Genomic DNA, 72,089 nt, shown 5'->3' with positions numbered 1-72,089 from the left:
ATGAATTCTTCAGAAGCTTCCAAAGCAAAGGATGCTTCTTGATGCAAGGACTGAGAGAATAAACAAAGGTAGATTGAAACACAGAGAGAAGGTTTTAGAAAAGAAAGCAGCAGTGAATGAAGTGTTTTGTTGGGAGACAGTTAAAACTGCAAGAAAGGTGACATTTTCCAGAAATGTATCAGACAAGGGGAAAAAGCTCAAGTGACCATTATGTCTGCTGGGAAAGCAACCAGAAAGATGGCCCTACAGTGGGTATTTTTCTAAATATTGCTAGGAGACAGGCACTAGATTTTCATCTATTTGTGTTTGCATAGGCAAGTAATGAAGTCCGAGCCAGTGGTAAGGAAGCACGAAAGATACTGATGGGGTATATCACATCCAGGAGAAAGCAAGCACTCTTCAAAGGTATCAGCTTCAAAGGAGAAACCAATCAGAGGGGGAAAACTGAGTCATGTATGGCAGAGCTGCAACTTGTCTTAACTCAAAATACACCATGTACTGTTATTATAATCACTGTGTCAGAACAAATTGTAAGAGGGATCAGATTTCAAAATCAAGGGGGGGAAATTTAATCAACAGTCCTCATTTAACCTGTGAAAAGGCAGAGATTATTTTGCATTAGCAAAACAGAGTCTGGTCTGATCGCAAGAGTTAAAAGGAAGAACAGTATTACAGTACAGAGAGTAACCAAACCTTAAGTCACTGAAAGCTAGAGGAAAATTCCAGGATTTCTACAGGCCAGAGACTCAAAATCATAAAAAGAGTCACTGTGCACCTGCAGCAACCTGAAAGATCATGCTAGATGTGGGTGTATTAACTACCCAGACTTTGGCCAGAACTGTTACATTTGTAGGGCAAAACATTTTGTAAAAGCCTGCAGAGCAGAATTTAAGGTACCATTCACAGCCCATCCAGTGAAAAAGAATCTTTCAAAAGGGAATGATGTGAGCAGACCATCAGTCTGGATACTGGAACCCCTGTTAAGTAAAGGTTTGTATCAGCTTGATACTGGCTTTTGAGCTAATCTGAGATCTCAAAGAGAAAACCTTGTCCTGCTGAGCACAGACAGAATGGCTGCCGTGCAGGGTGTTCAAGAGCTCTGTGCAAAAGGGCAGTAATGTCTTGAAAATTCATTTTTGTGGAATAGGCTACTGCACCTCTTCTGGGGTGGAAACAGGTCAAACACCCAGGCTCATTAAAAAGTAAGAGGCCATGGAGATAGAAAGCAAACGACAGATAAAATAATGATGGACACAATAAAGGTCTAGAAATGGCAAACAGAAAGTTTAATTCTGAGCAAGCAGAAAAAGGACAGAAATAACAAGAAATACTGTTACCATTAAAAATGCAGAGAAAGGAGTCTAGTGTTTTATGCAGAGTGCTCAATATAGCATGAAATGTATTTATTTATGCTAACTGTATATCACATCTGGATTATTATTGCCACTACTTAGAAACAGCACTGTGACAATGCAAGACATGTAATCTCATGCTTATCTGTTGGACTCCATGTACCAGCTATGCTAATGGTAAGTAATACACTACCACATGATTATGGTAATTTCAGATGCTTTTCAAAATAGTACAAGCCACAGTCTAAACCCTTCCTGAAACCAGTACTGAAATTGCCAGACTCATGGGTAAAGCTGTACCAGACTGCAGAGACCAGATTGGGACTGGGACTATGGCTTCAGCTTCGTGTTTAACAGACAGGCATTACCTCCTTATTTAACAACTGGTTTTAAAACTAGGGCACTAAAAATCATTAAAATACAAGGAGAAAACAGCAGATCGAACTGAAAATGTACATCACAAAAGCCTTTGTAGTCACAGGAAGATGAATTTATATACAGATATAACAATGAGTAAATGCATTGTGAACCTGTTTCTCATTCCAGCGTAATGATTTGAAGGCGGGGAAAGGATCAACCTTGGTTCACTAGAGATAAGCCCAAGGGCAGCATGACAGCATCTCAGGGACAATGTGCTAGCGAGGTCCTTTAGTCTTATGCCTTAGAGGATGCAGGGGATAGAGATCCATCTGGCAGCAGAGACACAAGGGTTATTGATAAGTTAGAAACAACGGAAGTGCCTGAGAATGGTCACACAGGAATTAGGGTTTCTCCCTGCAAAAAGTCAGTGAGATCGGTATTCCAGCTGAAGTGCATCTACACCAATACCAGCAGTGTGGGCAACAAACAGGAGTATCTGGAAGCCATTGTGCAGCAGGAGAACTATGACATGGTTGTCATCACGGAAACATGGTGGGATGACTCGCACAGCTGGAGTGCTGCAATGGATGGCTATAAACACTTCAGAAGGGCTACGTAAGGGAAGAGAGGCAGCGGCACAGCCCTGTATGCTAGGGAGTGTTTTCATTGTCTACAGCTTAATGATAGTGATTATGGGTTTGAATGTTATGGGTAAGAATCAGAGGCAAGGCCAAGAAAGCAGATATATCATGGTGGGAGTCTGTTACGCCTTTGGAAGAAGGGGCAGCCAACTCAGGAGGATCACAAGGATGCTGTGATGTTTTGCAGGGAGAGAATTAGAAGGGTCAAAGCTCAACTAGAACTTAATCTGCCTGCTGCTGTAATAGCCAATAACAAATGTTTCTATAAATACATTAGCAACAAAAGGAGGGCTAAGGATAATCACCATCCTTCATTGGATGGGGGAGAGGATACATAGTAACAAAGGATGATGAAAAGTTTGGGGTACTTAACGCCTTGTCTGTCTCCATCTTTAACAGTAAGATTGGTTGTTCTCTGGCTACTGAGCCTGCTGAGTTGGAAGACAAGGACAGGAAGCAAAATAAAACATAAGCCAAGGAGAAATGGTCGGCACCTGCTACACCACTGTCCTGGGTTCAGCAGTAGCAGTCATTTTTCTCCTTCTTGGTAGCTGGTGCAGTGCTGTGTTTTGACTTCTGGACTGGGAACAGAGCTGATAACAATGATGTTTTGGTTTGGCCAAGGACTTTGTGAGCCTCATGCTCTGCCAGGGAGGAGGGAAGCTGGGAGGAGGCAGAGACAGGACACCTGACCCAAACTGACCAAAGAGGTATTCCATACCACAGCACGTCATGCCCAGGATGTAACTGGGAGTTACCGGGAAGGACACAGGGTCTTCTGGGTCAGAGTCGTTTTTTGGCAGGTGGTATTGTAATCTCTTCCGTTGCTATTTTATCACTGTTGTCGTTGGTGGTAGCGGTGGTGATTTGTGTTGTACATTGGTTGCTGGACTGTTCTTATCTCAACCTGTGGGAGTTACATTCTTTCGATTCTCCTCCCCATCCCTCCGGGAGTGGGGAAGGAGGGAGCCCCCCGGGGGGGGGGGGTGCGGGCCTTGACTGGTTCCAGCCCAGCACCACTCACTGGAGTGGGTGCACAAGCTGTCTGGCTGGGTTTAAACCATGACATCCACTCACACACATGCCTACAGGGCTGGATGGGATCCACTCAAGGATATAGAGGGAGCTAGTGAAAGTGCTTAGCAAGCCACTTTCCATCTTTCATCAGCAGTCACTGTCCCTGGAGGTACTTAAAAGACATGTAGATGTGACACTTGGGGACATAATTTTAGTGGACATGGCAATGTTAGGTTTATGGTTAGACTTGATCTTAAAGAACCAAAACAATTCTGTGATTTCTGAATAACAAATGGCATCCAGCTAGAAAAGGGAACCAGATCAGTTCCTTCCAGAGATAAAGAAGGAAAAAGTGGTACACCCATGTCACAGAGACTCAAGCAGAAGGGCTGAGAAGTTGGCCGATAAGACAGGCCAGAGAGTAGGACTAAACAGAGCAGCGCAGGACATGAAGAGAACATGCCAGGGACTAATGCATAGGAGATGCTCTGAATACCCACTCAAGACTAACTCAAAGACTGGGAAGGTTTAAGTTGCTAGCCACAATATTGACAAGCACATGCTGATTTTAAGCAGTTGTTCAGGTTCTTTATAAGCATCCTGACAAGTGGGGGGAACACAGTTCTTTTGCCTATGGACATTCAGCCTCACATTTTCTCACTGAATTTGTGTTACACATTTTGCAGAATTTCTACTGTTGACCTTTCCATAGCTCCTGTGATAAATTGCTTGAGGGAACAGCTTTTATACACCTTTTTCTCTCATCTAAATGTTTAAGCAGACTCATTAAGTGTAGCATTTGGACAGTACCCAGGCAGCAGAGATGACCTCTTTTCGGTTAGCTCAACAGAAGTGCAGACAGAGTGCAATTTTCTTTAGACTTGTGTTTCAGGGAGATACTAAGAGGATTTTGCAGTAGGAAATTGGGGATTGCAGAAAAGGATGCTTCAGGAGAAGACAAGCAATTGTTTGCTCTAATTTCTTAACAGTGTGTCCATCTTATTCACTCGAATTTTCCGGGTCCTTCTTCCACTTACAAAAGTTAAGGGTATTATGCAATAACAACATTATGCACGATTAGGAATGACATGCACAGAACAGTCCGTCTTAGCCTGGATTCCCATGGATTTTTATCCAGCCAGCATTTCACAAGAACCAGCTATTCCCTGTTGCCTTTATGCCTCAGCAGCCCCAGTTTCTGCCCTTACATTCCTGAAATCACTGTGCTCTGTCTCATCCCCAAAGTACCAGGTAGAGGGAGGCAGCAGGGTGCAGTGGCTTGTCCAGAGGTTGCTGGTAGGGCAGCCAGCTTGTGCACCCCAGTTCATTCCTTTGGCTCTTTGTTTCCCCATTCAAGCCCCAATTTTCTAAACATCTTTTAGGAGTACGATGTCCTAGGGACATTCCCATCTCTTTGTAATGTGGCTGAAATTCACAGCTGGGTTGAAAACCCGTACGTAGACAAAATCTTCAAAAATAGGGGATGGAATTCTCCCTTTAGAGATCATCTGCAATGTTTTCCTCCATTTTCTCCAAGTGGAACTTCTACATCCTGGAAAGTGATCTGCTTGGTGAGTTTCTCAAGTTATGCTGCAGGGATACAACCAGTCTTCTTATGCTGAGGAAGCCTATGAACAGTGGAGTCAGGAGGCCTTTACCAGTGTACCTGTAGGAACACTGTTTGCAGAACCAGGTACAGTATGCTATCTTTCGTACAAAAAGGCTAGAGTGGGACTCAACTGAAAGGAGATGTCTACAAAAGGTTAAATAGACTGAGCCCTCCAAGTGCCCATTTCTCTCTCCCGATTCTAAAGAGAAATTTGGGTGTCTGTCCTAGCTGCAAACATCTTCATCACAAAACTCTAGAGCTAGGTAAGAGGAATCTTAATGTCCAGCCAGTAACTTCCCTTTCGTTTTACTTCCAAGCAGCAATAATCTCAAACAGAAAAATACAGGTAAACATAAAATAACACAGCAAGGCATTTTTAAAGCTCAGTCTTGCCATAAAGTGCATTGATGCCAAATAAATCTGTTCTCTTGGTGACAAAGTTGTCAGAATTATCTTGACAGGATGCTATCATTCAACTTGTGGATGGTGAAGTTCCAGTGGAATAGGAGAACTGCACTTCATTAAAAGCCATTTCTCAGTGCAACAGTGCCAATGCCACAGGCTGTCTCTGCAATTAAGAATATGTAAAGTGATTCCCTGCAGAGAAGAGTACAGTAGCAATGGAGGGAACAAAGTCAAGTCTAAGCCTAAGCCAGCAAATCATTTTCTTTTCACAGCTTCCCAGCAAGGACCTGGCAGGGGACATGGGCAGACAATGGAGCACAGTAAACTGGTGAAGGATTTTTCATGAACCTACTCCTCTGTCATTTCACTGAACTGTATTCCACAAAACCAGATTTCTTATTTATACATTGATGTACGTGCATATATATGACTATGACTATATATGAATGTATGTATTTCTTTTGAGAATGAGTACTTTGTAACTAGCTCAAAGCTTGCAGCAGTCACTGCTGCCAAGAGTGACCACTTCTGCCTCTTTGTGTTGTTGAAGGAGCATTACCAGCTAGTTACTGACACTGCTTACTCCGGCAAACTAAAGTTCAGCTCTGCTAGATGCTCATTATCACACACTCTGATCTGCCTAAGGCAGCTATTAAACCCCTTGTCAAGTCACAGCTTACATCTCGACTGTGAATCACATCTTCTTTTAGCCCAAATTACCTCTGCGTTTCAATATTCTGAAATAGATACTGTGCATTTAAAGCATTTTAAAAGCATTAATTGGCACTTCCAGCAATAACTCATTTTGTTGTTTTGTTTCAGAAAAGCTATTTGTCTGCAGATACTGTATTATTATCATTGGTTTTAGTGCCCCCTTTAGTTTTATGTCCAATAAACAGCATCAATCCTTTGTGAAGACAATAGAATGTTCTCAGTGTCAGAAGGGACTCATACATAACGGAGAGGAAAAATTGCCTTTGCCATAGCCTTAAACCAAGTAAGGCCTGCTACAATGAAATGAGAGTGGCTGGATTTATTTCAGCTCTCCACAGAATGATCTGGAGAGATGTAGTTTAGAAAACTTAAATCAATACAGACAAGAGAAATACACATGATGTGTTTTATAAAAGGGCACGTACAGGTTGGTGTGAACTGTCAGCTTAACTTTCAGGGCACCACACTAATTCCCACAAAATGACCATCTGGTTCACTTCAAGTATCAGAAAAACCTGTGAAAAGTAGAAACCTTCTCAGTTTACCTCAGATATGCAAGATCAGCATTTATACTATGGAATTAGCTTGTTTTTACTGTGTACTGTTGTTAAATCCCACGTTCAAATTCTCTAAACAGTTATTGCTGTCACTTCATCCTTCGTTTTTCCCAGCCAGTTTCTTGTGTGTCACAACATTAAGCCTCTTTCTACGCTTTTGAGCACAAGATACAGTTCTTCCAGCCAGTCACACTTCCCAGAGGGCATAGTGGTAAAAAAATCAGATGGGTGAACTGTCAGAACAGGCATTACTTTAACTCCACCTACACTCCCAGACTGAGAGCAAGGAGCCACTGCAATAGTCCAGATTCACGGCAGTGACCAGATCAGATCTGTCCTCCTGTATCAGAGGGGACAGGAGGCTACTCAGGACTGAAACCAAATCCTCAGCAGAGACAGATCTCAAATTGCTGGCTTACTAGCAAAGCTCTGACTATTCCAGGGATTTCCACAGGCTGTGTAGCCATTTCAGACAGACCCTAAAGGACTTTCTCATCACAGAACTAAGGTGAACTCCTGATGCACAGAACAGCCAAACATTCCTTTGGAAGGGTGCAGTATAAAGGGCGGCATGGATGCCTTTAGTAGGATTTCACTGGTTCCTTGTTCAAGTTCTTGCCACTGGTCTCAAAATTCCAAGTCAAAGGCACCAGGAAAGAAAACAGATGTCATAACGTATCAGATGTTTCCATCTCATTGCTTATATTGGAAAGAAACAGACTGAGTCAGGATAAAAGCTTACACAATGTGACACAGTGGGGTAAAATCAATGGTGGAATCTCACTGAACAAGACTGTATTTTTCTCAAATCTGGGATTAATGCATCCATTTGCCCTTCTCCCCCAGGAACATTACCTCCATTTTCTGCAAGGCAGAAGACCTAAAAAGTCCCTCTCAATTTAACAACCATGCGTGAAACATCTGAAGACCGTTCCTTTTGGTGCCTTGCTCCCTGTGGCCACTCCCTGCTTCCCCAGCTTGGCAAGCTCCACTCTGTATTGCTCCTTCCACAGCTTCTTTCGCTGGTATCTCTAAAGCCTGCCCCTGGCAGCTGCCTCTCCACCTACTGACCTCATTCTGCAGGGCTGCAGTCCCATGCAGCAGCTGCCTGGTGTCGAAGCCTCTGCCAGCCGCTCACAGCTGGGGGAGGCAACACAGCTCTTCATTCACCTTCTTACACCTTGCTCCGTAGACCCACGTCCTCACTCTCAGGACTTGGCAGCTAAGCTAGCCAGGGATTTCCTAGGAAAATAGCATGGGTTTGAGAGTTTCGTAGTATCAAAACATTCAGAAAAGGTTTAATCTAGAACAGGTTCAGAACAAAAATCCCTCCTGTTTCGAGCTCTGGTTTTCTGAAAGGAATGCTGGTATTCCTAGCATTTGTCCAAATTAAAATAGAAAAATACCACAATTTCTCATGGACAGCATTTCCAAATTTGTAACTATTCTTCTTAGAAAAGCCTTTTTAAGAGTCAGGTCTTTAGATTTGTATAAGCCAGCATAACGCCATTGAGGCACAGCAGCAGAGCATCTGGTCCCACGATCCCTATCATCCAAGCCTACTGTGAACTGCAAACCTACCCAGCTGTGACATTTGAAAACCTGATCTCTTTAGAGGCTTTTCTGAATTATCAGATCCTTCCCATGCACCATCTCAAGAGGCATTATTTGCAGATGAAACCTCTTGGTAAATAGTATACCTAAAGAATAACAGCTCAGTGTACTTACACAGTAACTATTTCTCAGTTTCTCATGGAAGAAGAGTTACAAGGGGAAATAACTCTGGCTAGCCTGGGTGGTGCTCTTAGGGCATTTGCTATCATCGTGAGACCAATAATCCTCTGCCTGGGGTTTCTGAGAGAGCAATACTGAAATAACAGCTTGGCTGCAGCTGACTTTAAAGCATGCCTAATTATCTCATTCAATAGACACCTGTTACAGATCTTGGATTTTCTAGTCAATAATGAAGCAATTTAACTCCTTCCTCCAATTTAAGGTTTCCAGGTTTCACTGTAGATCTCAGAGCTCTGAAACTAATCATTCCTTGATCAAAACCCCTCCATGCTCACCATCACCAAAACAAGGGTAATAGCCTTTTTCAACCAGAAGAAATAGTAAGTAATATTACCTAGGCTCTGAACATGTTTAAGTACAACAGTCACAGCCTCTCAGGGAAATATGAAATACATGCTGAAGAAAGATCATCACTGGAGGGATGCTATAGGCCTGTAACAGGAGTATAACTGAATAAAAGAAAGGTTAAAGCCCGCTGACAGAAATCTTAGGACCAGCACAAGACACCTTGAAGGTATAAGCATCATCTCTAAAGTACATGCAATCATTTTAAAGCAATAAGAGCACTTCAATATACACTGGGAAAAAGAACCTGTGAATGACTGACTTCTCAGCAAGCATTTACAAACCCCATCCCTCAGCAGATTTCCCTCAAGCTGGTTCACAGCCAGGGAACTTTAAAACCACTGGTAGCGAACAATAGCTTTGCTTCTCCCCCTCATGATTCCCACCAGAACAAAACCAATAAGGAAGGATAGGTCCATATTTTAAGCATGCTGGCCCACCTGCATACCTCGTATTTCTTTTTCATAAATGTTTTATTTTGTGTAATGAGATTTCATAGCACAGAATGAATTAGAAGATACAGCCTGTGCTGGAAAAGAGGGTATCAGAAAGATGGGAAGGCAGGACTAAATTAGCTGCCAGAACTATTTACGGAGGGCACCCAAAACCCTGAATAGATTTACTTGCTCTCAAGATGGAATCAGCTCAGTCTACAGCACTATTTTTTCCCAAGAAGTTCTTGGCATCTCAGAATTGAACTACATTAAAACACTGGGGGAAGGTGCTAATTCTCTTAACATGTAGAAAGCAGCACCTACAAACCGTGCAATTGCAGGCACATAGCGTGCCCAGAGATGAAAAACAAGAGCAGATATATAAATGGTACCACTCATCAGTGAAGCACGTCTCATGTGTCTTCTCAATACCAAGGGCTAAATAGCAAGCTTGTTCCAGTCACAAGCACATCCAGGAGCGACTGACTCAGAAATACAGTCTCCTCTCCAGTTCTCTGAATATATACCCAAGGTACTACCCTCAGCACATGGGTAAAGCCACCCACTCTTTGTCTAACATAAAATGTTAGCTCCGCTGTTCTCTGCTGGCTTTCTGTCTTCTTCATACTGTGATCTCTGATGCTTTACATACCACAGGAAGGTGACTGAGTTATCTCCAACTTAGTGCTGTTTAACTAAGCTCAAGGACTGTAGCAAGTGTCCAAAGGAGCTGGGGAGCAAAAAGAGAACTAACAAGAACCTGGTGTTATTTACAAGAGATCTTGTGATGGCTCCTTCTATGGCACTAGCCTACACAGGTCAGAAGGAAAACAGGCAAAAAGGGAATCATGCTTAAATATTGAATGCATTGAGAAGGATAACCTGAAGTATAATGCTCACTTCAGACAGGAGGCGAAATCACTGCGTATTTTCCACAAAAATTTGCAGACAAGAGTTGAAGCTACTGATCAAGGAAGTGGATTACGAACTCGCCATAAACTCAAGGAACTCACACATATGCCAACCACAAATTCCCACTGGCTTCATATTGAGTAGGCAATGGTGTAAGTAGTTTGTAGGTAATGATATAGGTAGAACAAACAAGCAAACCCCTAGTAACTGTTCATGCGTAATAGCATTATTCAGGAGGCAATCAATCACATCAGAAAAAGTATTAGTCTTGAGTATTGAATCTTCATCCTGCAATCACTGGGAGAATGGAGTTATTTCTAAGGAATGTAGCCATTCCACCAATTTAGGAATATCACAATGAAGTGTTCTTCCAGCTGTGGGCTACTGCCAACATGTAAAATAGCAAGGCTCTGAAGCAACTGAGAAATTATCTAGAACGTGGCACAGCCACTTAAGGGCAGGCAAAGTGCCATTTTATGACAGTGGAATGAGCACAGACCGCCAAGAGACTGCATATGAAAATCAAAGTTGCTCAGTGACAGCAGCATTCCAAGCTAGGAATGTCCAAGCAGCTGTGAGGGCTGATCTAACCCTGCCTATTTTTAATGGGATGTGTCATTGGGCCTAGGTTAATTTCAGAAATAAAAGATACTTCTGCAGATATGTGAAGGGGGTTTCTGTGACTCTGCTGAATTCAGATTAGTATAATGCAATATTAGTGTAATGCTGGAGATTTCCTAGACTTTTTGCATGTTCCACAGGGAGCCCTGTTGGATGCTGTCACACTGCAAAGTTGGGAGGCAGGCGAGCTACCATGCAGCAGCTAATGCACAAGCATGTGCTCTCTCCAACAGTGCTAGAGTTTACTCTTTTCCTGGTAAATCCAGATTTACACAGAAGAGAGTATGAGAATGTCTATGTCCCATCATACTCCTCCTGAGATCAGTGGATATTCTTCCACCATATTCTGTAGAAACCTGACTGGTGGGAAGCTGGCAAGGACCAAGACAAATAAATCCTATCCTGTAAATTTAGATCAAAAGACCACTTCTGTGACGTTCAGATTAGGAGATCTACGGCTGATTCCATTATAATGCATCTGACTAACAGGATTTAGCCTTTGTAGGCAGTCAAGCTCCTTGGGGTTACAACCACTTGATTCCTAATTCAAAAGAAGTAGGTGTGAGTGTTCACATATTGCTTTATCACATTGTCATGGCAACAAAATCCTCATCCCTGCAATGTCATTGTTAGTTTTGTAGTCATGTAGCAGAGGACAGCCAGAGGATGTTTTCTGCCTCCACCCCTCCTCAAAAGGTTGATACCAAAAAAAGTCCTGCTCCAAAACACAGAAATATCCACTACTGTAATACCTATTTCAGGACCACTGTAACGCAATTGTCTTCACACATGCTGACAGATGTTATGCATTCTCTTTAATGCCCTGTATTTTTCCCTCTGGTTTGATAAACCAGTATTACTTCACAAACCTACCACTTTTTAATGGAATATATTTAAAGAAATATAAAATGGAAGACTGGCTGATAGTAAATATGCTACACAGGACCTCAAGATTAATATTTGAAATAATTCCAGATAAAAAAGTATAGTATTTGTAAAACCAGTTTGGTATAAAATGGTGAACATTTGTATGTACTGATGTCTACACACTACAAAACAAATCAAAATCAAATAGAACATAGTTTAGAATGTATCTTTTAATTGATGAATTTCTACAATGCTACATTATTAACAATCTCTAAAACAAATATCTGAATCTGTAACCCAACAAATCTTACAATATTTGCAAATAAATAAGTTATTAAAATTATCATATTGTGTTGCTTTCCTGTCTGTGTAAACTGCTAACGATAACGCATCTCAGAAAAAATGACAACAATGAGCAGTGGCGGTGCATTTACATTATTAAGAATCTTTAAGCACAATTCTATACATGATATGCTTCAATAAATATTTCTGTACTTACACTTTTACAAAGCCATCAACTTAAAGGACATAAGATACATTCAAGACTGAACAAAGCAGCAAGAGAGCTGTGAATAAAAAGACAACATGTTTCAGTTGATACAACATGGCACAGAAAGTATTGTCCATTTTAGAACACAAAAGCCACTATCAGTTGCAGGCCTGAAGTTGACAGCTAGCTCCTATGAGAGGGCTAGAGTTACTTAACTCTAGCCATTTTTGCCACAGTTTGTCTTGCTACAGCCTTAAGTCCATTTGTCAGACTTACTCACTTCTGTGGGCTAAGAGTTCACAAGACAGGTCTTCCAAATCTGGTAAGTCCTAAGGATGAATCACTTACTGACCTCTGTAAAGCCTTCAGTCTTACAGAAGGCACTCAAGAGCCCTGGAATGGCATCAGGGACAAGTGGTACCAGATACTGAACCAAGAGCATCACTCACTGTTCAGGTGTGTCATCGTGAAAGCAAGTGTAAGGAGCTATCCTTGGCAAATATAAATCTACCAGTTTAACAGACTTGCAGAGCTTCATAGGCACCAGCAGTACTTCAACTCACTTGAGTAAGAGAACAGAGAGCTCTGCAGAAACATTAGGTGTTTGTTTCTTAAACCGTCATTGTAACAAACACAGAATGAAACATTTTAATGGGCTACAGTTAGTAATCTATAAAAAGTGTATATTCAGCATGAATTCAAATTGTAAACTGATAATAAATAATACAGTATCTCTGAGCACATTGTAAAATACACATAATGAAATGAAATTTAATTTTCAGAAAAGTTTTAAACCTTTTTGTTCAAAACCACGTTTAACCAATCCTTTATAAACAACTGCAGCCAGTCTGCCTGCCTGAAAATTCTGATTTATGAAGCCCTCCTGCCTAGTTGCAGAACACTCATTTGTATTAACTTCCTTTTTTTTTTTTTTATATTCCTTTAAGGCAGATTAAGTAAGAGCTGAATTCACAAAAACTGTTAATGTAGTGACTACCTTAAATTATAACTTACTATAATGATCGTAATATGTTTTCGAGTTTATTTAGTAATAATATAAATATGCAAATATACACTAAAGTAAGTTGGTGTGAAGACTGCAAGTATCACAGTCAGAGCAGTAGCTAGACCTAGATTTGAAATGCACGTATTTCTTTCTGGATAAGAAAAGGTAGATTCCTTCTGGTCACAGAAAAGGTCTCCATGGACCTCCCTGTAACTAGCCATTGCAACCTGTCCATTAACAGACAGTAATGAGATAGCTGAGTGAGCAGAAAAGACTTCTGTAACACACCCTGTGTGCACAGAGATTCTCCCAGCTGATCTCATGAGCTCCCTAGGCAGAAGGTATAAAAGCACACTGAGCTTCCTCCCTTCTCACATCCTGCGTAGTGAGAGGTGAGAGTAATGATGTTCACAGCTACTGTTCACAATGGCCTCAGTGATCCTCTTGGCAGCTAATGTGGAAGATAAAATTTCTCAGCATCATATTCCTCTGCACTGTCCATGAGGGGAGGCCATGTGGCCTCTAGACATCCTGGGCAATGCTGTGAAACAAGGCGATTCACCCAATCTGTCCCAGGAGAGCCTTTCACCGTGGGAAGAGCATGGAAGTGTTGGGGGGAACCTCAAGAAATCCAACTGCTTCCCAGCTGGGCTTTATAAAAAGGATGGTGTGTATATGTTATTACCAATAGTGGGATATGTCATCTGATGAATAGGAATCTCCTTCCAAAAGCCTATTCCTATGTACTATGATTAAAAAAAGCTTCTGTATTAATCCATTCCAGAAGGCATATCTAGCACAAGTAAGAAAATGCCTTTATATGAACAATTTGTTAAAGACTACCTCAAAACATTAAAGATGCTGATATCTGAATACATTCCTAATCTTTCATAAGCAGGAGGATTTTAATGCTTTAGAAAACTAGAAATATTGCAGAGAGGAAGACTAAAAAAAACAGGTGTCAAAAAGAAGCTGGAAAGAGAGCACCATATGAAAATCATACTTTTTATGTCCATTTAACAAGCTGATTAAACGTTTCATGATGTTATATTGAAGTTTAAGCTAACTATCATAAAACCCTGGCCCATCTGAAGTCAATAGTACAAGGATTTTACCTGCAATTCTGACTATATATGAGAAGATACTAAAAGACAATGTACACACTGGGGCTTCAAAAGGCTTTAATCCAAAGAAGAGGAAGAAAAGAATATGTTGTTTTATTTTGTTTTGAAGTACATGCCATGTAAGGTAATCTACATGGCAGCCTCTATGGTCTATGAAATGCTGAATGCAATACTGTAAATAATTTTTAGCTTTATTTATATTCATTTATCATTTAGCAAGATTTTTCTGTTGCTGTAAATCGCTTTCAAAATTGTATCACTACCTTTTACACTGTTGCTTTATGAAAGGGCAAACCCAAGGTTTCATCAAACAGTGCTGTGTTTTTTTCAGGTTATGGGTGCAAAAGGATACAAAAATAGCTCCTTGATTGCTAAATGTATCTTTAGGCCACAATGAAAAAAAAACCACGTAAGAGTGTTATAGCACAGGTATTCCTTTTATTACAGGAATAATATCTGTGGGATACACTCATCCAGTCAAGGATTTCAAAATCACATCCTTAAAGTATCCAAAGCATTTTCAATTAATGGATAGCTATGGTCTTCAGTGAGCTGCCCTGACAGTTAGAAAAGAGACACAGAACTTAATCTAATCTTAGTTATTTGTACTTCATCACACTATTCTGCTTGCTGAGAAGTATTTCTAAAAACTGCCATGATGTTCCTCATGGAAAAAAAAAGCATGTGAAGTTTATAAAACAGGACTCTAAGAACTCTGGACAAACACGCTGCTAGCATGAACATGTGAAACAACTATTTTGTGATTCAGTGTTGCAGTTGATACTTCAAACTCTTAATCATTTTAGCTGCATATAAAACAGAGAAGTAATAAGTTAAATGATAGCACCTTGCGTGAAAGTTAATCTTAAAAATACAAAGATTATACCTTTTAAAATTGTAAGGAATACAACTATTCTGTCTCAAGTCTAGTACGAACCTGTCATTTAAAAGAAAACTAATTTACACGTAGTGAAGACATGCATAAATACCAGAAATTTAAGGCACAAAATGGAATTTGAAAGCTAGGGATGTACTAAATCCTTGCTTTTTCATCAAGTTACCTCCTACACCAGGAAAAGTTGTATCTACAATTTTCAAAAAAGCAGTATTATCACAGAATCGTTGAAGCTAGAAATGGAAACTGCCTATTCAAGTATGTAGTTCAAACTCTTGCCAAAGGAAGATTACTTTCCACTACTGCATCATATCTGACTTAAAACCTTCCAAGAAACTGTATGCATTGATAAGCTCTACTGTGTCATTCCATAACCCAGCTCGTTGCTCACTGGCAGAATCTTTCTCCTGATATTCACTGGCTATTTACCTTGTTTTGAAATTATATAATCAGTTCTAGTTACACCTTCACACTTAGAAAGCCTCTTCCTTTACATATATTTGTCATATAACAAAAAATTATACATTCTCAAGATTCAATCTTTCTGACTTTTCTCGCTTCAACTAATTTTGTTACTGTTCTCTGACTTTTCAGAAGACTGATTCGATTCCTCATCCTTGACATACCCAAATGTAATACCATGCTCCAGAAATGACCTTGGCAATCACAAGGAGTGTTCTGATTAACAGATGCCTGATGCAGCTCTTCTGCATATATACTCTTCTTTTGAAATTAGTGATGCCAGAAGCAACTTTCTTGCTGACATTATCAAGGCTTCTTACTACATGATTACATTTAAATCTTCTCTCTCTCTCATTAAGTATCCAAGTTTCCTCAAACACATTAGATTTTCTCTGAATCTCTCAGGCTGAGTCCAGTTCATAGAACCTCTCCCACTCAGGTGTCATACAGTGTAATATCATCTGCAACTTTTATTAATATACTGTAGATCCCTCTTGCAGATTATTGAAGGCATTAAATAGAATTAGGTCAACACAGTATAAACAATTAATGGGGAGGGAGCAATTAAAATTGCACAATGGGATGATTTAAAGCACAACTGATCTTTTAAGACACTATTTCAAATATATTTTATCCCACTGTAGCCATTTATAAGAAGTTAAGTATCACACTATAGTTATAGTTTCTAAATGCAGGACTATAATTTTTCTGCATACATAATTAAATGTAGAACAGAAGACATACTGACAATCAGTCTTCCTCTGAAAACAAGTCCCATTCCAGCCACTGATCAGAGAAAGGTAGGCATATCAAATCTGCTCCTCTGCACAAACTTTTAACCAGTTAATATTGTATCTGTTATTCTACATATCTTTACTATTACAAGTGAAAATACAGACAGATCTAAATTTGCACTGACAATCAAGAGTTCGTCTCCTTTGAAAAGTCATTCTGGAGTTCTATAGTGTGATCCTGTAATCAAAAGAATGTTGAACAATATGCTAACAGTACTTATAATTGGAAAGCTATTTAATATAAAGCTTAAATACCATTTAAGCCACTCAGTCTGTGAAAAACTTCATTACCTAATTGATGCTCTGTTTTCCAGAAGACTGACTTTTAGTACAACTTATCAACTCTCCTTCCGTTTTTCATGATGAGTACAGGTCATAACAGAACTTTCAGAACAAAAAGCATAGCAGCCCACCATTCCAACTCTTAAAGCTATTTGTCAACCTATTGAAAATAAGAGAATAATTTGTCTGAAGAAATGAACAATTAAAAAACAAAGTGAAACCAAGGATGAAAATGTAAGTCTGAAGATGTATTAATTGTAAAAATAATACAGTCCATGCTATTTGATGCACAGTTGTTTATTCTTGCTCCATGTTTTAAAACTTGGACTCAGAAAAATCACAGGAAGTTTTGTTTTTTTTACCCTCTTTTTTTTTCCATTAAAAGCACCATAGTTACACGGCTTGATTCAATCGTCCTTTTCCACAATCACTTCTCCATGAAGCACCCTTCTTCTTTGCCGCAGCATGTGGAAGTAGAGTTGTGGAAACACTTGATTAAAGCATAAAAGAAAAAAAAAGTAGATTACAAAAATCACAGCTCAAATAACAGAAAAGTAAAAGTTTGCATAATGATGAACTGGGGAAAAATTATGTCACACTGCAGAATGTACATCCCATATTCCAGGAACTTCCCTCCAACATTTTCTTTGTATAAACAGGACTTAATCACTTTCTGGCAGCCCCTGAAGTCTTCAAATATGTGTTAAGATAAGCATGTTTCCATCAAGACTAAGGAGCATACAGATTTACCCTATTTGTGAAGTCTGAGATGAGGAGCCCCCTCCCTCCAGGCCCTCTATAATCTATTACATTACTGTCCTGCCGATAGATTTGATCCTTATATTTAATGAACAGAAAATTGGATTTATTCCAAAATCATGAAGTTATATACACAATTGCAAAACTGTACATTATGATAGCTTAGGACATCTTTTACTCACATAAATCTCTCCCAATGGCCTTTATGATTTCTTGTGACAAAAAAAATCAGTGTGAGTGCATACTGTGAAAGCCTACGTTCAAGGTCAACTTCTTAAATGAACACCCTTTATGGATGCAGATCACAGACCCTTGAAACTTCAATCTTCCTCCTTCTTAATGCCTCTCCCTAATCTCTCATCTTCTTTCTAGCTTCGCTGTCTAGATTATCTAAAATATTCTATTTTCCTAGTTTGGTCTAGCCCTGTTCATGGTGCTATATTTGAATCAGGTTGCTTTCTCCTTGTCAATAATGCTTAGGTACCAGTGGAAATAACACTGAAAGTGAAAGACATAGTCTCTCTAATTTTAGCTCTGGTTATGGCCAATGGATCTAGCATCCAGAAGTACAAGGACAATCTAATTAAAACAGAAACTGAAATACGTTCAAAGAGGTCTGGGGGGTGCATTTGTGTGTAAACAAAATCTTGGAGAATATTGCTTTAGGTTTTTCCCAAGCATTCCCAAATGGTGATTTTCAGAGGTGACATGTAAATGGATATTAATAGCAATAAAAACAAGGCAAATCTTTGGCACAACTTGCACAACAACTTTTAAGCCGTCACTTCAAAGTGTCAGAGGCACTAGAAATTCTCAGCAACGCAGGTATGGGCATTTCTGTGTGTAAGCAAACAGTTTTTTTACTTTGTCCAAGTCTTAGGAATGTTTTCAGTATTTTCACTGACTTTTTTAAGATAGTTTATGTTCTGAGGAAGATAACAGGACAGAAGATTGTAGTCTACCCAATTAAAGCACAGCAAAGCTTGGAAGAACAGAAAGCAGGCGTTTATAGTAGATGGTGTTCAGCAACTTTAACTACAGGGACTATTTCCAGCATTGATGATAATTGATTATTATGTTGTGAGCATTATTATAGTTAAGTAATACTTACATGGCACATAGGAGAACATGACAACAATAAGGAAGTAATAGTAGTCAAAGGAGACATTGTATTTGTTGGGAAGTCTCAGTGAAAACATTCCTGTTTTCTTCACATAGGGTAAAGCAGCATATATGGTTAGCAGTTCACCTGCAACTCCAGCAGGATACAAAACGATAAAAAAGTTGTATCTGCGTTAAAAACAAACAAAAAACAAAATCCCAATCAAAAAAACAACAACAACAACAACAAAAAAACTCGTGAGAAACACCCCATGAATTTAAAATTTCCCCTAGCTATTATTAGTGGCACAGCAATGTATTACAGTAGATCCTGCACCAAAATCAAGGTGCACATCCTGACTTGGCATAGAATACCAGTTTCAGTTACTCTGGATAGCACCACTTACTTAGGTTCACAGAGAATGCATTCCTCAGCACTTTTATTTAAAAACAGTGAAGTATCAGAACGTTTGTATGTCTAATACTGAAAAGTAAAATGCCCACAAATGTGTAGTCTGCAATAATGTCTTTTTAAAAAAAATTCAGGTCTTGCTGCTGTTGTCACTGACAGGACTCTGACCAGGACCAGACTCCAAATTCAGATGATCTTATATATCATTGTCACAGTACACACACACTGGGTCTACGTATTGTTATCTCTTTGAAGATAATGAAAACATTGAGAAACATTAGAAGCCTGTTTTACCCACTGCCACATGGGAAATCCAAATACTATTTTATTTACCACTAATGGAAATGGAAAAAACCACACCAAAAACCAAAACACGAGTGCCAGAAACTTATCAGATCCATTTTAAAATGGGAAAAAGATACTCAAATGAAAGTTGAAGGTTTTCAGTATAAAGAAAATGTGGTTTGAATGCCGTAGGCCACATAGGTGGTGATAAAATGAAAAACGTAACCAATGGGGTTTATGCTGTCCTTAGGCATAGTGTACCATGGAGATGCAGTTTCTCTTAAGGAACAGCTCTCGAATTCATGCAGAGAACAGCAATGAGAGCTGTCACACAGAGAGAAAAGGACAGTGTGTACTCGATGCAGACAGCAGCAACCAGACATGAAACCCTTCTAGGAGCAAATGGGCCTAAGAGGACTCACAGGTCAGAAAACAGGCAGGGAAGGTATAAAAAGGAACCAGTGGCATGACCTACACACAGTTTGTCTTTATGCAGTGAAAAAAAAACCAACTCAACAACCCCAAAGTGAAAATTCAAACAAAAATTTAGAGCATACTTGTTCCACTAACAACAGATATCTTTCACAATTATAAGCTAAAGATCAGAAATATCCAGCTCCCTTGGAGTACCGACTTTATGCCTAGTTGTGCTGTTTGATTATCTGTAAATCTTGATGGGATATTTTGGACTCTATGAAAAGATAATACACTCTCAAATGTTTTGTATATAGGATACTTCACCACATTTCTCTGCCGGGAGAATGTCAGCTTTCCCTATTGTCCATTATAAGGAAGCAAACAATCTGTCACTCAAAGACACACTGACTTGATGGCAAACAGTGTATCTGTCAATGTAGTACTTTCTGAATGCATTTCTCTTTCTGAAGCCTACATAATAAAGTATTAATGAAACCAGACCTGGTTATTTTTAAGTTTAGCATTTAGTGCTTAAACATAACCAAGCCTATTAGCAAAAAAGACAATGTATTATAGGAATGGACATAAATATCAGACATGTCAAAGAAGTGCATTAGAAGCATTAGAACTGCATTATCTAGAAAATAAAAATAAAGGAAAATAGGCAAACACTCTTTTACATAAGAACCAATTGTGCTGAATGTAGGTTAGAGATTTTTCCTTGTAACAGTGTAAGTCTGTCTGTCTTACAGATATTTTTCAAATAATGACTACAGATACTACTACTCTTCCCATTAAGTCTCCTGATAAACATGCAGTCTCTGTAATACGTGTGATCTAGTGACCAACCATAAGTATGCTTCAACATCAAAGCAGTTTTGATATGGAACACACTTTCTATGTGGGCTGAACTAAATCAGTATTTAGCTTCATTACATGGATACAAGAAAAAAGCTCTGATAAAGCAGAACTTCTCATACAGTAATAATATGCATACATATTGAGTGACAATAACTCCCACATTTTCAAAGATCTGAAATCCACAAAGACTAGCACAGGTACTTAATCTGGAGTACTGTATTCAAAAGCATCTTAAGGAGTCATAATGTAAATTAAAAGATGGCTCCGAAGATAGAATAAAAAAAAAAGAAGTAAATGAAAACAGAGTTCAGACCATGAGACACAGAAAGCAAAGAACAAATCACACCCCGAAATTTCAGCTAAAAAATTAACATTTTAAACCAAGTAACAATGATCCCAAGTACAGAAAACAACCAACTTCACTCTGCGGACACATAACCAAAGCTCAAACATCTGCTCTGCTGTGTATTAGCTCAGCATGCGTGAAACTAACATGCACAGAACCATGAGAAACTGAAGTGCAAGGCATCTCCACCTGGCCCATTTAATGAAGTATGGCAAATGGTTGAGCAGGTTGAATGTGTAGAAGGAATATCGAGTAATCTCTGTCACAGTCCATACGACCAGAAAAAGAATAACGCTCTCCTCATTCTGGATCTGCAGAAGTATAAAGAACCAACACTTTCTTCATCCTTACGCTTCTTTTCTGTGCAAACTGTAACAGACTTCTGTTTAAGATACATGGAACAGAACTAACATCTTGTAAAGAAATAATATTTTGGCATATAGTGATATGCTGAAACCATTGTCATGTACCGTTCTTTATCATATGTATTTACTAATATACAAGCATTTTGCAAACTGAGCAATCTTTATCCATTATGTAAATATCAAAATACATACTTCTGTAATTAAGCATATTCCTCCTCTTTATTTTCTACCTTCATTTTCACTATGCTATCTGTCTCTTTTTATTTGTGGTTGATTTACTTGATTATTTTCGTGCTCCCCAAAACCACAAAAAAAGAAAACAATGCTACAGAAGATATGCTCCTTTCACAGTCAGTTTTTACCCATTCTGTCTTTCACTACTCTGTCTCCTGAAGTTTCTCTTTTTATCTTTCTTCTTCCTCACCAGATAATGCATGTCTCCAGGAAAATTTAGACAAAAGGAACTGCTTAGTATAAACTACTAACTGGAACTTGGCCACAGGAGATGGAATTTTGCAGACTTCAAGGAGCTGTAAGACAGTTAAGGAGCTGGAACACAGATGGACCACTAAATGAAGATTAGTTGGTACATCAGGAGCTTTGGGTAAACTCACTCAACAATTCCATTTAAGATTATGTTCTGAGTCATTAAACTGTCTCATCGGTAGGTAGCACATCCCTCTGCTGTTTCAAAACATTGGTTCTTTTTCACTCTAAGGAATAAATAAACAGAAATCCCCAAATATGAAGAAGGCACATGGGGATCTATTACAAACACTACCTTCTGAGAAGAATTACACGCAAGTAATTTTCTTTTCTTTAAAAGGGGAGGAATTTTGTAATACACTTCCATGCCTGAAGGCTGAAAAGCTCCAGGGATGTCTGTGAAATAAAATAAAGTAACACAAGTTTTGTTAAGATTTCAAAAAAGGGAAATTATTGTTTTAAATAAAATGCAACACGGTGACAAAGATATGTAAAATACATCTCAAAAATGCTGAAAATCTACAACTCTGTCAAAAGTCAAGAAGAACCATAAGTGCTCATCAGCTCATAAAATCGCACCCTCAATGTGTCAGTCAAAGAAGGTACACTTTTAGTGAAAGGATCTTGCCAACATCACAAAAGAGAAGGTGGTATAAAAATACCACCAAACTCTCAAACAGCAACACTGAAGTGCAAAGATGTCCAAACAAAAAAGCAAAGGTAAAGACAGAATTAGGTTGTTCTTAACGTCATGCAATTAGAGGCAAACATTGATAACCCCAACTTGGATTCATGTCACAGTGCTAAATCCAAGCAGAAGAGCTTTAAATAAGTATGCAAAGAATTCCTATCTGTTGCCTTGCAAAGCTCCAGTCAAGTAGAGAGATCTGGGTCTGGCTATTATCACTAACATGCCTCTCAGCACCTAAGGTGACCCTGAACATTCATGCCTGCTAAGCAATAACATCGTGAAATACAGACATACAGTCAGATGTATTTTTTCTTGGACACAGATTGACCTACTGTATTGAAGACAGAGGAAACAAAAGAAATGACTGGATATGCTGCTGAAGATTTAATCCACTGTCGATAATAACAAAATGGTGAAATGCAGTGCTATATTTCAGCATTCACGTAAACACTGAATATAAAAAATTGTTAATCTTTGAGACATTTTCCCTTATGAAAAAAATGAAAATACTTAGCTTACAAAAAAAAAAAAAAAGACATGAAAAGCCTATTCCTTGTTAAGAAAAGCAACAGTAAAGGAAAAGATGAAGTGCAGAAAACGAGTCTTCTCTGAACTGAAACAAAGGGATTTGACAACTGAGGCAGATGCTAAAATATTCCATCAACAGAAAGGCATATGCCATCTGCTGGTGAGACAGTTTAATGGCTCAGCTTTTTAAGTTTAAGGAAATTCAGGAGCACAGCATCAAAATCGATCGCTTAGTTCTTACATGCCTTTCACAGAAAGAAGACTTCATAAACTGAACTGATGTCCTATCTACTAGCTGTAAGCAGTCTGCTTGTTTTATTCTGCTAATGAATCACTAAACTTACAACAATCACCTACAGCCAAGCAAATAAACTATCATAATTTATTTATACAAGACCTTAAGTGTCACTGTGGCATGCCAGACAACCTGATAGATCTTTAATGAAAAAAAAATGCAGTATGCATTCCATCAAATGTTAATATAATCATAACATTAAAATCTTGAGCAGGTTCCTAAAATAAACTGCAAAATCACAACCACATTTATCCAGGAAAATTTAATTTAAGGCATATTTTTATTTAGATTAATTCAGTAAGTGCTAATTAAAGTTTTTGAAAGGGAACTGTTTACAATGTGATAGATTTTTTGGTAAATAGTCATAGTAGTCATTGATTTCACTTAGGTACACCACAGCCAGCACAATGCTGAAGACAGTGCTGACCCACAGCTGAGACCCAGGCTCAGTCTCTTGGGTTAAAATCCTGTAACCCCAACTTCCAAAATCAGACTCAAGTATGTAAGTATTCTCTGTAGGAATGTAATTAACTTTTAAATTGGCCTTCCTTATGAATGAGAACTGTATTAATAGCTTCTTCTTAAAACCAATCAAAACATGACTTGCTCACGCACATACCTGTTTTATACTGTGTGCAATGAACCACACCATGAAGATTCTTGAACTCACTTGGACCCCAGTCACAAGCACAGACGTGCGAACTATTCCTTAAAAAGAGAAACATGTTATCTCTGCTCCAAAATTCACATTTTAAGTAGTTCCAAGAAAAACTAAACAAAGAACTCACCAACTGCACAGTGGACTACCTGTAAACAAAAATAAGTTAGAGGTTACTGATGTACAGTATGTCACTATCTACACTATAAACATGGTCTTTTGATGTTAATATAAACCTAGGTTTAATGCTGAAGAACTCTTTTTTATTGTTTTCAACTAGCAATCTTTAAAAGAAATACACATCAGAGCCCTGGCAACCGGTGCTGTGATGGGCTCAGTATTTGTGCACAAACACATAAAAGAGATTTATTTTCCTAATTAGCTGTATATATTACATATTTTAATACTTACAAAGCATTTACTTTTTGAACTAGTAAGCTTCCCTTCCATTATCTTACTCAAAGAATAATTTTACAGGACAGTGTGGAGGGAGTCACATAAGGGATGCTGAAAGCATAGCAATTTTAAAATGTTCTGTATTCATTACAGATTAATAATGTTATTATAATTTTGCCAATGGCAGCAATGAAATTTCGAATTTATTTTATTTTCTTTGTATTGTATTGTATCTTTATTGTATTGTCAGTAATGATTAGCAAGTAGAGTGCTTTTCATTATTTTGACATATTTGAGTAGAATTACTTGCTGTGAAAGTTTAATAGTGTAACAGTCTATATAGAGCTGGCCACATGATTTTAATAATTGGTTGAACTATTATGCTTGAACACAGTACATGTTGTAGACAGACTGAGGAAAAAAAAGTTAAAACACAGATAGGCACTCTTTGTTGTGCCCGGGAAAGAACTGTAAGTGCTCAACACACCCAACAGTTTCATTCACAGACGTACCATAAACTGAGACCACCAGAGCATTGTTAGCAAAAGTCATATTATTTAAAGAATACTTTGCACAACTGCACAGATCCTGTTGGAATGGATTATATGTGATCAAGTCTGGAGACAAGCAGAAGCAGGAAAGGCACACAAGGATAATGAGTCCAGTATAAGGAATGGAGGTGGACACGAGCTATCTACTACACTAGAAGGTTGATCTGCTGACTGGAATGCCTTCAGAGATTTTGCCTTTTGAGTTAAAGACTCTCAAACCAAAGCAGTTCCCAGGCAGTATTTGTTTTAAAGAAATATTATCATTCAATTTGAAAAAATGTGCCCGTTCGTTTCAATTTACCTTGCCCCCCCAAAAAAAAACCTTCATTAAATAATAAATTTAAACAGACTTTAAGTACTAATATAATATTTTTATATTAAATCCAGGTTAAAAATGTGTTTTGCTTATGATATGCAGTATCCAGTAAAGCAAACTTATGTTTAAGATTTACCTCAAGCAAAGCAAATGTCTGGAAAAATTTAAGTGTCTTTTGAACACTTCTGAATAAGCCTCTATGTGTTCCTTTCTGTATATAAAACCGCACCATGGCAATACCTAATACCAGCCACCTACAAAAGAAAGAGAATGGATACATTTCAAATTAGAATTCTAAAAATATCCATCCAGCATAAATAATATAGTAGAATATTTTCTTCACATAATCTTTGGTTCTTCACTTGTCAGCATTCTTAGAAGTTCATTAAAAATATCTTTAGATATAAATATTATATACTGTTATGTAAACATTACACTCATCTCTTTAACTGGAGAAGGACAGAGAATCAGAGGATTAACTTGAAATGATGATGACAACCCCCCAAAAACCATGGGTCCATCAAAGTTTTCACTAGCAGTGACTACATATTTTTACTATTAAATCCTCATTCATTTCTACTGTAAATTAGTTATCAGAAAATACGCCACAAACACGACACTGAATCTACTGTTACGGGTCATAGGTAAAATACAGGAAAAGGACTGGAACCTACGCACATCATTTTAACATTTTTCATGACACCCCAACTCACAATTGTCAGAATTACTAGTGATCTGAATACTTCTGAATACATTTGATGGTGCTTGCAAATTATTTTTTTTTTTGGAAGAAAACTCATCAATGACACCAACTGGTAACCTTTCCAATGTGAAAGAAAGAAAGTAACAGTATTTTTTGATCAATCTGGAATTTAGTAGAAAACTTACATTGAAATCTCAGATAAAAACTGAGACCAAAAAAACCCCAGCCTTCTAAACTGTGGTGAGTTGATCCCCACCACCCAGCCCAGACAGACCCAGAACAATAACCTAAGGCATACGCAATTCCTTCCACATAATTAACTCATGATCATATAATTAAGATTTTCAAAATGGCACACTATATATTCCATCCTCAATGCAAAGCTATAGCACATGCTTACAAACATCATGCTAGCTAGATGCCTTGAAATTTCAGATTTTGATGCACACAAAGTACAAAAAATTCTTAAATATAGAGTTACAGGCATATCCACAGCTATGGATGGCTATTTTAAGAGTTAAAGATATAAAAATTACAATAACTGTATCCTAACTTCTTGTCTGATGACAATTAGGAGCAATTACTCATTGCTTTCACTGTACACGAAGCTATACCAAGGATGCTGAGAAATACTCAGAGACAGATTGAGAGAGTACATAAATGTTCAGATAAATGTTTATATAAACATTCGGATAAATACTTAACACATCTCCTGTTCTTATACCCTTCTCTAATCATAAGGTATTAAGCTAGTATCAGAAACAGGGCACAAGGAAATACTGATCTTCAGTCAGACCTGCTATGCTGTAACGGCATGAGAGTCGCATGGATCGTGATAGCCTTCTGTTCACCTCGGATGGCATGTGCTTCAGTATCAGCCCCTTAATGCTTACGCATGGTGGCCTCTGCTAGGCTGTCATTTGGCAGGGTCCATTCTAGCACTTCATGACAGCATTTCAAACTCAGATAGAGTTAAGTCAGGCTTCCCCACATGGAAGGAACCATTCCTCTCCTTGATCCTTTCTACTATAAGCCCATGAATCTGATCTGTCTGAGCTCCAAAATTTGCCCCCACAAGTGTTACCAAGGTTTTATAACAGATTTTAAATCTGAGTGCATTAATATGAGTTTGCAACCCACCACTGTAGAAACAAGGAATTATTGGAATACCAGTGTTAGTCCGTCACAGTAAAGCTGCCATGTTTTCTAGTGAAGTGTTTGACAAGAGGAAGGTGACAGTGAGTTTACATGCAGCTGGCAGTATGAATGGTGACAGCAACAGCTCTTGTCCCAGCCGTAGCCCAGGAAGTCATAATACATCTAACCTAACAAGGCATTTTCTGCATCTCATTCTGTAGCAAAAGGGTGGCAAACAGAAGTAATCTTGGACTACACTCAGAAGCTAAGACTGCAAATACATTTTTCTTACGTATTTATTTGGACATGGATTTCTGTAAATTTATTTATTTATTTGCTAGTGTCTTTGACTTTGGGTCTCGGGAAAGCTCTTGTACTCAGTATTGCACATCACTGGGAAATCGCAAACACTTTCCATAATGAACGTAGCATTTCTGTTTGGGACTTTCAGTAAGATTGGGTACTGATCTGTCACAGGGTACTGATCTGTCCTTCTCGCCCCCTAAACCTTTGTTAGAAAGAAAGATAAGCCACATTTTTTATTAGAGTCATTGTTAACATGCAATTGTATATTAGTTTGTTACAATTCTAGAAACACTTTGCTGCATTACACTCTCTGGACAAACACTGTGCTTGTTACTTATTTATCCCATGCAGTGCCCCTGCCAAATATTGCTCTATTTCAGATGTTTATTTTTCAGCTAAACTGTATCCATAAAAGATGCTAAGAATTTGTTTTGATCTCTTATTTCTTTTTCCACATAAAATATGCAATTGTGCATGTCTTAATCCCTTTTGATATTACTAGAAGATGGGAGAGATGAAGTGGGAGATTCTGAACCAGCACCTAAGGTCAAAACAAATATGGTTCGATAATCTTCTACAGACACAAAAGTCAGTGGCAAGAGTCAGCGTTAATTAACAAATTCACACATGGAACACGAGGCTGGGAATTCAATGAGGTAACATTAACCTGCCAGCTAGAAAAAGAATAATTAACATTGGGTAAAAGCACTTTTCAAGTCAGGCGCAGTGTACGAATGGACTTGAGTACATGCTCAAGACTCACAGATGCTAGTGAGCAGATTACGATTGTATTCCTGGCTTTCTGCACTGATGCTTGACCTGCTTTAACTGCCGCATATCAGTTTTGCTCAATGGGATTCAAAGGGCAGAGTTCACCCACTGGTAACTAAGGTAAAACTGTTCTTGTGATGAATGTCACCCTACAAGTTATAAAACTGTTTGTTCTTAGTTTTCTTTTATGCGTGCGGAAACAGGAGCTTGGGTTGGTTTTTCCCCCTCAAGAGATCGTGACCCGGACAAATTTGCAAGTGAAAATACGTGCTTCAAGCACAAACAGCATAAACCTGAGTGCTCTTACCAGTCCGTACGCACTTTCCCCACAGCAGAGCACGGCTGCAAGGAGCACAGGCTAAGGCGAGCCCCGGGGCTGTACAGCTCTCCTCACTGCCCATCCCTGCGTGCCCGGCGGCGGAACATCTTCGCCGCAGGGAGCCGGACCGGACTCTGCTCTCCCTGACCCAGGGCTCACGGACCTGAAGGAGTGGCCCCGCACGGCAGTCCGGGGCGTGAGCTCACACTCGGATCAGCCCACCCGGATCAGCCCGACAGAGCCCCAGCGCCCGTCCGCGCCCGGACCCTCCAGGACACCGAGGGGCACTCTGGCGTCCCCGCTCCCGGCGAAGCGCGGGGGCCGGCCCGGAAGCGGGCGGCGGTGCCGTGGGACGCGGCCCGCGCGGCTCCCCCGCCCGGCATTCCAGTCCCGGCTATACTTAACCTCTGCGGCGGGCTCGGGGTGACGCGCTGGCGGCTGGCAGCGCTGCACCGTATTAGGCAATGCCCGACAGGCGAGGGCTAGCCCCGCTCCCCGCAGCTCCCCCTCACCCCCGGCCCGGCTGACCCCGCCGGAGCTGCCCGGGACCCCGCCTCGCCTCATCCGCCCCGCACCCGGCTCCCGCCGCCTCGAGCTGCCACTGAGGCGCCGCGCTGCCGGCCCCCGGCGTGCTCGCTGCCGCTTACCCCGCGGTCATGGCGACGTTGTAGAAGATGAGCCAGGCCGTGGCCAGAGCTCCCAGCCTCCTCCTCTTGCCGCTCTCCTTCTCCTCCACCGCGCCGTTGCCGCCTCCGTCCTCCTCGCTGGACGCCATGGTCTCGCCGTCCCGGCAGCAAGGTGCACACCCGCGGGGAGGAGGGGCTCCCTCCGCGGCGGGGCTGAGGCCGCGCTGACAGCCAGACTTCGCGCTGTCCCTCACCCCATCTGTCTTCCTCGGGGGCCGCTGCCTGCAGCCAGCCGCTCACATGGCGCAGCGCTCCTCCCTCCTCCTCCCCGCAGGGGCTCCCCGGTGGGCAGGGCCCTGGCCGCGGCCCTCGCACGCGATCCCCAGGAGTCACGGCGCCGTTGATGCATTGAAGAAGCCCCTTGTGGGTTGGTGCCGCGCCTCCTGCCTTGCTGGTGACCAACAGATAAACGCGGCAGGCGTAGCCCACGGTCAGGAAAGACACAGAAAATAGCGCAGCTCTTGGAAATACAGACGTGTGTCTGAGGTTGAACATATGGCAGTATGGCTGGAGACCGACTGGTAGGAATATGCCCAAGCCCCCATCTGGAGGGGCAGAGGGCCCAGAGTTACCTGCCAGGGTGACCTCGGGGACAGGACACCTTCCAGTCTGTTAGATCCCCTAAAATAACACGATCAGTTAACACAGAGGACTAAGGCCCACCCTGAGATGGGGGGAAATGTCATCCTAGGTCCCAAAGAGATCCCAGCTGGCAGACTGAAGGATGACACTTGAATATGCAGGTTGTCTCTTAAGCCTGCTGCCCGTGCACATGCACAGGGAGCATTACTGGGACCGGCTATGGAAGGATTGGCAGCCTAAGCCTGAGCTACAGTCTTGGGATGTGGCTCTTCAAAGGTGCAGGCTGCACCCACCATCCTGACATCTGGCTCTGACTGCGGTAGCCTTGGGATGCTGTTTGCTACTTTGGGCAGCATACATGTATCCTCAGGCTCCCCATTTCCACAGCTAAGCATGGTGACCATGACCAATCAGCCCAAACACCTCAAACACCAACATATACAAATAGATGAATTCCAAAAAAGGGTCAGGATGTATCTTTGAAGTGCTACTTTTTCAGTCCTAAAAGATTTCAAGAGTCAAAATCTACCTACTTTAGAGTGGGGTAGTTCATCTTGGTGTTAAAAACACCTAGATGGTCTCGGTTCATGGGCAAAGGTAAAAGATAGTAGATGTGCCATACAAAAACTTGGTCTCTCTCCCTCTCCTCACCAGAGCACACAAGCAGATGTTCAGCTGTCATCCTCAAAATACACACCCACTGGCAACAGCAAAATGAGTAGTTGGCAAAACAGCACCATGTATATGTTAGTAAGATTATATGAAGTACCAATATTATATATACACAGATGCTTTTCATGTTCAAGTAGTCTTAAACATAACCTAGTTTGGGAATCATATAGTTAGAAAATCCAAACAAAAAAATTTACACACAAGATTGAATGACCTAATTCAGAAGTTTTGCCAACCTTGGGTTTCAGAGGAAAGTGCAAGAAACTATGTAGTGAGCAAATATGGGATAATCTGAGCCTGAATTTCATCTCAACATAACAGTTGTAAAATGGTTGAAACTCTGTAGCTTTCAAAATATTTTCTATATTTACTATTCTGATGCTGGGCATTTCTGCTATCTTAACACCTTTTTCCCACTTGAATTTCACTTTGCAAACCTTTCTGGCTTCTTGGCTTTGCCAACGCAGTGTTTGTTGAAATGGGTATCAGAAATAAACCATCTAGTATGTGTAAAGTGTTTTTTGTCTCATTTGAATTTGCCAACTTATGACAACTGATGAAGACTTCCTAATTTTAGATCATGATGCATTGAGGAAGGCATGACCTGATCCTGGTTCTTAGTATTAGTTGTGATTTTTTTTTTAATACTTTTAGATATCCTTTACATTTATCTCTTGGGATTCTTCAAAAGCAGATTTGTGGAAACAAATCCTTTTTCCTTTCTGATTGTCCATTTTTAAATCCCTCCTTGGATGTTTTCCATGTTTTTGCACAGAATCTTTTGAAGTTTGATATATTCTCATTAGGATTCTGTATTACTTTCCTTCCCACTATTTATTTGCTCAAACTTTCTGATTTTGGATGCACAAATTATCTGTAATGATGATTTGTCTTCAACTGATTCAGTCAATTAAGAACTTATTAGTGAGGATAAGTATCTCAATGGCTTTGCTTAAACATTGTTTTTATGTGAGAGCATGCAATTTCTATTGCTATCACAATACCCATTCACCCAATTGATGAGAAATCTCTAAATATCCTCATAATCCCTTTTGGATTCAAATAAACTAAACTAAACTAAACTAAACTAAACTAAACTAAACATTTTGGTTCCAGTTTTGCCATCCCACACTTGTCTGTATTTCCCAACCACTTACGAATGTATTAAGTACAAAGCTTATTACAGAACCTTCATACACACCCAACTGCTTTCTTTTTGCCATAATAAAGAAAACTTCCTCTTAGCTTCTGTTTCCCATGTTTTGATCCATGGGAATATTTTGTTCCTTAATCCACAACTAATTCATACCCTTGGTCGTGCCTGTGTGATCATATTTCATCAGCTTTTCCAAAATGCGTTTGTTCTGTAGATAATTTTGTTTTAATCTATTTTTGTAGTTACATGTTCCAGGAATTGCAATGTATCGGTTGAAATGTAATTTCCTTTTTATAAGTTTTCTGTTGCTATTCTCTTAATCATTTACCATTTATACATCTGTGATTTACTAATCTGTATTTTCTGAATCACGATAAGATTTTTATTTAGATTTGATAAAATGTCAGCTATTTCCAAAGCACTAAGTACAGTATCTGTGATTAATTAGACATACTGTGCTTCTGTAGTGGCAAAATCAGTTCAGCTGATATTTCAGCTTTGGCTAGCACCTTATGATTCATTGGACAGATTTTGTCTACATATAGAATTGTAATCAATGGAACTAAATAGGCCTATACATTTACTGCGTTACCTAAATCATCTTTTTAAAATCAGTTGAATGGCTCATCAATTTAGCTCAACTTTGCTGTTACTTAAGTACAGTCTGAAACCAACCTTCCCAATAAATTCTAAGGCAGTCAGATCAAGGTCTTTTATATTGTAGGTGAGCACATCATTTTGTTTCATATTCATTCTCAACTTTCACAGGCAGTTCTCCTTTATTCACTCTAATTCCAAACCATCAACACTGCTATACTGTTATTGCAGAAAGAAGCTGTTTTCCTGGCCTGCTTCATGATTGATATTATCAACGTATCTTTATCTTCTAGGTGCCCATTGCACAAGTAGCTATTCAATACCTTTGAAATCTGAATGTGGTTTATTTCCAATCTAATTCCAGAAATACAAGGTGAAGCTTTTAGGAGAATTATGTTCTCACGCAGTGTTCTATAATGATTTTTGTTGTTGTTAGAAAATGTACCTATCCAATATGGGAGCATTTCTATGAAATGAAAAGTTGTAGTGTGCTGAAAATTATATACTGACCTATCAGCTCCACTATCCCAGGGGAAGGCTATGAAATACTGCAAGAATTACTTACTATGAGCCCTGCAGAATAGTGAGATTGCCTTTATACTTCAGAACAGTTAAATGACAAATAATGACTTAAAATCCTGAGGAAGGTAAATGTGTAAAAAAATTAATGACTTGAATTTTTGCTTGTTCTTCTGCCATGTCTTCACTTAATGTTCCCAACACGTTTTGCAAGAACGAAGTATTTAATGTTCCCAACAAGCTTTGCAAGAACAAAGTATTTAGACAACAGACTTATATATAGTAGTTGCACACTATTTTAGGTTTATGGTATGTAGTAATCAGTGAAGTATTCAAGGATAAATGCAAGTAAACAGAATTTAGTGTGTCTAAATTGAACAACACATTGTTTACACACTTTTGTGCATTCATTCAGGCGTGGTTATCTATTATTTTATTTACTATAGGAACAGGGCAGAAAATGCATTCAAAAGCATGGTATAGAGTGGGTTGAATAAATCTTGTGGGAAGAACTAGAATATGTCTCTGTGTCTGGCACATCTGAAGCAGCTGGAGTTTTGCACTACCACTACAAGACAAATGATTCATATTAAGCCCCTGACTGTATAGTTCAGTCATCAGCGATGCAAAACAAGCACCATGAACACAGGCTGAAGTTGAAGTTTATATTCCTGTTGTAAAAATACAGAAAGTCTGGTGTGAATATTTAGAAATCTTTGTATGAGAACTACTGATTCTATATATCTGAAAAGTACTGGTATATATATTTTATGTTCTGAGAAGCACCAGTTTGGGACGCTCTTATGTATTGTTCTATTTAAGCCTCTTCAGAAGCAGAACTAGAACTCAAACTAAAATGATGAAGGACATGCACATGTTAAAGGGAGATGACTGTATTACCTACCTGGTTTGGTTTACCCAAACTCAACATGCTTTTTGCTATAATAGACTAATTTGACTCTGTACAATAATTATTTTATTTATAGGATATTTTCCACTATAGCACAGTTTAAGCAACCTAATATTATGTTACATTTGCTACCTTGGATAGATTTATGTATAGACCAGTCCCACAGACTGTCATCTGTGCAGCCAGCACCTTTGCACACTGAGCAGACTGGCCGTATCAGGAAGCTAACTCCACTCTCATGTTCTAATTCTACAGATACATATGCAAAAAGCTCAAAACTTAAAATTAATACCATTAGCTTAAATGGTACTGTTCATGCGAAGAAAATTAAGTACCCATTAAAATAAAATGCTAGCATAAGATATTCTTAAACCCCCTTCCCAATATTATGTAATAAATGTCATATTTTCTGTAAATAAAAATTTGCAACCTTGCCAATAGATATCAGGTATATTTTTCACAGGGTTTCACAAAACACACTTCAATAATACTAAAAATATCTTCTGATTTTCAGTATATTTCAGTGCTAGCTTGTTTCTATGAGCACTACAATCACTGTGGAAGAGACTGTTTCCATTATTAGTTTCAGAGCATACACAATCTTTGCTTGTTATTTAGTCTCATTTCAAGGACTCGAGTTAAGAAGGACTCTTTATCAAGGGAGTAGTGTTCCAATCTAACTCCCAGTAAGGTCAGTGGAAGTATTTCTATTTTCCTTCTTAGAAAAGTGGTGGAGAGTGAAAAGATAAATTTTAACCTCATCATTGATTGAAAACTGGTCTGAGTTACCAGCAAGAAAAAGTGACCATATTGGGTGCAGTCAGTTTGGCTGTGTTGAGAACAGGTGTTCATGCCAAAAAAAGCACTAGGATAAGTGGTTCCCCATGGCAGCGTCAGGAAGCTGGCAAGCGGGATGCTCCTGCCAGCATCCCCAGGGAAGACCGGGCACCCAGAAGTTCCAGCAGCTTCCAGATTATCTGCTTGTTACAGCTCTATCACCATACATCACTGTGAGCTTACTAAAGCAAACGGTATAAGCCTATTTTTGTGTTTGACTTGTTATCCAAAATCATTTAGCAAAACTGCAGTCTAAACATATGAAGTATTACTTCATGTGAGTTAGCTTGCAAGTACTGCCTTGAATACAGAAAGACTGAGGAAGATATAGACCCTTTCTACTGACATCTATATATGCAAATATCAACTAGAAAGCTGCGCATTCCAATTTTTAATATGGTAAGGGCAAAATTAATTGTTCTATAAAGTTTATTTTTGAATACTTGAATTAAAGTTTTGAATACTTGCCTAGTTCTGAAGTTACATGGATTTGAGAGAATTCCAGCTATGTACTTCATATAATTCTATCTGCATAATTCATAAATATTAAGGCCAAAAGGGGCAATTAAATATTTTTAGACTGACTTCTTGTATAACAGAGGACATCAGACTTACTGTACTGATATTTCATATAACCTTTTTATTTAATAAAGAATGTGAATACTGTAAGTAAGCCATGTAACTCGGACACTTGCAAAATTCTAGGATATGTACAGTAAGATTATAGACGGGAAGTAAATCACTATAGTCCAGTACTTGGAACATTTACATGTGACCTGTGACTGGGGTAAATTTTTTCTCAGTCATATCATTGTATTGTTATGCATTACAGCATCTTGTATGCAATCCAAAACATCTTGTACTTGCCCTGTCAAAGATAAAAGATGTGATTAAATGGACTGCTGGCACATTCTCTATTCTGAACCTTCCTCTTTCCCTTTGATTTTCTTTTCTGCCCAGCTTACAGTTTTGAAAGCACTGTACACAATGAACTGTAATGAAAAAGCAGTTAAAATAAAGGTCAGTGTGCTGACATTGATCTTTGTATCCCTCTCCTTGTTAGAAGTGTACTGGCCTGACTTTTTGGAGTTATACACCTTATCTTTATAGCATAGCAGGTACCAAACTAATATGTCCTAAAAAAAAATGGCTATGCCAAGTGTAGTTGTCCAGCAGTGATCTGGAAGTGCAGTGGCCTTCCCCTCCATGGCCATAATGTTTTTGTCTTCCTCTTAAGAAATATGCTTGTCTAATGCAGAGATGTGTCAGCTGAGGGACTGTAAAAAATATTAGAACTTCCCTAGAAGACTGTAATTTATAAGCTTCTGTATCTAAGTACTCTTTCCTACCAGAAGACTATATAAAAATGAATCATTGTATATCATCAGAGTCTGTAACTAAGCTTGGTAGGGGTAAACCCTTGCCATAATTAAAAAAATAATATATATAAATGATCAACAAAACTAAAGTTACTTAAGCAAATTTTAAAGTATGTCACACTTTTAAAAATATAGGAAGTGAGTTGCACTTGCAATTGAATACATGTCTTTTATCTCTTAGCAATATCTGAACAATGGTATTATGGTAAAAAATGAAGTGTGCAAAGAAAGAAGTGTCCTTACTGATCATGTGAGGTTGTTTACTTTGGACAAAAGTAGCACATATTGCTAAAAACCGCCCTACTTAAAACTTGCTATAGGGCTGTTTGGAGCCTTAACTGTTGGTTAAAGCTCCTTTAGGAAATCAATAGAGTCAAGTCTGTTGCAGAGGATGTCTTCAGAATGAGGTCTGAAATAGAACACACGAGCTATTCCCAGGCCAGGCCAGTTTTTCTTGACCCAGGCTAGTGAAGTACAGTCCCCAGCCATGCCTTCCTGCCTCTTCACTTGCTGTGGTTTAATGGCAAGGTGAGTCAGATAACTGACATGATCCAACAGGGAACTTTCTGCAGTGAGGTAGTTTTCAGCTGGATCAGCTGACTATGCAGCCACAAATGAATTGGATCAAATTCCAAATCTAATATGAGAAATGTGGTGGCAGCACATAGTTGTGGGTGCAGGGAGTGCAGCGTTGCTACATTCTCTATCAGCTGTAGTTACCCTGAAATTAGATGCACTGCACCTTTGAACTAGGTTCCTTACTTTTAGACAGCTAACTTAGGCAACCAAAGTCCCACTTCAAATACAGTAGGAAATAACAAAAACATTCTGAACTATATCCAACAAAGGAAGCTTAACACACTTTTTTTTTTTTAATAGTATACTCTTTGTACAACTCACACATAAAGTAGAAAAGCTGGTTTCAATAGTCACCTCTGTCTGGGAGGCCAAACCCTGCACTTGGTGGATGAGTGCTCTAACCACTACACTTTGTTGCGCTATGAAATAATGCTTGAGCTATGGGACAAGGAAAAGAAGAAGACACGATATAATACAAAATATTCAAAGGACTCCTGTACTTCACACTGTGTTAAACAGAAAAAAAGATTGTTACAGAAACTTGAGCCATGACTACTGTCATGGTTTAAACTCAGCCATGCAGCTAGCTCGCTCACTCCCCTCCCCTTCCTCCCCTCTCTTCCGGAGGGATGGGAGGAGAATCAATAGAATGTAACTCTCATGAGTTGAGATAAGAACAGTCCAGTAAAAAGTATAACACAAACCACTGCTGCTACCACCAATAATAATAATGATAAGGGAAATAACAATGGAAGAGAACACAACCACTCACCACCCACCAACCAATACCCAGCCTGACTCAGCAGTGATCTAACCCTTCCAAGTAACTTCCCCCAGTTTATATACTGGGCATGATGTGCTGTGGTATGAAATACCTCTTTGGTCAGTTTGGGTCAGGTGCCGTCTCTGCTTCCTTCCGTCTTCCCCTCCTCCCTGGCAGAGCATGAGGCTCAGAAAATCTTTGGTCGGAGTAAGTATTACTGAGCAGCAACTAAAAACATCGGTGTTATCAGCACTGTTCCCAGGATGAAAGTCAGAAATACAACTCTGCACCAGCTGCTAAGGAGAAAACTGACTGCTACTGCTGAACCCAGGACAACTACAGAGTTCTGCAATGCTCCTTGACTACAGACTCACCTTTTTCAAAATGTTGAGTAGGGTGTTGCCTGGGAAGTAAAGTTGGGTGGGAATCCTTTCAGGCTGAAGACAGTCCAAAACCCTAGTTCCCCACATCTCTTATTTGCTCTTAATGCAGGACTACTGCATGAAAGCTCTGCCTGTTTTGAAAGGATTCTTACAATTCCTTTTTTAACCTATTGAGAAGGGGTGGAAAAGGAAGGGATAAAACAGGCTCTGAGAACATCTACCATATGTTTTTTGTGAACATAATGGGGGCTGATGAATGGTGAGGAGGTAAAGCATCCTCTGAGAGTATCTAGCAGATGCCGTTGAACTGAGGCAGAATCCAAAGAAAACACGCAATTCCATAAAAATAGTCCTAAGCAATAGATCACTGCTGACCTGCATCAGCTGCTGAAAACTGTTGCTGCAGAAAAGGAAAGAAGCAAAACTGGAGGCAGTAGAAAAAAATTTAGTAAAGTATGGAAGTGGCTAATGACTGTAAAACCCTGTGGGAAGAGGCTTGGAGTTCAGTTTCATTGGATGTGTCAGAACTCTGCCTGATGCATCACATTCATAGTTGAGCATGGCTAGTGCTATTGACTGCACCTAGTGCTTCTGCACTGCAAATAGCAGGAGCACCTTTTTTATTTCTTGGTTGCACTCTTCTGGTGTGTCCATATTGCTCTTTGAGATGCACCTAACTTGTGTGCATGTGCTCTCTTTTGCTTGATTAGTGATCCAGCTAGTTCAGAGTAACTAAATAGTATTAAAAGTCCTTAGGGACAATGACTGTTTTTTTTATGTGACAGCCAAAATAGGCAGAACATGTCATATTCAATAAGTCAAACTGTTATCATGGTTCCCCACTGGAGCCAACAAGACAGTCATACAAAACAAAGTAGCAAGGTACAACCAAAGGCCACAGAATAGTCAAGGCCCTGTGAACAGCTGATAGCTACTGATTGCCGCAGCATCTAACCATGGAGAGGTGGTCACGCTCCCATGCCGTACTGTGAAAGATGCCATCATAACCACCACCCTGCACCTTTGTGGTTGTCAGGCCACCTACTTCAGAAGAGTGGCAGCATCAATAATTAAAAGACTCTGTCAACCTGATGCATAGGGAAGCTCTGAAAATTTTGTCCAGGAAGCAAACGTGTCTGGACTCGAAACCGACTCACCTCCTACTTAGGGAGGCACAAAAAAGTTCAGCAGAACTAGACAAAATAACCACCGCTTTGAACCGCCATAGCCATGCCCGGCCTGGGTTCGCAGTGGCGGTGCCTCCGGGAGCAGGGCACCAGTCAAGGCCACGTCAGGCAGGGAGCCCGTCCGCCCACCTGCCGAGCGCGGCGAGGGCCAGGCACCTCTCGACCCGCGGGGACCGGCGGAACGGGCCTCCAGGACCCTCCCTCCCGCCGGTCGCCGCCTCGGGGCAAGCCGAGGGCTGGAGCCGGAGCCGGGCAGCGGGGCCCAATCGGCATCGGCAGCGGGACCACTCCGGTGTCCCAGCATGCTGCGCGCGGGGGGCTGGCTCCCCGGCCCTGGGAGGAGGAGGAGGCGGCAGTGGCGGAGGTACCTCGGCGGGAGGAGGAGTCGCTGTCGCTGCTGAGAGCTTCTCTCTCCGCCGTCGCGCTGCCGGGAGGGGTGGCAGCGCCGCTCCCCCCCGCCCCGCGATGCCGCTCTTCGCCACCAACCCTTTCGACCAGGATGTGGGTGAGTGGCTCCCGCGGCGCCCGTCCCGGCCTGGCCCTCTGCCCCGGCCTCCCGCTGAGGTAACCCGGCGGGCCGGCCTTCCTCCGACCTCTCTCCTGCCTCTAGCCCCCCGCCGGCTGCCATACCGCTCGGCCCCAGGCTCTCCGATGCCCGCCCAGCCTCGCGTGTGGAAGGGAGCGAGAGGCAGCAGCGGGAGGGAGCTTCCTGGCAGGGGACGGTAGTGGCTGCGGCCTGGTCGGTGACAGGACGGGGGCTGCTGCGGGCCCTGCCTGGCGGCGTGGGTCGGCGAGCCAACGGGGCGAGAAAGGGGGGGGCTTGCGGGAGACAAGCTGACCTGCCTAGCATAAGCAGCATTACGGCACAACAAAACAAGTACCGAGAAATGCTTGTGCTGAAGTGTTGCTGGGAGATGGAAAGTAAAATGCACCTTCTACAATTTTTCACAGGAATGAGAACATTGTCAACGAGTCTTGTATTCGGCTCTTTAAAGTGAATTCCTGTGGGAGCCTTCTTGAAACTTGACGTGTTGTGGGCAGGTTTCATCCTCGCTTTGTTTATTCTAAGGCCAAAGTAGATGGAGAGGAAATGCCTTGGTTTTACTTGACAAAAGTTGTGCTTAACGCTGATGTGTCCAAAGGTAAAATAACAGCGAGGCATTTAAAAATTAATTTTGCACGTCTGATTTGTGATTGTGTAATAGGATTTGTCTCCAACCTGCTGCTGGCGTTTGTTTTACTGTGAGTGATAAAAGCTTTGTGTGGTAAACAGTGTAATGGTCTTTTTCACCTGCGTAGATAAGTACCCTCCGCACCCATCTTAGATTACTTTTTTTTGCAGCAGTGTGTAACACTATGTATGTTCCTTGGCACAAATTTCTTTAGTAGCCTCTTACTTGCTGTAGCTTTCAACTACAAGTACATTGTTTCTTTCTTAATGTTGTTTCAACTTCAGACGTCTGGGCTCCAGTTCAATTCTTCCAGATCTTAAAAAAACCACAAACCCTACTCAAAACTAATTGGAAAGTGTGTATCTTCTTTTTAAGGGAAGGGGTTCCTGCATAAATGAGAGCCTGTGACACAAATTCTGTATGTATGTTACCAGGAATTCTTTGTTGTACCTTAATAAAGCATACTTTCCCTTCTCATTTTGAACAGTTAAGAGCGCTTCTCTACTGAAGACTGCCCTTTTATTTATAATTTTCTTGGTGGCAAAGTTGATGGTGACTTATTTTTTTCCTAATTGTTTTACTGTCTTCTAATGTAATTTGGCAATTGAAAATGAGGAAGAGGTTTCACTGCTTGCCAATTTTCCATGGTCCATTAGAAGATTGAAACATTGGTAATATTATATGTGAGAATGATTTGAACTAATAAGATTAAAAAGTGATAGCTGAGGTTCTGGCAAACCTTCACTTCTTCCGAAGTCAGTCTTGCAGTGAAAATCAAACTGCTTGAATGGGTTTCTCTAGAGCTGCATCTGGTAGATGTGCTTGTCAGCACTGTAAATTTTCTAATGCAAGGAGTAGCACCCAACTGCTACTTCAGTGGTTTATTTGCTGTTTTCTAGGTGCAGAGGATGGCAACACCTTACCTACTGTGCTTCCCTAGCACAATGACCAGTAGATGTTTTTCAGAAGCATTATTCTGTATCCTGTATGAGCACAGGGAAATAACCACTCAGTTTCAAATTGCTCTTGGAAAAGCAGTGGGCAGTGGCCTAATTTTCACCAGTAAACACATCTTTCTGATGGCCTCCCTCATGACGTCCTGAGGGAGACAGAAGGAGCACCAGGCTGTTCAGTTGGTGGCAACCTTCTTTCAGGAGCCTGCTGCCTTTATCCATCACTTAACTGGACTTGTGCCAGGGAGATGGGAATGATGAAGTCTCCTGGAAAGTGTCCCTGGGCCCTTCTTCCCCAAGGCCCCTTGGGAATGTGCTATTATCTGGATGAACTTCTTGGCAGGCTTCATAAGATAACGTCAGCTGTGAGTAAGGTCTCGTGTTCTCGGGAAACTTCCAAAAGTTGCCAAGCAGTAGTGTTATTTTTCAGTTCTTTTCTCAGAGTGAAAGTTGAGTGTTCTGCTTTTGTTCTTGCCCAGCAAGAAAGTTTTCTTTTGAAAGCTGGATTCCTGCAGCAGGAAGGCAGTCAAAAGCTATTCTTAATTCCATGTGGATTTGAATATTGGTGTGGTTGATAATATTGCTGTGATAGCTGGGCATTCTTGTCTACGTGACAGCTAATCAGTACTGTGTGATAGTTGGAAATTATTTTGGAACCATTTTGGATGATGGATTGCAGAGAACGCATCTGGAACTAAATTGTTTTCTGTTGTTTTGAGGAGCATAAGTATCTCTAAGCTCAGAAAGAGAAATTTCCCTGATTGGCCAGTCATTGGCGTTTGACTAGTCCGGTTAGCGTGCTTCTGCTGTGGAACGTGGTCATAATAGTGTCAGCCGTTTAGTGTCAACTTTGTACAGAGATTTTGAGGGTGCATCTCTTCTTAGGGTGTGGTTGGTAAAATAATGTTCTTTAAGACTACTGTTAAACTAATAATATTAAAGAATGCTTTAAGCTGCCCAGAAATTTGAGGTCAGCCATTGTCATCTTCAAAGAATCCAGATCTCTGGATGAAGCCCAAATGCTTTGTTTTGCTTTCTGAATCCTCTTTTTATCATATCTAAGACTATTTCAGCAGGAAGGGATGTTAATAATTGGTGACACAAGTTGTGTGGGTTTTCATAATCAAGTCTGAGAACCCTGTGACAGTGTTCCAAGTAAGGAACATAGTATGGGAATCTAACAAAAGAAAAAATCTTGAAGACACTGTACCACTGAGATTATAATTAAGAGACTAAGCCTTCATTTAAGGGGTTAGAATCAATAGTGTTCTTATTAGTTTGATGTGAAGTCTGCTTCTGCCAGATTTCACAACCTTAATCATAAAATTCCCAGAGAATTGTTCCTGAGAAATGCAGGTTTCTCTGTAAGTTTAATGCAGCCACAGTAATGGTGAAATGTGCTGTAAGAACTAAGAGACCATTTGCTAATCTGTCATGACAGGCTAATTAGTAATGTAGCGGTGATTAGGCTAGGTTTGATGAAGGACTCCCTGCTAAAGCAGTTCTAAAGTGTCATTTAGATGTTGTCTCAAGAATAAAATCTGTAAGTATGGAGTTAATGTAGTCATTCTAACTTGATGTCAAGCATTGTCTTCAGTGTCAGGGCCACCCCTCAGGAATCCTTGATCTAAGAAACTGGTGAGAAAGTCTGGAGAAAGGAAGTCATTTCCTTGGTTAAGGAGGATTTGGTTAGAAATCATTTAGATGAGCTTGACATCCACAAGTCTATAGGCCCTGATGGGATGTATCCACAATTGCTGAGGGAGGTGGTGCTAGGCTACTCGTGATCATATGTGAAAGGTCATGCCTGAAGACTAGAAGAAAACATCACCCCAGTCTTCAACAGAGCAAGAAGGAGGACCCTGGTAATTACAGGCCAGTCAGCCTCACCTCAGTTCCTGGAAAGTAAAGGCTGGGGGCTGACCTGCTGCAGAGTAGGTCTGCGGAGAAGGACCTGGGGTTCCTGGTGGACAACAAGTTGTTCAGGAGCCAGCAATGTACCCTCCTGGCTGAGGAGGCCAATGATATCCTGGGCTGCATTAGGAAGAGTCAAGGGAGGTTATCTCCCCTTGCTTTTCTACTCTGCTCTGGTGAAGCTGCATCTGGAGTACTGTGTCCAGTTGTGGGCTCCCCAGTTCAACAAGAAACTGCTGGAGAGGGTTCAGCAAAGGACTAAGAGAATGATTGAGGGTCTGGAGCACCACTCATGAGGAAAGGCTGAAGGAGCTAGGCCTGTTCAGCCTAAAGAAGAGAAGGCTCAGAGTGGGTCTGCTCAATGTGCTTAAGTATCTGAAGGGAGAGTGTCAAGAGGATGGGGCCAGACTCTTCTCGGTGGTGCCAGGTGATAGGATAAGAGGCTATAGATACAAACTAAAGCATAGGCAGTTCTACCTGTTCTACCTGAACATGAGGGAGAACTTTACTGTGAGGGTGACTGAGCATTCGAGTACGTTCTGCCCAGGGAGGTTTTGGAGTCTACTTCCCTGGAGATATTCAAAAACTGTCTCTGCACAAGCCTGAGTAATGTGGTCTAGGTGACCCTGCAGGGAGGTTGGACTAGATGATCCCTTCCAACCTCAACCATTCTGTGACTCTGTGATTGTAAGGAATGAAGGCAGTACTTGCCCTTAGTCTAGTTTGCAATGTGTAATGGTTTGAGGAACCACAGAAGTGGGAAGAAACGAAAGATTCAAGCTCACTATTTACAGTAGTAGGAAATTAAGCAAATATTTTAGTAATATAGTAGAACTGTCAACCTGATGTGACTTGCAATGATTTTTCACACATTTTATTAACTACAGCAGTTAGTGATCATTTTATACTTACAACTCTTTGGATATTTAATAGTATGCATGAATTACATATGATTGTACATATCAGTGTACAGTCTGATGTTATTAGGATGTAAGAAATGTTTTGACTATGATTCCCATTTTCATGTAATGAAATACTTTCACTATTTAAACTCATTATTCTTTAGCTTTCTTTCCTTGGTTAGCCAACATTTCTAAAACCATCCAATTACGTGTCTCCCTAAGATCGTCCTTTTTCTGTTTAGGCCAGGTTAGCCAAAAGGAGGGAAAATAGTTGCAGAGGAGATTTTTGATCACAGATAATTATGGAGACTACAGATTGCGAGTTAACTTCTGGCTGCAATGGAAGATGTATTCCAAGGTTTTGGTTCAGCTTGTCATGAGTCTGGCACTTTTTGGCCCAAGTTGGCCTACTGCTTTTCTCGGTGTTGTTTTAGATAGAAGGGCATTAACTGTGAAGCTAGCAGGGAGGCTGAATAGAAAACATGTGGGAAGAAGCTATAGCCACCCCTTTTTCAGTTATTTATAAATGTTTATGAGAAACAAGAACTTTTCTCTAAAGATACCTTTGGTGTATGTTCTCAGTGAAAAATGGCAACACTGACAGGATAAAAAAAGAGTTGAATACCTCTTCTGCATAAAAGCCAACAAACAGATCCTTTTCAGTATCTCTTTCTGAAAATTAATCACCAGAGTCTGAGTTCAGCTGGGCAATTTGAAGCCAACATAGTGCATTCCATAGTTTTTGTAGACTGTACTTTCCTGCTAATTCTTTTTCATTCCTCCCTGGGAAGAGCTGTCATTTTAAGTGCTTCCCCTCATTTCAGCCGTGACGGTGTGCGTTATAATATAAATATTCAGAAGAATCAAAGTGGTTCTCCAACATGTAAAATCTGTTCCTCTAGCTGATAAATATAACACTGTATATTTCATAGAATCAGTTAGGTTGGAAAGGACCTTTAAGATCAGGTCCAACCATTACCACAGGACTGCCAAATCCACCACTAATCCAGGTTACTGAGGGCCTCATCTAAACAGTTTTCTGAACACTTCCAGGGACGGTGATTCCAGCACTTCCCTGGATAGCCTGTTCCAATGCCTGAGCATCCTCTTGGTGAAGAAATTTTTCCTAATATCAAGTCTGAACCTTCCCTGGCACAGCTTGAGGCCATTACCTCTTGCCCTATCACTTGTTACTTGGGAGAAGAGACTGGACTCCACTTCTCTATAACCTCCTGTCAGGAGGAGGTTGTAGAGAGGAATAAGGTCCCCCAGAACCTTCTCTTCTCCAGATTAAACAACCCCAGTTCCCTCAGCTGTCCCTCATTGTGCTCCAGACCCTTCACCAGCTTAGTTGCCCTGCTCCAGCACCTCAATGTTTCTCTGTAGTGAGGGGCCCAGATCTGAACAGAGTATTGGAGGTGCAGCCTCACAAGTGCCGAGTGCAGGGGGATGCCCTGGCACTCCTAAACACACTATTTCTGGTACAGGCCAGGATACTGTTGGCCTTCTTGGCCACCTGGGCACAAGCTGGCTCATGCTCAGTGGCTGTCAATAAGCACCCCAGGTCCTTTTCCACTGAGAACCTTTCCAGCCACTCTTCCCCAAACCTGTAGCATTGCATAGGATTGCTACGTCCAAAATGCAGGATCCGGCACTTTGTCTTGCTAAACCTCACACCATTGGCCACAACCCATTGATCCAGCCTGTCCAAATCCCTCTGGAGAGTTTTGCTATCCTCCAGCAGATGAGCACTCCCAGACAACTTGATGATCGATCTTGCTTCTGAAATGCTACTGTGTGTTTTCAGTGGGTCTTTGCAAATAGGTCTGGCACCATTTATGACATGCCTGTGATACATCTTGTTTACAGAGTAATCATCATTGTTTTCATATATCTCTAATGCGCTCACTTCCTGCTCTGTTGTAATATTTCTGGGTGAAAGATAGTTTGAATTCCATGGATTTGTTAGGGTTTGTGTAAGATGTATGAACATCTGCATTATTTTTGCCCATCTTGTCTTACTGTTTTCAGCAGTGTCTCACCACATCTTGAATCCTTTTGTCTTCATTCTGCTTATCTTACCAAGTTGCGTGATGTCTGTCTCGGCCAGGTTGCCTCATGCATGGTGAGATGAATGAGGTCTTCTGAAGAAATAGGTTGAGCTGGCTTCATGTCAGCTTGGTCACTGCTGCTTGTTTTGCCTTGGATCAGCTAGTAGGACTCTTATAGGATGCCTTCTGTAAGTGCTCCCATAAGGACTTCTTAGGAATACTGGAAATGGGGATACAGTTAAACAGAAGAAATTGCTTAACAGCTTTAAAATTAATGGTTCAACAGGAAATTCTAGTTCCTTTCTATGGTGGCACTGCCTGTCAGAGGTTATTTTCAGTGTTGTCTGAACGGACCCTGGTTGGACGTATTCTTCTGTACAGTTCTGAGCATGCTAGCGAAATGCAGAGTGGTTAATATTACAGCAGGGTTTTTGTAGAATGGACCAACAGATGCATTTGTTCATTTTATTTGACAGACAAAAAGAACAAATTTAATTACTTTTAACTTCAGTGATGTGGAATGGTATGTAATTGGAATTTCTTAGTGAGTGACTGCAAAAAGAAAGAAAAATTTGCAATCTGTTTCAGTCTTTCAGCACTATTTAAACTATATTGAAGAGATGAAGTAGTTACATTTATGTTTTTACAATGCCTTGGAATTTTAGTATTTACATTTATATAGAGAGGGGGAAAAGTTACTTATTTAGCCTTGGCAGAAAACCAAGAGTGTCAGTGGGAGAGGAGAAGGCTGAGGGGAGTGTTAAATTTTTTTGTCTATTCTGTGGTGTTTACATTGATATAATGGATTTTTATTTTGGGGGGGGGGGTCAGGTGTTGTGTTTTTTTTCTTGTTTTGTTTGTTTGTTTTTTATCATGCTAGAAACTGGTTGTAATTTTAGCTTGTGAATGAAGACTTTCTGTATCCATTCTTTTGAAGACTTTCTGTTGCCACTCTTTGTCACTTCAGTTACTGAGAACTTCAGTATTTCATTTTAGAGATGTGCAACTGAGGGAATGAAATTGTATCCATGAATGGAGTAATAGCAAATACCAACTAGAATGGTTAAAAGCCATAGTTTAGTAGACTATTCTGACAGTTTTTACTCATTTGTTTTAACTGCTTCAAATCATGTACATTTCAAGTGTTGGTTTTGGGAGTGTTTGATCTGGTTTTGTCATTTCTTGAAGTTCTATGTAGTTTTAATATCTTTGAGACTTTGAGGATGAAAAAAACCTCAGTTCTAAGATTAGACTTTTTAAAAAATAAACTTCTGTAAAATCTAAAGCTTAGGAAGCTCAAATGTACTAAAACTTCCCTCTAAAAATGTTGTTAGCAGTGGGTCTTCTACCTGTTTCTGCTCTAAGAAATGTATCATGTTATTTACTGCAGTATCCCATGTTATTTACTGCAGGATCCAAACACTGATGAGAGTCTTTACTCTTGCAAAATTCAAATAAGACAGTAAAATGCTGTTGTTAAGATGCAGAACTGAGGCAGAGAAATCAAGTGACTGGCACATGTTTGCATGGAAAATGCAGCAATATTTATATTTCTCTTACCAGTAAGCCTGGCAGTGGATTCTTTCAGCATGTACTACACTTTTTCTATCCAGTAGTACTTTATGCACCTGCCTATAAATTTCTGTTAAGACAATTATTGGGTAATTATTATTTTTTCTTCTGAGAGAAGTTTGCCTCTTCTGCCCTAAAAATGATCAACTGCAGTTGTGTTTTGTTTGTAAAAGGGAACTTCAAACAAAATCACAGCACAAACTTTATCTGGGTGTGATTTCTAAGTAATGTACAAAAACAGAGAAGAAAACAGAATCTTGTTGACACTCCAAGCCTTCAAGTGTGTGTAAATTGGAGGGAAATGGGACCTCAACAAAATTAATGGACTTTATAGCTCAAGGAAAAGCTGGTTCATTTAGGTATCCTAAAAGAGGCCATGCAAGGGCCCATGTACTTTCTCCACAACCAAAGTATAAATAAGGTACTCAGATCAGTTTGGCCTGCCTTCTGATCAATAGGTATAATGCTGTCTCCTGGGGTTTTGGTACAGTATTTTAGTGAGACTGGATGGCATTTATACTGAGGAATGGTGTTTTCTATAGAAGGCAGATGATGTTCAGGTTTGTATAAATTTTATTCAGGGGTTTACTTGAGAAAAAAAAGGGGAAAATAAGTTTTTAAGTATGATTTCAGCATCTAGATATTTGAAGATTATGTTTCAGAACTTCCTGAGAAACTTAGAAGATACAGACACAGCTGCGATTGATATCAGAGGAGATGCATTTTGCTTCAGAACATTTTCTTAATGATTGTTTTAGATGTGATTTATGATTACGACAGTGTGGTTGAAGCACTGTTTCTGACTCAGGACTTACAAAGCTGCAAATTGTTAGTCACTGTAGGGTGTGTTGTAGGGAAGTACAACTAATGCTTACCTTCTTCTTTTTTGTGTTTTCCTAGGCATCTGCTTGTTTCAGTGTAATATACATTAGAGAATGAATGTTGGGCAACATGGAATTGATCTGGCTTGGTATAGTTAATGTTCTGAGTACAGAAGTATAGAGAGAGAAGCCTGGTGATCTCATGCCCTGTGCCTTGCAGAGGCTGAAAAATGTGATACATCATGTGCATTTGTGTGTCTTACTTTTGTTTTAAGAACTAAATTGCTGTAGTTATTTGAAAAGGTATTCTTATATAGTGCAGAATCATTGTTGTCCAGACAAGCCGTAGTTACAAGTATTCTTTTCCTCTGAAATGATGGTGTTTACCACTTTGTGTGCCTGTCTTTGGGGAATTAATTGTAAGAAAATAGTTTTTAATAACTCTGAGAAAAATAAAGGTGAAGGTTGAAGACCTGTAATGGGAAAAAAAAAAAAAAGAAAAGGAAAAAAGAGGAAAAAGCAGTAACATTGAAAAACTACTGATTACAATCTGAGGTGATGTGAGATTTTACAGGCTTGCACTGGTTAAAATTACTACATTAATATAATTTGTAGGCCTTCTTGTGCTAGGAAAACAATATCTCAAATTTGAGTCACCCAGCCTTATGGGAGAGTGCTGTTTCAGAAACCTAGAGACAGGGTTCAATCCTGTGTACCTCTGTCACATAGTCCTGCTTTCCTTTGTCTTTGACATGGCATTAGTAAGTTTTAAAGAACACTGATTTAATGAAGGAGCCAGTGCTGTCTTTAAAAGTTGTTTTAGTAAAGTCTGAAATGTTATCTGATCCTGGCTTGGCATTCACTAAGTTGAATAAGATTTTGTGGCAATGATGAGGTGGAGGGGTAGAGTCTGAAGTAAATATTCATATTGCTATGGCATAATTATTTTTTTATTGGGGTGAAAGATGAAGAACATTTCTAATTTAAGTTATTTTCTATCTGCTGTGCTAACCTACCCCAATACTTTTAACACAAACGTCTGGTTTTCCCTCCCCATCAGAGTTTATTCTGGTACTAAGATAGAGTCTGATAGTGACATGTCAGCTGTACCTGAAGGCTGGTAGGGTGCCAGATGTTAGAGTAAGCAAATACTGAATGTACATAAAGGTTTTTTTGGCTGTAGATGTGTGCCTTCCATTAAAAAGAGAGCATTCACGGATTTTAAGTAATGATAGTATAAGTAATTTAAGTAGCTTTAAGTCATAATTCTGTCTACAAAACACTGATGCAACATAGGAATTTTGTCAGGCATCTTTGTTGCTCCTGTTCCCAGAGTGGTGAAAGGTGATAGTCGCTCACTAATGCTTTAACAGTGATAGTGGCCTTTTTTGTGGACAGTCCGTGTTAGGGTACTGCTAACATTCACAGAATGCCGTTAACTTTTAAAACTGACCTTGTTCGAGACAGAATGCAACTAAAACTCTAGAGGCAAATTTGTTTTCCTCATGTCTTATGATTAATTTTATTATCCGAGGGAATTAATGGATACTTGTTACTACAGAAGACAGAAAGCACACAATGAAACTGGGTTTCAGGCTGAGATTTAGTAAGAAACTGTCTACTGTTTGTTGGCAGAGGAAATATCCCAACAAACAAGGGGGAGAGTGTTGCAAGCAAATGACAGATTTTATACAGAACTAAGTTCAACATCCAGGAAGGGATGTAGCCACCATAGAAAGCTTGTAATTGTACTAATAAATTTGTAAAATATTCTCATCGAGAATTAAAAAAAGTTCTAACTGGTGTGGTTGGTATGGATCAGGGATATCATCAATTACAGTCTTAATTGTAGCTTTACCCCGCTATTTAAAATAGCATAAACCAGCTGGGTGTTATCTTAAAATGTTAAACGTGCATTAGTTCACTTTTTGGTTTGTAAGACACAGCAGGTTGCCATGCCATTTGTCTTTGCTGACATTGTGAGGAAAGAAGGATCAATTGTTGCCAGAACTACAGATGACTGACTGTTATGTAGAATAATGGAAAAGGCCAATGTTTCAGTTCCATTGGATGGTTCAGCTGTCTGCTGACGGATGAGCTAACTGAAGTACAGCATTATGTATGAGTGAGTGGTGTGGGTTTGCAAGGCTGGATGTAAGCTCTGAGCCTGATGGGATCTTAAGGCTGTGGAGAGCACCGTGCAGACACACTTTGGCTGGAGCTGCTCCAGCTCCAGCAGAACTGGTGATGAAACGCTGGAGTCGTGGAAGTAAACTGCCTCCATGCAGTGTGTTTTGTGTGTCTCTGGATTGTATTTACCAGTTGTTTTCAGTTTTGGGAATGCCTTATAGGCAGCTCAGGATCTGAGTTTCAAAAAAGCTGTTATGATGCTTCAGAGGTGAGGCTGGCTTTGGTAGCAGTGCAGCTGCTGTACAGAAGAATGTCTTGGCCTGTGATGGCTCTCTATGCAAGTCATTCAATTCAGGTGTCTTGTGCCACAAGTATTCTGCCTGCAGATTACCCAGAGCTGGCTATATTAAAACCAAAATAAAATGAAAACCAAACAAACAAGCAGGAAAAGTATAATGTGTGGTTCTGCTGTGGGTTTTTCTTTGCCTTCTTCTCTTCCTCCTCATCTCATTTGCTTGTATTTATAAAGTATCCCCAACTAAAAAAAAAACCCAAAATTCTGAGTAATGAAACAATGTCCCTGCCCCTCTACTCTGGTCTTGTGAGACTTGTGTACAGTTCTGGTGGCCTCAACGTAAGGAGGACATGGAGCTGTTGGAGCAAGTCCAGAGGAGGGCCATGAGGATGATCAGGGGACTGGAGCACCTCCTGTATGAAGACAGGCTGAGAAAGTTGGGGCTGTTCAGCCTGGAGAAGAGAAGGCTGCATGGAGACTCATAGCAGCCTTCCAGTATCTGAAGAGGGCTTATAAGGATGCTGGGGAGGGACTCTTCATTAGGGACTGTAGTGACAGCACAAGGGATAACGGGTTCAAACTTAAACAGGGGAGGTTTAGATTGGATATAAGGAGGAAGCTCTTTACTGTGAGGGTGGTGAGGCACTGGAATGAGTTGCCTAGGGCAGTTGTGAATGCTCCATCCCTGGCAGTGTTCAAGGCCAGGCTGGAAGATACCTTGGGTGACATGGTTTAGTATGAGGTGTCCCTGCCCATGGCAGGGGAGTTGGAGCTAGGTGATCTTAAGGTCCTTCCCACCCTAGCTATTCTATGATTGTATATAAGCAGGATACAGTATCACTGCTTGGTTCTCATGTTTTGGCATTTTTAGTTGGATGCTGAATAGATTCTGTCATCAGGTTGTTCCTCTCAGTTGACAATCTTGTTAAATATTTTTTTTAATTTGTATTTTAATCTTTATTCATCAGAGAAAGCAACCAGTGAGATGAACACTGCAGAGGACTGGGGCCTCATCTTAGACATCTGTGATAAAGTCGGACAGTCACGCACAGGGTAAGTGACTTTAGAGATTTCCTCACCAAGTTTTTTTAATTTTATTATTTCAGTCTCAGATGAGAGGAATGAAATTTTTATTAGCTTATATAGTCTTTTGCAACAGCTCAATTAAACTTGCTACAAGTAAAAGGAAAATATATGGGTTTTCTGCTCGAATATTTTACAGTTCTTCCTTTGGAGATACTGGCTTATCTGTTAAATGAGGTTTTGTGTACAGTAAATTTTTGCCAATGTAACGGAATAAATTAGCTGGTATGTTTTAGCAGTGTCATTGTAAACTTAGGAGACTCCAGGAGGGATTTTTCTTACAGAATCATAATCTATGTTGGAAGTGACCTCCAGAGGTCATGTAGTCTAACCCTCCAGCTCGAAACAGGTCTAATTAGATCAGGTTGCTCAGGACCGTGTTGAGTCTTGAATGCCTGCAGGGTCAGCGTTTCCACAACCTCTATGGGCAACATGTTTCAATATTTTACTATCCTCAAGTAAGTAAATAAATAACCCTGCAATCTGATTACAGTTTCCCCTGTTCCAACTTGTTTGTTGCATCTTGTCTTATGACTGCAGCTCTAAGAAAGAGTCCAGCTCCATCTTCTATGTATTCTATTATTAAACTGAAAGCAGCTCTCCATCTCTTGTTGTATGTGACTCTCCTCTGACCATGCTGGCACCTCTCAATTTGATTTACTCCAATGCATCGATACCCTTCTTTCACTGGGGAGCCCCAAACTGGACAAAGTACTCAAGATGCCATCTTACAAGAATGGAGGGGGAGGATCACTTTAGTGGCCCTGTTGGCTGCACTGACCACTTGTTTGACCCAGAAGGAAGTTGGTTTTCTTTGCTGCCAGGCTGCACTACTGACACCTGTCACCCAATAGGACCTGCAGATCCTTTCCTGCGGAGCTGCTTTTTAGGTGGTCAGCTCCTGGCCTTTGCTGGTGCAGAGGATCTGGAAGGTAACACCTTGTCCTTGCTGTTGTCGACCTTAATGAAGTTCCCGTCTGCCCATTTCTTCAGCCTGTCCAGGTCTCTTTGAAGATTAGTATACTGATTGCTCCCTTCCACTTCGCTGTTGTCAAAGTGAAGTTGCTGAGGGTGCACTGCCTCCCATAATTCAGGTTATTAGTGAAGACATTTAGCAGTGTTGGTCCCAGCAGAGATCCCTAAGCGACCTCAGTAGTTACTGTCCACTAGCTGGAATTTGTACCACTGGCTGGCAACTCTTTGAGGAGTTTAGGAGGCCAGCCAGTTTATCATCCAAGTTACCATCCTTTTATCCAGCCCATATTTCACCAGTTGGGTGATAAGGAGACTATGAGCTGCAACTGTATGTGGAAATTGCTAAGACTGAGGTATAAAGTACCTGCTGCCCTTTCCTTCTCACCAACAGACCACCAGTGTCTTTGTCGCAGAAAACAATGAAGCACTGTGTTTCTTTCCCTTGTTTGGAGAAGCTATTTTCTGTCATCAGGACTTTAATAAATGTACATTTTGAAAATGTGATACTAAATTAAACACATCTTAATATGGTCTGCTAATGCTTTCATTATTGATTCTTTACTGAGCTCTCATAGAATTTATGCATGCACATGTTTTTTGGACATGAAATGTTAAAGTACAATTTGACCTAGCAAATAAAAATACAGTTTAAAGACATTATTTTAGTGTATCTAGTGGTTTTATTCAGTGTAGTACTAGGCTTTGTAAATGTTTTATATACATCTTCTGAAGCATTCCCTGTAACAGTTCAGTTCTAAAGCTAAAGAATAGCCTTAAAAAGAGTTTTGCCATTGCTGCTGTTTAGTGAAAGGGTTCTCTGAGAATGACTTGGATTGCCTTCTAAACCTGCAGGAAAACAGTGTAACATGTCAGACAGCAAATTCCCATCTGGGACTTCTGTTTCAAAGGACAGGTTTGCAAATAAGCTTATTCCGTGGGATTAGAGATGGTCTCCAGAGGAGTGTTTATAAATAGCATGGCATATTGAGAATTCTGTGCTGCTGTGTATAATTGTAGTTAAAATAACAGTTGATAATAATATTTCACATTAGTCTGTATGTATCAAACTGCATTTCTGCTCCTTGTGCATGTTGGTGCTGAGCCTGTAACAATATTATTGAAGGCTTCAGTATCCTGTTTAATCACTGAAAACATTTCCACAGGCAAGATTTAGTCTCACAGCAAGTTTAGCCTAGACAGTGCTCAAATGCATGTAACTGGCAAGAGACGACTGCTTGGGTGTACAGACAAAACTAGAGAGCTTCCAGGAATGTGTGGCTAAATTGCTATGGGACAGCTGGCATTTCTGTTATGGTTTGTGGGTTTTGTTTGTTTGGTTTGGGGGTATTTTGTGTGTGTGTGTTTGTGTTTTTGTTTGGTTGTTGGTTGGTTGAGTTTTTTGTTTGTTTGTTTTTTCTTGTGTAATAAAACAGTGGGTTTATCCTGTCTGTGACTTTAACCTTTGTAATATTTTACCCTGCTTGTAATAATAGGCTGTCAGCTGACTCATTGATTAAATTCAGATTCTGTTAAACTTGCTGATAGTGGGTTTTCTTTGGTTTAATGGATTATGTCATTCCAAAGCAAGGTAAAGAAAGACAGGGTTCCTCATTTTAAGTTTAAATAAGATGTGCTACACTGAAATCCTCCTGCAGTTTAAGTTCCTGTGCCAAGGATGCTAGTCCTCTTAACTTGGATATGCTTTAATCTTTTAACCAATTCTGCTCCAGTGCAAGCTGTCTGTTGCTGGAAGAAGTTTAGATTACAAAATCTGTTTTATGGTTTTCTGTGTACCAGTCTGTAAGCTCCATTGCATGCCTGCAGCATTTTAGATGAAGATATCTTATACCTAAAGCCACAGTAGACTAGAAGAACTACTCCTCATGAACAAGGACTTTTTGTCCTACAGTGTTACATGATACATTGTCTTATTTAGGTCTGCCAAAAACTGGTTTGCATCCAGAAGAATTGTTGTTAACTGTTATGCCACAAAGGTGCTACATTTTCTCGTAAGATAAAGTTTTAAACCTTTACCCAAGGGCTGCTAAGACTACCACTAAACCATGTCCCAAAGGGCCTCATTACACATTTTTTGAACAAAAAACCCAGGAACAGAAGTGTGCGAAAAACCACTTTGATTTGTCTAACTATGAGACAATCAAAACTTTTTTTTTGATCTCTGAATTTGTTTCAGGAACTTGTACAGCTTAGCAATTATATATTACATTGTTTGCACCCCACTTTTTTTGAATATTGGTAGTGAGCAAGCTGCCTTTTCAGCATGGGAACATGATTAAAACAAAGGTTTTATCATCAGAGGCATTTTTTTTCTGGAGGTTTTTGTTTTTTTTTCTTTTTACACAGCATTGTTAAAAATTTGTGTATATTTTATTTTTATCATATTTGGCATTTTGAATCATCTTACTACAGAAAAGATACAGATTTTTTGCACAGTATTGGTTTTCTGCAACGGAAATCCTTACACAACTGAATCTATAGTATATCAGCTCTGAGTAAAATAACATTATAAAATCTGAATGATTCATTAAGCATAATAAAAGAGAAAATTAAAGGCCACATATAGTATATTTTAGCATGAAGCACCACTCCTTCCTCAGTGAGTTCAGTGTTAGCCAAGTGCTAATCCTGTTTGCTTTGAGATGGTTGTACCTTTTGTATTAACTTACTGAGACATGCCAGTCTTTATATTTGAAGCTGTATCATCAGTTTTTCTTCAGAAAAGTTACTTAATAAAAATGACAGCTGGAAAAAAAATGAAGTCAGTGAAAATTCACCAACAGTTGAGAAAATAGAAATGTTAATTGCAGTACTCTGCTGGGAGTGAGAATGGAAAAATTGTCACTGGGAAATGGTTTGTCTATGTTGCTGCTTGCCTAACTCTATCTTGATTTCTTATGGATTAATCACTGCCTCAGTGAGTCAATATTCTGATTAGATGATTCTTCTTCGGTTGTTTTTGTGCCTGTTTGTACAAGAGACAGCAGTAAAATTGCTTGCTTGATAGTCTTCCAAACTGCCTTCCTTTCTTTCCAACCCCACTTGTTCCCCAAGTTACTTGACCTCAGTAGCATTTTATGTAGTCATTGCAGTATATGTCTAACAAGCTGACTAGGAAGCTCTTTGACTAGCTTGTATTTAAAGAAGCAAGGAGGAAAATTTAGTCACCTGTGTAGTCATGAGCCCCACAGTCAAGTTACCCTAGACTGTAAAAGAACAATAAATTCCTGAAAATATATTAAATGCTTTGTGCAGAGTAGTATTTTAAATTTCAGTTGCTGTTAATTTTGTCTTTGCTAAATAAAATACAATCAAATACAATATATTTTACTCTAAACCTGAAATATATTGTGAATATTTTTTGGATATATTTGTATATAATACTCTAACTTCTATTGTGTCTTTCCCTGTTTCCCATTTACTAATTTGTTATTCCTGTTTACTGTGCTGCCTCTGAAATTTTGATTGTAGAACTGTTGGAGCTGAACTGTGAACCAGTATTTGTATAGCGTGGTCTGGAGAGGTGTCTAATAAACATATAGAATTCTGTTCTCATGGGGCATGTGCCTTCCCTCAAATTTCTGTATAGTGCTTCTCACTTTTTTTTTTACAAGTTAAATTGTATGATGGATTAATTTGAAGTAAAAATAAGGATTACAGGTTTGTCTAGAATAGGGATTCTTAGTCCGTGTGACTAAACATCGGTAAGCCTGGGTTGTTGGGGTTTTTTTGGTGTAGATATAAGAAAAAGATTTTATTTTTTTGTAATGTTTGAGCATGTTAAAACAGTAACACTTGAATAGTGATAATTTCTGTTAAATATGTGAGCAAATGGATAAGGTATTCTTATGAATTACTGAGGGCTTTACTTGGTTTTTTACCTCTTCAAAATTTTACTTGACACATATGGAACATTATTTGCCTTTGAGGCTTTCTTGAAACTTCATTACTTTTTAATAAGACTTGGGATTCCTTAATAAAAATGTCAGGCTAATGGTGCTGTTCCTGAACTGCAACTGCTAAGCTCTTGAACCTGCACCCTACCTTTATAAATACTGGTTTAACAATTAATGGACATGCGCTTTTTTGTGCTCACACTCATATCACATAGGTAATCCTACTATTAAATTAATGGTTAAAAAAAAAATCAGTTATTTTTGAAAATTTTGCCCTGTATTCTTTCTCTATTAAAGTGAAAGCATGAAAAGTCTCGGATAATTAATAGAGAAAAGGTAGTGCTTGCCTTATAGCCTTCATTTTTAATAGTTGATTATATGAAGGTATACACTGAGTGATACGTAGTCTTGCTGTGTGATAGCATTTTCTAAAATTAGTACTACTGAATATGAGGTGGACACTTCTGTAAAATGTAGACACTGCCAAATATAGTATAGCCAAGCCGTGGTGTAACTTATACCCGAGTTTCATGTTAGTTCTTGGATATCAGTTGAATAGAAAAATAATTTTGGTAGCCTTTACTTGGGGGGGGGGCCCCCCCCCCCCAAAAAAAGGTACCATAAATACTCCAGAAATACACCAAATCTCTTCGTTTAGATACACCTCCTCTTTTCTTCTTTCCCTACTTACCCTCTTTCAGGGTACCTTTTCAGGTCTGTTCAACAGGTAATGCTTTTACGCCAATCACAGAAAATCACACAGATTTTAATATGCTATACTGTGTCTGAAACTCCCATTCAAATTATTTCTTAATTTTCTTTTTCACACTATCTACCACAATAATACTTAGAATTCTGTATTCAATGGTTTTGAAACTTTGATGTAGAATGTTCTAATAGGGTCTTTTAGGGCTTACTGGTTTATTGCATATCTTCTTTATAAATGATACTCTGTAGATTAGAAGAGACTGAGGAACACAGTGGTGGTAATATAAAAAACCCTTATCAACCTAACAAAAGGGTGTCAGTGATCAATATGTAAGCAAATATCCTTACATATGTATGTGAAATATGGAGGAGTGGGTGCATGGAGTACAGAGAATTACAGTTCTCTAACTGCAAGGGATTTTATGCATTTCTGGAATATTTACAGTATTTAGCTATAACTACAAAAGGTAATGTAACTTACTGAGACATTTTGATAAGAAAGTTAGCAATCTTGCAGGTAGAACTGGGTGCAACTACTAGAAGTGTAAATCTATTGTTTTTAAGGTTGCATTTATAGGCTACTAAATAATTTACTGACAGTGTTACTGTTTGTAAGTGTTACCATGTGTACAATAAGAAATGTTCATTCCATTACATCTTTTAAAATCTGTCTTGTATTTTTCAGGCCTAAGGACTGTCTCCGTTCTATTATGAAGAGAGTGAACCATAAAGATCCCCATGTTGCTATGCAAGCATTAACAGTAGGTTCTTTTTAATGTAATGCTTTTACTTTGTGAACAATTATATTGCCAAATATGTTCTCCGAGTTTTAATCTTTCTTTCTTTAGCTTCTAGGAGCTTGTGTATCAAACTGTGGTAAAATCTTTCATTTAGAAGTCTGTTCAAGAGATTTTGCCAGTGAAGTAAGCAATGTGTTGAATAAGGTAATGTATTGCATTGGTTTATACAATTCATGGAAAAGTGAAATCAGACAGAGAACTGGGGTAATCTGAAAGTGGAATGGAAACTAGTTTTGGAAGACTGGAAATCTGGGAGCTGGGGAGGAGGATACAAGGTTACTGGGAAGACTGTGGCTGTGTGAAAGAGCTTCCTGAATGCCACTTGACACTAGTTACATATTCTGTGTGCAGGAGGTGGTGCGTGGTGTGTTAATTTGTAAGTATACAAATTCATTTTCATGTTAAATAACAGCAATGAAATACTAAATACAGATGTGGTGAAATGGAGATAATGCAGAGCTTTTATATAACCTTGTTCTATTTTATTTTGGGCCTAGTATGTATTGTACAAACACAATGCTGGTGTACTAGTCTCTATTTCTAACAAAGGTATCCTTTAATGATACAGCTGACTTGAAAATAAAGTGTTTATGTAGTTTATATTGGGAGTAACATGAAATTATTTTATATGAAGTAATCAAGAACAGATTCCTACATTATGTAATTAGTTTCTACTGTTCTTGCAGGGTCATCCAAAAGTTTGTGAAAAGCTGAAAGCCCTTATGGTGGAATGGACTGATGAATTCAAGAATGACCCACAGCTTAGTTTAATATCTGCTATGATAAAAAATCTTAAAGAGCAAGGAGTTACTTTTCCAGCTATTGGTTCACAGGTATATTAAATTCTGTGGTTGTTCTTAAAGGGCATCACAAATTGTCTTTAGTCTCAGTTCTGTATTTTATAGTTTGCAGTCTTGAATCCTGTGTTTGTCAAACAAAAACTGCCTTGTCTTAATAAACATTCCTTTGAAGGGTGAAATGCTCTGACTTACCTTAGAATTTTACACTGCAGATGAATACAGATCAAAATGGTGAACGTAATCCATTGTCAGTTTTTTGTTAATTTTTACACCTTTCACTTTGGCCAGGCTGCTGAACAGGCAAAAGCAAGTCCAGCTCTAGTTGCCAAAGATCCTGGTACAGCAGCCAACAAAAAGGAAGAGGAGGATTTAGCTAAAGGTGAGTGCATTTACTTGCTGACCTAATGAATATATTAGTAAATATCAAATAAACCAGGAACAAATGTTTTGCTGCCTATATGAATAGTGTATGTATGGATTGTGGTATTCTTATATGAATAGTATATTTATGGATTGTGGTTATGATTACCATTCCTTTCCCTCTCTCTGGGGCAAGTGAAGCACATTCACTTGCTATTTAAACATTTGATGGATGGACAAAATACAGATTATAATGTAAGTTGTATGAAAGTATTTTGGGTATGCTAAACTTTTATTCCTTTGAATACTGCTTCTGTGATATAATTTGAGGCTTTGATTGCTCTAAGCATGAATTACAAATGTCTCTCTTCAGTCCCAGTAAACAAAACTAGGGTGGTTTCTTTTGATTTATTGTACTAAAGTATATTTAATGGTCATTTAATGACCCTTAACCAGACATGTGTGAAGAGTTATCTCTTTTTGGTTTGATCTTTTTGGTTGAGATACTGTTTTTTATGTCAAACTTCAGCAATGTAAAGGCATCGAGTGTTAGGCCTTGAATGTAATACAGCTTTGGGCTCAGCACTGGCAGAGGTTGTTCAGGGAGGTTGTGGAGTATCCACCCTTGGAGCTATTCAGAAGCCATCTGAACACGGTCCTGGGCAGCCAGCTGCAGGTGATCCTGCATAATCAGGGGTTGAACAAGATGACCTTCCAAGATGTCTTCCAACTTTAACAAATCTGTGTGATTTTGTGTATCTAAGCTACAAACTCCTGATCTAACAGAGAAACAGTGTGTGCCTGAGCAGTTATATCTTTTTAATATTTCAAGTGATATGGAAAGTTCAACATCATGTATATATTAGTAAGGATGTTGATACTTTACATCAGTTGAAAGTAATAACATTTTAATAATAAAAAATGGATGACTTCACTGAGTTATCCTGTTCATATTTATGTACTATTTATTCAACCTGTGCATGTTGAAAACCTCAGTAAATCTCTGGGCAGACTGTGCTCTCTAGTTGTAAAATTTTTTTTTGTTTTTTTACCATTATTTCTAAGTGAAAGGCAATAGTTGATCATGATGCAACAGGAATGGAAATATATCAGAAGTTTTCACAGAGCTAAATTTTTGTATAATTCAAACTTTGTATAGGGAATTTTCATGTTAATGCCTCTTTTGTAGCTATTGAACTGTCACTGAAAGAGCAAAGGCAACAGCAAGCAACACTTTCCTCCTTGTATCCAAGCACCTCAAGCCTTTTAACAAATCACAAACATGAAGGCCGAAAAGTTCGTGCAATCTATGATTTTGAGGCTGCTGAAGACAACGAATTAACTTTTAAAGCTGGAGAACTTATAACTATCCTTGATGACAGGTAATTTATATAGAATGCTTACTAGAAGTACAGTAGACTGTAACAATCAATTGGCTAGGATATCTCCTATGTAGAACATGCATTAGAATACCGTTGCGATAAAATATGTTTAAATATTAAATACTTTATTTAGTGATTTCCTAGATTTTTTTACATGCAGATGTAATTGCATAAAGATTCTTGTATAAATATTTCTGCATGAATACAAATTGTATTTATGTACAAGTGATAAAAATGCCTTGTACAGGGCAATTATTAGGAAGATTCATGTGAGTATTATTAATGTGTGGGTGCTTTAATCATTTTTTTACCTTTAGTGATCCAAATTGGTGGAAAGGTGAAACTCATCAGGGTATGGGATTGTTTCCATCTAACTTTGTAACAGCTGATCTTTCTGCTGAGCCAGAAATGAGTAAGTAACATTACATTTATGTATATATATTAAGCCTTGCGATGGCCCACAGGATACTTCTGTAGTGATTTACCTTCCCTTATGATAGAGTTCAGCTGCAAGTTAAGATGATACTCAAAACTGAGAAGCCTTTGCTTTGCTCTCACAAACAATAGTCATACCTTTGTGTCAGACCAAGGTTGCCCAAGCTGGCATTTGTTGAAAAAGATGGTGCTGTCTGCTGCTGGCTTTGTCAGTAGCTTCCTTGAGACTTACTTAAGAACTCCATTGACATCTAGAGAGATGCAGGCAACAGCAGGTTTTTTCCAAATTGCCTTTTTGCTTAGTTGCAAAGGTACCTACCTAATCAAGGAAAACCCGAAGGCCCTGGGCAGATAGGCATTGGAGTCAGGTTACCACAGTTCAGACAATTCAAGAAACCTCCATACTGTAGGTATATATGTGTGCATAATGGAAGGACGGTTTCTCCTGCATACTGCTTATCTTCTTCTATCTATTTTTATCATTAACCTACTGTAAATATTTAATACAAATACTAAATAATACGACAAGGTTTTAAGATTCTAGACCTGATTTCTGTAAATCTGATGGGTTTGCAAGATTAATCTCTTGTGATTTCAATACAAGTGTGCCATAGGTATGAACAGGTCATCAGAATTACATGCTGTAGGGGTAATTGGTTCTATGTTAAGACTAACTGATAAGCGTAGTATGATAAAAGTAGTATTTGGCTTTTTTTCCAAATATGTAGGGGTTATTTTTTTTTGTTGTGGCCTCCACTACAGGAGAGTAAGGTGCTTTTGCAGGTACTATTTGATGAACAAAGAAGAACAGAATTTGAGAACTTTCAATTCTATACTTTGCTCTGGAGAAAAGAAGGCTCTGGTTTGTCATAGATGATTTTAACACTGTTCTCTTAATCCTGACTTATTAGGTCTATTTTTTCCAATTACTCTCTCTTAATTTATTTTCTTGATATTTAATAACAAGTATGTTGTGTGCAGGGAGACTAAGATTGAATCTGCGTGAACTGATGTCTGTTAAGCAGTTTACAGATTTCTTTAAAAAAATTGTTTAAGTATGTGGAGAAGGTTTTTGCCTCCAAATGTCAACAAAATATTATTTTTTTTCTTAAACTTTCACAGTAGATATTTGAAATATGAAGAACTTAAAGAACATGCTAGCTGTATAATACTTGTGTCATTTTTTTGTTTATTTTTATTTTATAGTAAACTGCTTGTCTATTTCATCTTGCAGTGAAAGCTGAGAAGAAAACAGTACAGTTCAGTGATGAAGTTCAAGTAGAGACTATAGAACCTGAGCCTGAACCAGTTTATATTGATGAAGTAAGCACGATAAATTGATTTTCAACTGCCGTTACATTTAAATATGTGATGTTTAACCCTTTTGTCATGTATTTCAAAACCAATTTGAAATATCAGGAGAACATAATCAAAAGAAAATGAATGGGAAGGGAAATTGCTAATTAAAAAAAAGTGCAGTATTCTAATTTGTTCATGTGTTTTGAAGTTCTTAGGAGTTTCTGAAACTGAATATGGAAACTGTATTCCATTTAGGGCCCTATTCCTAGGATTGTTCACCTCCAATCTAGAAGCTTGGTGTGGAGTGACACATTTGCATTCAAGTTTAAGTACTTCAAGATACCTTGGAGATACCCATCTCAAATACTGTCTTAGATCTAGTTCCAGTGTAACCACCACTGTCTTCCCCCAGTCTGAAAGATCTCTTTCTTTCTCTGAAAACTGAGCTTTTTGTTCTTTGTAAGTTATACTTAGCAAGATTCGCACAGTCTCTCCACAGTGGTTCTGCAAGGTTCCCAGGAACTCTGAGCCCAGGATATTTTCCTCTGCCTTCCTTTTTTCTACCTTTTCTTTCTTTTTAATCTTTCCCCTTTCCCTACCAGAGGGCTTAGAATTGCTGTCTTTAGAATTGTTCCCTTTCTTTCTCAGCTTGGTTCAGGAATTGTTTTTTTGAATGAAGGATTAGTTACTGCATTCCTAAAGTCCTATTTAACTCCTGCCTCAAATACCCTTCCTCCCAACAGATATTAGTTTGTGATCTGCTGAAATAGCTTATCTCAGGCCCTCCTTGAGGTGGCTTCCTTTTGTCTTTTGTGGTTCCATGTTGGTTTATGTTTTCTTGTCTTGTTTGGTTTATAAATTGCCATACTCTAATTTTTAAGAAAGTAGTTCATCTGGCTTCTTCCTGCTTTTCATGGGATTAAGGAGGAAAAAACTTGGTTTTAATTTCCCCTTTGATACTCCCTTTTCCAGCCTAGTTGATTCTATGATTCTATATAACTCTGGCCTGTTAAAAGCTATTTACTTAATAGCACTCAGCTAAAAAATGACTTTTTTTCAATCATTTAGTTGTAATGTTTGGTTAAGCAGTATAGTTTACTCCAAGACATAATTTTCAAAGAGTTTATGCCTATTAATTTTTTACCCTTTGGTATTTTTATAAATGGCTTGCATTTCAACTGGTTAATGAAGGATGGCTTACTCTGAAGTCAACCATGCAACCTGTCCAAATGTCATCTTAAAAAAAACCTTTCATATATGTTAGTGATGATATTGCTCAGGTGCAGATAGGCCTCATACACTTACAGAATGCAGAAGAATTTTTCAGTGAATTTAGTTCTAAGTACCCATTTCTTTTTAAATTATTCTCTCAATGTATTCTGTCAAAACATTTCCACTAATCCCACTAGGTGGTGACATTGCATCTGTAATCACGGGAATGTTAAAAATAGAAACTCAGAAAATACTGTTTAGAAGGACTTCTAGAAATAGAGTATTCTGCACGTTCTGCTTGTATTTTTATCCACTTGTGATAAGAAATGGTAACAGTTTTTATCATTTGGCTTTCCCTTGTTTGGGCATCTGCATTCCTGTAGAGTAGCATGCATGATTTGTATTTTCTTGAAGTTAAGTCTGAATGATTTCCAAAGCCCAGGAGGTCAAGGTGGCTTTTGTAAATAGCTGCTCTAATTTACTGTCCTGCAAGTGTTAATTCTCTCACACCCACCTATGCCCTAATGACACAATTTGTGTTCTAGGACAAAATGGACCAACTCTTGCAGATGTTACAAAGTGCAGATCCATCTGATGACCAGCCGGACCTCCCAGAATTGCTTCATCTTGAGGGTACGAAGATGTTACTGGTTTTTTTTTGTTGTTGTTGTTTTCATCTCTGTAATTACATAATACTAATTACTAATAATAGTAATTACCTCTATCAAACCTAATGAAACTAAGCTGAAACTATTTCAGCTTCATGTTCACACTACAAGCATGCAGAAGGGCTTGAGCTGTAATTATCTTCTCAGTGTTTCACACATCTAAGAGACTAAAGTGCAAAGTTTTAAAATAAAATGAGTCCACTCCTCTCCCTAAAAATATGTATTCTTTGTACTTTTTTTTTTTTTTTTTCCAAGAGCTGGGAATACTTAATTCAGTCTTATTTATCCTTTGTTTTTCCTTCCCCCCCCCCCCCCATAAAGTAGCACAGCAAGAGTTGCAAAAGGAGTGTAAGGAAGATTCCATGAGAGGAAGCGGAAATACTACTGAGGCTTAGAATAGGCCTGTGGGTACCCCACATGTGCTTTTCACATCATGCATATTTCTGTAGGACTTTAACAAATACTTTAGAGTGCTATAAAATAGACTAGTTCTTTAAGCTCAAATTATTCAGACTACCTCTTCAAAGAGGCCTTGTAGACCATTTTACGTGGTTGATAGATGTATCCAATTTTTTGCGAGGGAACTTTGGAGAAGGAACTAAAGAAACTTACTGATTATAAGACAACATTAGCTTTTTATGAACAATTTTTTATTTTATTGACAATTCAAAGAGGACAAGAGTTTGTTAAGAAAATGGCACATTCCAGACCTATCTGTCTAGAAGTTAGTCAGAAAAAAGTGCGTATGCTTTGTAAGCTTTTGGATAATACCCATCTTTCCACACCCATCTGGTTCATCATACTTGTAAAAAAAATATTCCCTTTTTAGGTACTGCACATCAGTGACATGTCTGCATGTATTCTAGTTCCACTAAAGCTAAAGAAGGGTAAAAAGAAACATGAATGATTTTATTCTTTCCAATAGTACCAAATATAGCTACAGAGGCTGTTGTCTAAGAAGCAGATTGCCTATATCTGGTCCAAGACAGAGGTAAAGAAATTAAAGGTATGCTTGTCAACCAACCTCCAGATATGGCTTACATTAGGATCTCATTTCAAAACACACTGTGAGATCCTTAGAACAATGATGAATTTTATATTAAACCATGTGACTGTTCCTGGAATCTGAAAGCTGTAGTGTAGTCATATGATTGCTTCCCAGCTACCTATAACAGTGCTTGGCAAACACATGGTTGCACATAGTTCTACAATGGCATATGCATGACTGTATTTACACTCAAGTAGGCCTTGGGCAGCTACTATTTTTGGCATAGATTCTGGGCATTTTGTTATAGATGTGTGTTGGATCTTTTGTTCATATCAGTGGTGTCAGGTGCTGATCAAACCACTTCATTTTTTTCTGCCGTCCAGATATCCAGTCACAAATGTCTTTACATTGGAGAGCTCATCCCAGTGCTTTGCAGAGCCGAGGGTTTGTGGCTGGCAGCAGTGCAGTCACCATGTTAGTGTACAGAAATCTAATCAGTCCTTCTCATGCCTTTTACACACTCTGTTCCACATAAAAGTAGGCATAACTTACACTGGGTTTTACATCTTTTCCCAGTATTTCTGCCAATGTATTACTGATCCCAGGTTCAAAGAAGCAGATAGGTGCCTTTTATACATGTCCTCTTTTACCTGGAATTGGCTCCAAGGAACACATCAGTGGTGCTCTTTGACCAATCATGGCCAGAGACTTTCAGGACCTGCATTTCTTAATTTGGGAGGACTGGGAATGAAGACAGTGTTTCACAGCTGCTTATAATGCATTTAGATCATCTTTGATGCCTTTTCTTGTCTCTCAGTTTTAATGTTGAGTGAAGCTTCTGATTAAAAGCGTATCTTGATTAGTAAATATTTCATTGCTTGAATAAGTGGTCACATCTTGCATTCTGGAGTTGGGTTAGACTGTAGCATCCCCGTCCAGCTACCTTGACTGTTTGTTTTATATTTGGCAAACTCTGTCTTTTTGTAGTTAACTGGTTTGCTTGGCAATTACATGAACCCAATGTAATTGTGCTGAAAGTTGGCAGGGGGTGCATTTTTGTTTATTTTTATGCTTTTCCATTCTACTTCTGGTAAATTTCTGTGTTCTTGTTTGTTTTGTTTTTTTTTGTTGTTTTTTTTTGCGTGTGTTAGTGGTTTGAAAAAGTCCCCTTACCCCTATTAGGATTCCAGTGAGATAGCAAAGTGCTGTAAGTGTCTTTGATGTGCACGTTATTTGAACCATTGGAGCCTGTTTCCCCTTTCATTGTTTTCATGTATAGTCTTTTTGTAGCAATGTTAGCTGAGCACATGGTCTAGGTTGCAGTGGCAAATTTTCTTTCTTGAAGAAGAGCTTGCCTTTCAGATTTACCTGAACTTTTTTACACAAAATAGTTTCAGCTTTGCACTCCCCAGATGTTAAATGTTTTGTTTTGCCCTAATTTTATTTTGTTTTTCTTTAAACGTACTTTTAAAACCATACCACCACTGAAAACTTCAGCTGGATCTCATCCTTAAGTTGTTTGTGACACTACCTCTATTACTATAACTTTCTCGGCATAAAGAACTGGCATCCACACATTTCTATCTGATTTTTTTTTTTTTTTAAAGCTGCTTTTTGAGTCTACAGTGTGGAAATCTTTACTACTCTGATAGATTTTAATGTCTTTCAATTCTAGCTATGTGCCATCAGATGGGACCTCTCATAGACGAAAAGTTGGAAGACATAGACAGGTAAAAAATGTCACGTATTTTGAGTCATGTTAAGATTCAGTCTTAGAAGTGTTGCTGCTTAATCCTATGTTAGTTTCGAAGTACTGGAAAAGAAAACAGGAGTATTTATTAGTAGCTTCTCATCTGGGATGAGGTATGAGGGTTTTTTTCTTTCCATAGTCACATGATATTTTCTAGTATTGTACCATTTGACATTCTGGCACTTGTCAGGCATCACTTCACAAGCGGTAAGAATATGTTGCATTTCCCACCTTGTGGAAAGCTCCTCGTGTTGTCTGCTCTGTACTGAAGTTATCTAAATTGTAGAATAAACTGTAAAATATGTTTTCTAGGAAACATTCGGAACTTTCAGAGCTCAATGTTAAAGCAATGGAGGCGCTTTCTTTGTATAACAAATTGATGAATGAAGACCCGATGTATTCCATGTATGCAAAACTACAAAACCAACAGTATTACATGCAGTCATCTGGCGTTTCTGGCTCTCAGGTATGTATTTAACTTCTAATGGCCATTTCAGCTATCAAGTACATACTGAGCTATGGTTGCTTTCTTAAATTATTACTGATAAACAATTTTTCATGAGCTAAGGTTTTTACAAAACTTGTTCAAATATTTTTTTTACACTGTACTTCTCTACATTACTAAAATAAATATATACTGATATATGAAGTATGGTGGAGCATGTTGATTGCAAGTAATAGTTTTTCCTATTTCTGCCCTTATAATCTCACTCCCCTCACTCCCTGAGTTGGAAACCTCATTTTATTACCTTTGTTACCTTAATGCTGGGTTAAAATCATCTTGCACTCTCAGAGATAATCTCAAATGAAAGAGCAGTGTTTGCTCTCAATACAATATGTAAAAAAAAAACAACAAACAAACCCCAACAAAAAACCCAAAACACCCAATAAAATACTGTTTGTTTTCAGCTGCAAGCTTTGGGTACTCTCCTTTTGCAGGTTCTTTTCTGTTCAGTACTTTTTGATCAAGGAAAAAGCACAGGATGGGCTTTGAGGTGCACATAAAATTAAAAATGAAAGCTGCCAGAGATTTGCATAGCGGGTCAAAAAAAAAAAAAAGAACCGAAGAAGAACAATTCCTGGTTAAGATTATGCCACCCTAAATTCAACTTCTTCTTTTAGTTTCCTTTTTTTTGAAATATCAGTAGAGAGCATTTAGCATTCATATTACTGAAGTTAAGAATTATAGCTCTTTCATGGCAGCATTCCCATTCCATAATTGACTCTTATCTATGGGTAGGTCTTTTGGCTTGTTCATATACTACAGTATTTTTCAAAGGTCTTCTAAACATTTAAATGTTTAATTCCATAGTGTAATACACGCTTCCTGTAGTCTTTTCCTATTTATAGGAATATATAACATTTCAAATGGCTTTGGGTTTGGTGGTTTGTGTTTTTTTTTCCAATAATCTAATAGCTTCCAACAAATATGTACTTTCAGTGGCTTTTAAAGAAGATAATACATGTTTTTTCAGTGTCATTAAGAGGAATATTGTCTTCCATTCATATGTTGTCGTGATAAGCTATCGTACCGTGACCCTATCAAATAATTTTAATGGTTTTTAAATGGGCATGTTTCTGGGGATTCTTAAAGTGAAAAACTGGATTTTATGGTGAAGAAGAGCCAGTATAAAGTTCTGAGAAATTAAGAGGTCTCATGCCTTTGCTTCTATGAATGTCATCTGCAATTCATGGGGTTTAAGATAGAAGAGCTGTGTATCATAAACTTACATGAACACATGTAAGTTGTGCATGAAACTTGATAATTCTTCTGGTAATTTGTGTTAAACCAAGTAATTCACAATTAAATTCAGTTTACAAATTCAGTCTTGATTTAGTTGACTCATCTACTAGCAAGCTATTTCTCTAGTTAGCTGTAAAACATTAACTTATTTTCAGCTCAAATTTTCCCTTCTGCCCCACTCAAACAATTTTGTAATGGCATTCTCAACAGTTACATAATATGACAGGTTAAGAAATGACACAAAACCAATACATTATTGGCTTTCCATTTTCGTGATTATACCTTATGAAAGTCATTGAGCATCAAAAAAGTATTCCCCTCTGGGCTGCTATTTGTTACATGATTTAAATTCTTTGGTATTTTCATTCAAAAGTAGAAGCTCTTAGTTAGCATGAGCGTTAGTCATTAAAATAAAATTTGGAATACAAGTTTGACCTTTCAATACTGTTTGACCTTTCTGGTACTGAAGCCTGAGGTTAGAAATGTAAATAATTGTTTTTTTGCATTGTGACACTTAATTGGAGACAGTCAGTTACTTTCTGTTAAAACGTCTGAAATAGAAAGGTTTGAGAGGCTGTATTTTAAGTTCTAAAGTCAGATATTGAATACCAAATTTTCTTGTATTTTGTTTTTAATATTCCTTTATTTAACTTCCTAGGTTTATCCGGGGCAACCTCAAAGCAATGCATATTTGGTGGCAGGAAGTGCACAGATGGGCCATATTCAAGGCTACAACCTTCCTCCTGAGCAGCTGTCTTCTCTTAGCCAAGGCACAGTTACTCCATCTGCCAGCTCAGTATTGCCTGGTCAGCCTGCACAGGCAGCCTACACAAAGTAATCTTAACTAATTTCCTATTCAAGTTTAGATCAATTTAAACATACAGAGGGGCAGAAAATATTTAAAGGAGATTTTCTTTTTCTTCTAGAAATATAATTTTAAATGGAACTGACAGGTATTTCAGGACAATTATTTCCAGTGTGCTCTTTGGTGGTGTTGTGAATTTGGTAAAAATTCCTGACAAACTTCAAATTTTTATCTTTTTTTTTTTTTTATAATTTTCTCTAGGTTTTTATTTTGTACATGAGAAATATATAATTTATATCTATATATTTTATATAAAAGAAAAAATAGAGAAAGTGCTATAGACATGACTTGTTATGGTAACTTTTAATAGACATTTAATTATGATATCTGCTGCTCTGGCTGGCTTTGCATAATTTCTGAGATTGTATGTATTGTATTGTTCTTTTCTCAAATACTTGACTGTAGAAACATGGGGAGAATTCTGCTCAGTTTGGAAAAGAAGTGAATGGGCTATGGATACTTACTGGAGGTTACATGGCTTCCCCATGTAAAGGAGCTACAAGTGGCTTTCTGTTTTGCATGGATGCCCAAAGATGCTAACTCATATTATGAAAAAGTTTTGAGTTGACCTTAAGAAAACTTAGGTTGGGGGTTATTAATTATTACTGTCTGTATAAAGTAATTTTATTTTCTAAAGTTGGGAGAGACATCCATCTTGAGTTATTAAAGTATTGGTTAGTCTCTGTCCCCAGAAGTTAGATGTTTTGGGTGGTAAGACATACACTGATAAAGCCAGTTTCTGCATATTTCACTTGACTTGGTTCACTATTTAAAACAGTTGGGTTTTTTGGTTTGTTTTCATGAGCAGAATGGAAGATAGATGTGATTCCACATTCCACATTAAAATAAAATAAAGTAGATTCACAGTCTAGTTTTAACTCAGTGGGGGAGGTGTGTTAGGTGTGTTTAAATCTGAGCAGTGTCTTTGAGTTTTAATTGGAATATTCACTGGCTACAGTTTATATGTGCAAGGTGTCCAGAGTTAGGGGAGTTTTTTGTGTGCGTCTAGAACAGTGGAGGAAGCAATAAAGTGTTGTGTTCTCTTGGTGCATAGTTTGCCAATTCAACTTTTTACTTCTTTTTTTTTTTCCCAGCGCAATGGTTGGCTCTGTTGCTGGAAATACTTACTCTAACCAGGCTTCAGTGTATAGTCCACCACCTGCTACTGTTGATGTCGCTGCTTATCAGAACGCTGGAACTAATATGTCCCAGGTGCCAAACTATAACTTACCATCCACACCTCTGCCACAGACAGCAGGCAGTCAACAAGCACCTCCACAGCAACCACAGCCTCAGCCACCTCAGCAACCACAGCATAGCTACTCACAGAAGGCTCTGCTATAGGATCCAGGACTTCTGATTCCTAGTCTTCTTTAACTTCTGCTAAAGGCAGTTGGCAGTTCTATGAGTTTCTTCCTTTAATCTATTAAACTTTGTTTATCCTCAGCTTAATAAGAATCTATCTCGGTGAACAAGTTCAATTTGCACTGACTTTTTAGGATTTTTTTTTTTCTTCTTAATTTTGCAGAGGAACGGATATATTTAGGACATTTAATTCCCTTTAAAATGCCTAAAAATTGGTACAAGATTATTTATGTCTGGTAAAATTGGCTACTCTGTGAAAACTCAACACTTGCAAACTGTTGTGGCATATATGTTATGTACATATAGTGTGTGATTGCAATAGTGGCCATGTCGTATAGCTGTCGTGATCATGTGAATATATTTAACACAATGTCTAAAAATAATTTACTTTACTATTTTATTTTAATCATGAACTGACAACCATGTTTCATAGTTTTGTCTAGTTTTATGACATATGTGGTGTCTTTTTCCAGTGCAGGAAAATCAGTAATTTTGCATATCATGGCTACACTTACAAGCTAAGGTCTACATATGAATTTAGAAACATATCTGAGTCTAGGTTTCATTACTTCCTGAACTGAACACAAGATTATCATGCCTATTAGATGGCTTATCTACCAAAGTAAACTAATTAACTAATAATTGATTTGGGGGGATAACAACAAATTATGATTCTGCTTCAGATATAATTAATAACGTCAAACTACTATTCAGAGGCTGCTAAACATATCATGGGACCATGCAACAGATCAGGATCTTATATTTTATCATAAGAAGCATATAATTTATTTTTTCCAAGTTGTTTTCTACAGTGAAAACCAGAACTATATTCTGTGTTTGTTGGTAGAGATTACACCAAAGACAGAGGAGTTGAGCTGGAAGAGAAGTGATGGAGTTTTAAACTGGAACACACAACATGAGTAACACTATTCAAGTTTTCTTAATTAGAACATGAAGAATTTATGGACATTTAAAGTACTTTGCTAAACAAACCTTCAGGGCTTTATTTTATCTCTTGTGGCCTTGCTTAGCAATTTGTTCTGTTTACTGTTCTACACACACACTTCTGCCTTAAACATCTGTTTTGATTTCCAGTTGTACCATTTGAGTTTATTAGCCCTTCTATAGTGTGAACAGTTTACGAGGCATCTTATTTTCATTCACTTTCCGGTTACTTTGAATTCTCTTCTGCATCAACATGCATTAGTCTTTTTTAAATCCTTGCATTTCTCAGTAATTTAGCCAGGTGGCTCTTTAAGGCATGCTATTTTCTTTCTGTAGCTGAGGTGCTGCAAAA

At 39.0% G+C, this 72,089-nt stretch overlaps 2 protein-coding genes across 3 annotated transcripts; one reads left to right on the top strand and one right to left on the bottom strand.

The window, feature by feature from the left end:
* Nucleotides 1-13,418: 13,418 nt before the first annotated feature.
* On the bottom strand, nt 13,419-29,402 carry HACD1 (3-hydroxyacyl-CoA dehydratase 1). 2 transcript variants are annotated; one of them, XM_061352305.1, is made up of 7 exons: nt 29,032-29,402; nt 25,285-25,402; nt 24,016-24,034; nt 23,847-23,929; nt 21,052-21,173; nt 18,552-18,730; nt 13,419-17,171 (listed from the first exon to the last, which is right to left on the bottom strand). In XM_061352305.1, the coding sequence occupies exons 1-7, from the start codon at nt 29,157-29,159 to the stop codon at nt 17,089-17,091; spliced, it is 732 nt and encodes a 243-aa protein (XP_061208289.1). In that variant the 5' UTR covers nt 29,160-29,402; the 3' UTR covers nt 13,419-17,088. The 2 variants fall into 2 exon arrangements, with proteins under 2 accessions (XP_061208289.1, XP_061208283.1); XM_061352299.1 differs by having other exon boundaries at nt 23,847-23,935; nt 29,032-29,400.
* A 9,556-nt stretch (nt 29,403-38,958) lies between these two features.
* STAM (signal transducing adaptor molecule) lies at nt 38,959-70,873 on the top strand. The gene is made up of 14 exons (XM_061352219.1): nt 38,959-39,139; nt 51,413-51,497; nt 57,810-57,885; nt 57,973-58,068; nt 58,611-58,757; nt 59,013-59,103; nt 60,274-60,466; nt 60,784-60,878; nt 62,136-62,224; nt 63,958-64,045; nt 66,744-66,798; nt 67,131-67,284; nt 69,221-69,396; nt 70,522-70,873. The coding sequence occupies exons 1-14, from the start codon at nt 39,100-39,102 to the stop codon at nt 70,769-70,771; spliced, it is 1,635 nt and encodes a 544-aa protein (XP_061208203.1). The 5' UTR covers nt 38,959-39,099; the 3' UTR covers nt 70,772-70,873.
* Nucleotides 70,874-72,089: the final 1,216 nt, after the last annotated feature.

Source organism: Neopsephotus bourkii, unplaced genomic scaffold (genome assembly GCF_033783945.1).
Source record: "Neopsephotus bourkii isolate Nb327-2 ecotype Australia unplaced genomic scaffold, CSIRO-AGI_Nbou_v1 NB_53, whole genome shotgun sequence".
NCBI lineage: Eukaryota > Metazoa > Chordata > Aves > Psittaciformes > Psittacidae > Neopsephotus > Neopsephotus bourkii.
Note: the sequence above shows the minus strand (reverse complement) of the source record. Positions and strands in the feature narration are given on the sequence as shown.

Coding starts and splice junctions, on each gene's coding strand:
- HACD1 (XM_061352299.1), bottom strand. CDS start 29,159: ATGGCGTCCAGCGAGGAGGACGGAGGCGGCAACGGCGCGGTGGAGGAG. Junction 25,403..29,031: donor AACGTCGCCATGACCGCGGG/GTAAGCGGCAGC, acceptor TTTCTTTTGTAG/GTGGCTGGTATTAGGTATTG. Junction 17,172..18,551: donor CATGTTCTCCTATGTGCCAT/GTAAGTATTACT, acceptor GCTTTAATCAAG/TGTTTCCACAACTCTACTTC.
- STAM (XM_061352219.1), top strand. CDS start 39,100: ATGCCGCTCTTCGCCACCAACCCTTTCGACCAGGATGTGG. Junction 58,758..59,012: donor TTCCAGCTATTGGTTCACAG/GTATATTAAATT, acceptor CACTTTGGCCAG/GCTGCTGAACAGGCAAAAGC. Junction 60,467..60,783: donor ATAACTATCCTTGATGACAG/GTAATTTATATA, acceptor TTTTACCTTTAG/TGATCCAAATTGGTGGAAAG.